Source organism: Spinacia oleracea, chromosome 1 (assembly GCF_020520425.1).
Source record: "Spinacia oleracea cultivar Varoflay chromosome 1, BTI_SOV_V1, whole genome shotgun sequence".
NCBI classification, from domain to species: Eukaryota; Viridiplantae; Streptophyta; class Magnoliopsida; order Caryophyllales; family Amaranthaceae; genus Spinacia; species Spinacia oleracea.
In genome coordinates, this window is record NC_079487.1 from 15005789 (window position 1) to 15077877 (window position 72089).

Here is a 72089-nt window from a genome sequence, read left to right on the forward strand (position 1 = left end):
CATATATGGGATAATATTCCCATGAATATATCTATTATTGTTCGGATGAATAGGTAACATAGCCACTCTAGAGTTGTTAGGGAAACATACTCGTTGTCCCCAGAGGTCTAGAATATCATAATAACGATTTGACCTTGATACTACTATTTTGTACCAAGTTCTAAAATCATTATCTCTTATTTTGTTAATTATAATGTCTTGTAAATCAGGGATTGTGAGGGGGTCGAAAAAGCGCGAGGCTAATGCGTGACCTCGTCCCTCGTGGGTGTGACGATTCTTTTTATTCAATCAAGTGTAATTGGATTTCCTGTGAGTATACACCCAATTGACTAGTAATATAGGAGTCGCCATTCAGTTTTTAACGACAATGAGAAAAACTGACAAAACCCGGTTATCGTGACATAAAGGGAGTGCAATTATGTTTGACCACGACGGCCGTAGGTTCCCTTGTGATCCCTGGTGTGGGGATCTCTCAATATACACCCGCAAGGTAGAGATTGAGGGTTCGGGGGACTGTAACTACGGAGAGGAGTAATTTGCTCGTCGATAAGTCCAGAGGCAGGATATCCTTACTAGCTCAGCATAAATAATTGAAGGGACATGTGTTAACTATTAAACTAATCTGAATTGATTTTAGCAATATGCAACATATAATACTAATTCGATCGTGATTATCTAATTTAAATAGCATTGAGGGACCTAGCATGATAATCCGATTTCCCAAAAATATTATATTTGTTAGGAGTGATAGAACAATCAGATTAGGTTAGTTTAACAGTTCATAAAAAGGGCGAGGAAAGCAGTTAAATCATCGAAAAGGGACACATTACGACGCACCCTTGAGAGGTGTGTCACGGTTCTCAGAAAACTAACCACTTTGACTTTGCTATTTCTCCTTTTTATTTAACGAATCTCAATTATGGGACAGGATACGTTCTGTTCGATTTATGGATCGATTGCGACAGAACGCGTGAACAGTTTCGCAGCGAGAGGCTTAGGCTAAGGGTTGGAGTCAATACTCAAAATATAATTATGTGTTGTTGTGTGTCCTTTCACGTCGAAACTAGGGGCCTATTTATAGGGAAGATTTCGTGGAAAGATAGAATTGCAGAGTTCTAATCCATAAAGAATTAGGAAAAAAGACGTACCCAGGTATTTTCAGCGCCCATGCCTGGGCGCCGAAGATTTCGGCGCCCAGAGCCAGGCGTTGAAAATAGGGTCTGGGCAGTTTTGTTTAGTCAGATTCGGATTCCTAAAATCCGTAGAGTTTGAGATTAATTCGAGTTTTTTAGCGCGTATCAATTTTATGACGGAATGCGTCTGGGCCCGTTACGAACTCTAGGTCCGTTAGGATTTTAATTAATACGTAACTCCTATTTCCGAATCCTGTTAAGAACAGGATTCTCGCGGTTTTCTATCTTATTTAGGATTTATGTTGGAGTGCAACGCCTAATTCCGACAGGTTTCTATCTTTTATGATTTGCCACTTTTAGAAGCTACCTTTTACGGCAGTTACTATTTTTAGCAGGTTTCCATAAATAGCAGGTTTCGGGTGAAATGAAATGGGGAATCAAGATTCGTTTATTTTATAGGAGATGCGTTGTCAAGTGGAGTTTTTATGCTTTCATCATCGAACCTTTCCCTTGCGGGAATGGGGACAAAAGTTGGTGTCTACAGGGATAAGTCGGAGTATCATGTTTAATACTTCGAACATCAAGAATCTCCTGACTGCTCGATGACAACCTTTGATAAGGCCATCTCTCGACCTCTTTTTAGACGATATTATTATGGCCTGCATTAAGGCCCAAGTGGAGGGTGAAACCCACTCCATAGTTTCATCAGTTTCTCTAATGAGAGTGTTTCTCTCTGCAACCAGTTTCTCTATCTGGTTCGCAGGAGTTTGTTGTGTCTTCTTGGATTTTCTTTCCATTGGCTAATTCTCTGGTTAGGCTGTCTGCTAACGAGTTCTTCGATCCCTGTATGTGTTCAACAGTAAAAGAAAATTGATTAAGCCATAATTGCCAACGCAGGAGTCTCCCTTGCGCTTGCCTATTAGACAAATCTTTCTTAACGAATCCAAGTATGCCTTTACAGTCTGTTCTCACTAAGAACTTCTTTGGGGCTAGAAAGATTAAAAACTTCTCGATCCTTCTTATGACTGCAAGGATTTCTTTCTGCATGGTAGGATAGTTTAACTCGGCTTTGTTAAAACTTCCACTATTGTATCTACATAATTTTTCCCCTTCCTTTATCTTTAACACTGCACTCCAATGCTCATTACTCGCATCCGTTTCAAGAATTAGTTCATCTTCACTAGTAGGCAATGTTAGTACAGGAAGACTTTTGCATAAGTTTTTCATTTATTGAACAATTTTAGAATCACTTTTCTTCCAATTCCATGGTACTTCTTTCTTAAGTTTTTGTTGCAAAGGTTTTCTCATTAAAGCAAGATCTTTTATAAAATCAAACGCATATGTCAGGCACCCTAGAAACCTTTCTAGTTGTTTTCTATCCTCGATCTCATCCGGGAATTTTTCAATTTTTTCAAGGATATGCTTTTGTAAAACAATTTGTCCTGCTTTTATTTCTAAACCTAGAAATTCTATTTCTTGTTGGGCAAAGATACATTTATCTTTTCCAAGGACTATACCATGATCTAGACATTTCTGAGTTACGACCTTTAAATCATTTTTATGTTGTTCAAGGCTTTTGGAGAAGATTAGGATATCATCAATATAAACTAAACAACAATGATTAAGTTCTCTAAAGATATTATCCATTCTTCTTTGAAATATTTGAGGGGCATTTTTTAATCCAAATGGCATAACTAGCCATTCATAGTGTCCTTATGGAGCACTAAATGCTGTTAATGGAATACTGTCTGCCTCCATCTTTATTTGCCAATATCCACTCTTACAATCCATTTTCGAAAACCAAATTGCTCCTTGTATCCTATTAAATAACACTGTTTTATTAGGAATATAATATCCGTCAAATATAGTATTATCGTTTAGCATTTTGTAGTTTATCACCATCCTAGCTTTTCCTCTTTTTTCTTCTGCATGATTTCTAACCATAAATGCAGGACTATTATGAGGACTTTTGCTACTTCTTATTAGTTTGTTTTTCAACAAGTCTTTTATTTGCTCATTGAATTCTGATATGTCTTGATAGGTATAAACCATTTGTCTTACCCGAATGACTTTATCAGGATTCATTAAAATTATCTTAGCAAAGGATTTATCTTTCTCCCAGTGTTCCAAAGGATTTGTAGAGTATAGTTTTTCGCATAAATTTTCTTGTTGCTTAATTATCAGGTTTATTAGGGGTGAATCACTTTCGAATATTCTCAATGGTACCTCACGTTGTGTAGGTGTAACCCTATCACCACGCTGGCTGTGCATAAATTCCATGCTTTGATGAGTATATGCCCTTGACAGTTTTTCAACTGGTACAGAATGGTCGTTGATAGTAAAGATAATTTGACCCATAGTTTGTGTACAAGGAGAATATAACCTTTGAAAGTTATTTCCTATTATCATGTCATGAGATGGTTGATCAGTAGCCCAAAAAATAGGGATAACACATTGTACTCCTCCAATTTCAATTGGTAGTCCTTCAATTATATCTGTATGCATCATAACACTATTATTGGCAATTCTTACTTGCATCGGAACCTTTGCTTTTTTTCCATAAGAAATTAGGAAACAATGTTCTTTTCCCGAAACATGCAGAACAACCACTATCAATGTATGCACATAATTCATATTTATTATATTCTTCAATGCATATATTTATTGGGATGTATATGCTATTAGGGTTTGTGCTTGTGATCTCGTAAAGACTTTCCATTTTCATATTTAATTCATCTTCATAGACTGACTCGCTTATGGTTTTGGTCTTATAACCAACAACCTTCCTTTTATCGATAAAATGACTCCCTAAATCTTCAGGTATTTCTATGTTTGAACATGATCCAATATCAATACTATGTCTTGCTGGTTCCCTTAGGTTTTTCTTAACTTCATATTTTTCGTTTAATTTCTTTAACAAGGTTAAGAGCTCTTCCTCGTCTTCTTCGTGTTTAACATGTTTTTTCATCTTCATAATACTAGGATTGTGCTTACTTTGGTTGCTATTTTTAAGACTTAAACTTCGTTGTAGTTTGGGAATTGGAGTTGTACCTTGATGAAGAATTCCTGATTCATCTATCATTAATTTACTAGACTTGTTAGTCACGGTAGGGTTCATGAAGAATTCTTTCCAAGTTCTTTCTATTTCAATATCATTAGGGTTTATTTTTATTGGGGTAATCTTCTTCTTAGGTCCTCCTCCCTGTTCATATTTTTGTGCGTCCACTACTCTTTTCTTGAAGGAAGAGTCTACCCTATTGACTAATTTATAGATTACCTTCCATCTTATCTGAATAGGTCGAGTTCCTTTATGCATTTTCACTCCTAGGGTTAACAACTTGATAGCTAAGAACTTCGGGGCATAAGAATCTTCTAAGCTTACGTAATATCTTGGTTCACATATATAGCTCACCGTTCCTTGGCTTAGATTGCATGTAATGCCACTGATTATTTGGTCGTAAAATTCTTTGTGTCTTATAGCACATATGAAACTTAGACACTTAACATCTTTTCCGAAGTCTTGTAATGGAGTTATATATACTTGAATTGCACCGATACAAATATATCTATAATTTCCCTTTTCTTTGTGGTTTTTAATGCTTTTCCAATTAATGATATTGATTTCAGCCGCTTTCTTTTCGCAATCTTCTATCACAATACTTCCTTCCATCTCCTCACATATATATTTGGCTCTAGTTTTGAAGAATGATATTTTAAATATTTTGTCTTTCGTAATTTGTGGAAAATTCCATCCTTCTTTAGTTAGGTCATCTAACTCTTTATCTTCCATGGAATATTCTACTCTTTTTAATTGGCCTATAGTCATCCTTCCATTTTCTACCTCATCATCTCCCTCTTCAGGTTCGTAGTTATCTACTTCTTCCATCATGTTATTTATTTCTTCTATTTCACTTTCTTCTTCATTTATATGGCTTTCATCTTCCTCTTGTTCCTCACTTTCCTCTTCTATTATTTCAAAATTCCCTTATTGTTACTTAAAGCCAACTCTAAAGCCTCGTCTTCTTATATTTCTATGTAATCCCAACTACCTAAGACTTGCATTAGTTTAAGGTTTGCCTTCTTGCATTCATTGGCATAGTGCCCTAGTTCTCCGCAAGACCAACATTTACAAGTTCTTTTCTTTTCAGGACAATACGTTGCTTTTCTAAAAAACCTACTAGGTTTTCTATATTTATGCTTATAATTCTTTTTCTTGTATGTTTCCCCTCTTGGTCGATCAAATTTATTTCTTTTATAATACTCCCTCTATCCCAGAATAGTTGTTACACTTTCCTGGGCACACAGTTTAATGCGATAAGTAGTAGTGTGGTTATCAATTATTATTTTATTGAAAAAATAGATGTGATAGGAGTTAGTGGGTATTTTTTTTAATTGAATGAGAGAGAGTGTGGGGACAAAAAAAGATTTAGTGGGAAGAGAGAGACAATATAATAATTATGGGGTCATTCTTAATTTAGAAGTGTAACAACTAATCTGGGACGCACGAAAAAGGAAAGTGTAACAACTAATCTGGGACGGAGGGAGTATCTCTTTTTCATGGGATTTTTTCTAGTACAACCATAGTCATTAGGCATGTCCCAACATGTGAGAAATTGTCTCTTCATTTGTTGGGTTCCGACTACTTCTCTACATTTGGTTCCGACTACTTCTCTACATTTCTTTTCGATCCATTTTCTAAGAAATGCTATCCTTTTTCCCAGTGCATCCCTATGTCCATGTTTATCGACCCATTCTTGATATTTTTCAATTATCTCTTCATTTATAGGATTTGGTAATTTGTCATAAAACATACCTAAGTTGGTTTCGTTTTCACCAATTTTTTAATAATATTGTTCGAATTCCATAATGTAACTTTCGATATATTTCATATTACAGACAGACAAATTACTTAGGTTTCTTTGACATTCGATCCTTTTTTCATCAGGATCTGCCTTAGACCCGATAAATTCTGATTCAACGTATTGACATAATTGTCTAAACATGGTAGTAGGTGGTTCTGATTCTCTTAATAATCCTTTAACGTCTTCATCTAACCCATCATACCAATCAGCTACACACCCATACAAACTGTGTTCTATGTAATTAAGAAAGTTTTCTGATGTCCATTCTGTATTTAAGTTGAGCACGCTACTCATACTCTTTTTCCAATGTTCTATGACATCTTCTCTATTTCTTAATCCATCTAGGTTTAACTTATACCAAGTTTGACTAATCGGTTCGAGTTTTATTTCCTCTCTTTTAGGGAACTTGTTTGGCATAACCTTCGCACTAAACCAGGTCGTCTTTCCTGATACATATTTAGGTTGTGTGCAGCTAGATTCTCCTTGATATCTAGGTCTTTGGATAAAATTATTAACGCAGTTGTTTCCCATGGTCTTTTCTTGCACTATTTCTTCTCCAACTTCGTTGTTATTATCAACCACCATTTTTCCTAATTTGTTTTCAACCTTTTGTTGTATGATTTCTAAAGGTATAGCCTCTAGGTCTTCTAGTTTTATTAATCCCATTTGTTGGTATAAATCTTCTTCAATGGATATATAGTTATTTTCGTTGTCTTCACTATCTGAAGCGACCCATTTTTCGGCAATTACCTTCATAATGTTGTTTAGTTCGTTAGGACTTTCTTCGTGATCAAACAATTTCTCAAGTTCTTCTAGATTTTTATCCTTAAGATTCTGGCTCATTTTTTCTAGTAATAGTACTTTCCTCGATTTTCTTAGGACGTTCTACTGTGAATTTCTTACTCTTGTCTGAATTTTGAAATGGATACTTATACTTAAACGGAGTTCCTTTAACACTACTACAAAACCCTTCCTTAGGTCTGGCTTGATGTCTTACTTCGTTTGTTATGGCAAGTCCGAGTTGTTGAACTTGGTCTTGTAGTTCAAGGATTTGTTAATAAGTATCAGACGTTAATCTTGTTATTTTATTTTCAATATTAATGCAACGAGCATAAATATTATCAATTTCGAGTTTTAGATCTCCAATTTGGTCCACTATATAATTAAGGATTGGTCCAAAATTATTTGCACCATCAGGTAGATGATAAATATGAGTATACTCAGGTTTGTTGCACACAGTAGGGAGTGTGATTCGCTCCAGGTTTAAAAACCTTACTCAAACTTAGAAACGTGGCTCTGATACCAAATCGACAATAATACGTTATGTGATGACAGTATACTAATAAATATAAGTGACAAGATATAATTTGACAATGACAACAAGTTATTATTATTTTTTTTTAGACAATGACAGTATATTGTCTGTTATGACAATAAGTTTATCAAAAATGACAATAATCTTTTAACGAAATGTAATTTTACATATAAATTTGGTTTTGAGTACTCTTTTTAAAAAAAAAAATTATTGTGGGTATGGACTTAGGAAATCGTTGTCCACCAGCGATGTAGCATTACTCGCAGGTTAGTGCCGTTGATTGTGTTTTCCTCATTTTAGCTATGTGTGATGCTTGTTTGCGCATATGGAGTACGTTAGGCTTGGGTTTACACGCCACACATATTGTTTACTCGTTAATATCTTAATTAGTTATAGGCAAATTTGCCAAAAAGGACCTTTTATAACTCAAATTTTGCGAGAAATGACCTTATATAATTTTTTTTGTGAAAACACACCTTAAAGTTTTTTTTTTGCGAGAAAGGACCTAAGGAAAGTTTCCGGCATTGACTGAGCTTTTCCGGCCATTAACTTGCACGTGAGCAGCACGTGTGGCTTACGTTGGCTAAAGACACTGATTTTCCCGACTCTTGAATTTTCAAACTTGATTTTATTTCGATTTTTTTTTTCAACTTTAGTTTTAAAGCTTAGAATTTTGGAGGAAAATTGGGTGTGATTAGCAAAATAAAGCCACACGTGCTTCTCACGTGTAAGTCAATAGCCAAAAAAGCTCAGTCAATGCCGGAAATTTACTTTTGGTTGTCTTTCGCAAAAAGAAATTATATTAATGTGTGATTTGACAAAAAAAAAATTATATAAGGTCCTTTCTCGCAAAAAATTTTACATTAAGGTGTTTTTTGACAAAAAAAGTTATATAAGGTCCTTTCTCGCAAAATTTGGATTATAAAAGGTCCTTTTTAACAAATTTGCCTTAGTTATATTAACAATGGACCTTAGTTATACGGAGTATTAACATTGGACCTAGACCAAATATAACCCTCAATTGAATAAAAAATAACCACCATAATAAATGTCAAAGTCCAACCGAACTTGTATCCACACTTGAGTCACAATTCACGTTTCAAAAGAGATTATTTAGTAAGCCGGTTTAGGGAATTAAGTGTATTTTCCATTCAATTGAATTTCACTAATCTAAATTGATATGAACTAAACTGGACTTGTCTAAAAATAATACAATTATTTATTGCTAAATTCATTAACAAATAGTCTATCTTCAAATTTTATAGGAAGTACACAAATACACATTTCTGAACCAATATTAACTAATACTTCATCATTTCCTCCTCTTTCGATTTATGATGATGATAAGGAGAACATAGAAACTCATTTCTAAATTCACAAACAAACATGTGAAAATGAGGGTATCACAACTATCTATCTCAAAAACACATTCGATCAAGACGACCTATTATGTCAGTCCTACCGTCCTACTCTTCATTCCAAAGCAAAGTACCAACATTCGATTCTCGTAGATACAATACATAATTAGTCCCTTCGTCTTACAATATTCGTTCACTTATAGGGTCACGGATTACAAAGTGCACAAAGATTGTAAAATCAATGGAGAAATACTTGGACACCTTCCAATTAGACTATGAATTGCCAATGCTTGCGCCTGGACTATAAATTAAAGCTTTTGTACCAATAATCAAAGCTAGAACTCATTACAAACACACACGATCAAGACAGCCTATCATGTCACTCCTACCGTTCATTCCAAAACAAAGTATCCACTACTCCCTTCGTCCTACAATACTCGTGCACTTATAAGGTCACAAATTACAAAGTGCACGAAGATTGTAAAATGAAGGGAGTGCGTATTACTTAGATACCTTCCAATTAAACCACAAATTTGACAAGACTATAAATCAACACTTATCTACCAATCAATCAAAGCTAGCTAGAACTTATTGACATGTTCTGTTTCAAAAAGAATATTGAAAGGTTTAGTATTGTTAAGAGTATCTTTCAAGATTGAGATCTGACCATCTTTGAGGAGTGTATCTTCTTCTAGGCACTCTATCTTCTTCTTAAGTGACTCGACTTCATGATTCAGCAACATGTTTTTCTCGCTGTATCCCTTCACCTCCTGCCACATGAAATCTCTCTCTTGACTTACTTTCGATAGAGTTCCTCTAATAGTCGTGAGCTCTTCATCATATGACCGTATGTCACCTTGAATCTGATTTATGGTTCCATCCTTTTTAATCATCTATTCAAGCAAGCAAGTGTAAAGACTGTTAAATAATGTTCATGAGTCTTTAATTACTTACTTTGTGTTGATAACTTGAGATACCTGTCAAAAACTGTCCCAACTCCTCCCAATCCTAAACAAATCTGACTTGAAATCTTAAAAAGACCATGAAAACTTATTTGAAACATGTTCTTCAAACTCGAAAAATGCACTTGACTGACTCTACCAACCCGAATAAGTTGGCATATAATACAAAACCCTAACCAAACCCAACAAAATTTAAGTGAAGATCTCATAATCACACTAAAACAAAAAACACTTCTAATCCGAATAATTAGATTGACATACCAGAACTCAAACTAACCTGTTTCATAGGTGACCATTTTCATGCAAATTACAAGCAACATTTTTTAATATGATCAAGTAAACTATACTAGATCTGATCAAAAGGTGGGGCGGGCCGGGTTCGGCCCGCCGCGGTCATAAAAAACTGCCCATTGTTTCGGGCCAATTTTGTGTGTTCAAAACCCGCTATTTTGGGCAAAAATGGCGGCTCATTTCGGGACGGGTCAAAATTATAACTAAATTTGTTGTTTTACGTTGCTCAAAGCCCGCATTTTTTTTAAAAATCGGGCCGGGCCCGAAAATCAAATCGGGTCGGAATATTCTGCCCAAAACCCGGTGATTTTCGGGCCGAATGTTGATCAGCTCTAAACTATACTGAGAAGGCAGGATTAAAAAATGTAAAAAAAACGCAATGCGCTTACCTGAAGTTCAAGATTCTTCATTTTATGATTTACACAAGAAACAGTATCAGACGTGTCTTGGATCTCTCTCTGCAGAACATCATGACTCCTCAGTGCTCTGGCTAGTTCAACCTGCATTTGTTCTACTTCCTTCTCTTTGAAATACAGTTTTTCCTTCAGAATTTTTGTTAGTAGCCTCTCTGCCTCTAGCTCAGATTTTAAATCATCCTACAAAAGTAAAATTGTACATCAGAACAAGGAACGAAAAAGCAGGTACTTCATACACAAATAATGGGGTGTAACAACTTTGACCATAGTTTTAATCGATTATCAAAGCTCGTAAAGTTTGACCATATTCGCTTACCTCCAAAGCCTCTCTATTAGATGTATCAGGTAACTCAGGTTCAGAACTAGCTATATTAGCTTTCTCCTTTAAAACAGCAGCAGTTTTTCCTAGGCTTCGTGTTAGCTGCTCTAAATCTTTCCTGAATCTCTGAACTTTTATACCATGTTGAACGAGAGAATGTGATTCCATAAAACCCTCAGAATCTGTTTTTCTCTCAAGAACACCGAGCAGATTATCACACATTGGGATACACTCATTTAGAAGAGATAAGCCCATGTTCTGCAAGCACTGAACATAAGATACCAGCTCATGCTCTAGTTTTAGAGCTGAAGAACCACCCACTTTTCCCATATTCTTTAATCGCTCCAACAAATATATATTTTCACTGCGAAGAGAATTGGTTTCAACTATACAAGTCTCCAACTGTCTCCTCAGATCTTGTTCAACTCCTGTCAAACGGAGTTGTTCCATTTGCAATTTGTTCGTAGGGTTCTCTGAATTTAAACATTGCCTTAATCCATCAACTGCCCTTTCTTGTTCAGTACAAGTCCCTCGAAGCCTTGCAACTACTTTGGTCAACTCAATATAATCTCTATCCTTTTCCTTGTAGTTTCTTTCCATAGAAGATTGAACTTCTTCAGAAACTTTCAGCTTATAATGAATCTCTGACAGCTGTTCCCGCAGACTGTCATTTTCCGATCTAGCTTCATCTGTTTCGGCTATTATATTCTTGAGATGAATCTGCATGTGTGATATTCTATCAGTGTACTCTTTTTCCTTGTTGTGGAAACCAGATTTTTCTCTTTGAAGAGACACGTTTTTTTCTGCAAGTTCCATTACTCTGTCTCTTAATCGATGCTCTTCTGACTGAAATTGTTTAAGCTTATCTTCCCATTCATCAGACCTTCTATCCAGCTCCTTCTGTAATCTAGATTTCACATCATCCTTATCTCTCTCCAGTTTCACTATCGTCGAGTTCATCTCTCCCTTCAACAATGACACTGCTTCTTTAGCAGCAACCTTTTCAGCAATCCGACACTGTAATTGATCATAGATTTCAAGCACCAAACTCCTTTTCTCTTCAACTAGGTTTCTAACATTCTCATCACTGTAATACTGAAATGATCTACCTTCAGCAAGCTGCTCAGAGAGTAGTCGCGTTCTTTCTTTAACTTCCTCTAATTTCCTCTGCAATGCTAAAGCAGCTTGATCCTCCTTTTCTTCAGATAACAAAGTAGAACTTTGCCCATCCAAATGCTTGTCAAGGATATCAACTCGGGTAGGATCATAACATTGCCGATCTGATTGCTTGTCACATACAGTTGTTGGCATCTCTACCCAATTGGGGCAAGTATCTCCATGACTTTTTGGGTCACATAATTGTTCTATCCTCAGAAGTCTTTCAACCACATCCTTTGCAATCTTTCTTGGAGACTCAGGTTGATTTTCGGACTTTAAAGAGTAATTTCTAGAAAGGAAAAACAAGTTACTCTCTTTGGAACTTCTAGGGTAATAATCACTGGTTCCAAGCTTCATTTCTTGATGCTGCTCACCATCTATGTAGAGGTCTAGCACTTTTCCTGGAATAGAAGTTGAAACAAAGGAACTCTGAGGTGAACTTGAATCAGATGGGCAGGAGCAAGCATGGTCCTGTAAGACTTCTGCGCGAGACATCTTAACAGTAGCTACATTAAACCCTTTGGGCTTAGAATCGCCTTTGTTGAACTGATAATCACTAAAACAAGGAAAATTTGAGGAAGTGTCAGTATTTTTTTTGGTGCAAATGGGCAATATAAATTACAAATGGCTCCCTGAGACCTATTGTACATAGTCCCTCAGTCTTAACCACTAGGCCAAGACATCATTGGTAGAGGAAGGGTCAGTATGAAATAGTACAAGATGTCTATTGAGTGACAAGTCAGATAGACATTAGGTTTATCAAGTCTACAAAATATAAGTTTATTATTATACAAACACTGCCTTGTTTCAATTACTCCCTCCGTCCCAAAATTATAGTCTTGTCTTCTATTTCGAGCGTCCCAAATTTATTGTGATGTTTCCTTATTTGGACATTACTTTACCACTTTCCCATACACTATATTCCCCTTTTCTTAAAACCCGTGTTTTTAGTCAAACAGGACAATAATTTTGGGACGGAGGGAGTAATAAGCAAGGGGATGATTGCTTACTTGGCGGAGGAACTCAACTATAGTGTTATTTGATCCTGTTATTCAGTAAATTGAGCAGAAGAAAGAACTTACCAATCAGAAATATCACGTCTTCTATGCCTTGGTGGAATATTTTTCCAATCCCTCAACCCGGTAAGATCTTGTTCACTGAACCTACCGCTATTGTCTGCTGCTGATGACATCTGAAAACTCCGACTTCTCCTAAGAACTAAGTTACTCCTTGTCTGTGATATGGTCTTTTTCTCAGTAACTTTTCCCTCACAGATAGGGATGCTGTGCTCAGAATTTCTGACCTTATTCTCCAAATTTCCCGAACCCATTGTCTTCCATCGCATTTGTGAGGACTGTTTCTTATCTCTTGTTGCTGGAGACTTCTGACGCTGTTCACCTCCTTCGGCTCCATGTGATGAAGAAGATTTGGGAAAGAAAAGTTTTTTCATCCTTATTCTTCAAGTAGCAGCATATATATGACCAAAATTTTAAATGATAATAGGTTTTGGCCTTCTTTCTATGGCTTGGCTAATTAAGCTTTGTAGTGCGAAGAGACCCTACAAATTAAGATCAATCAAAAGTTTTCGGAAGACAGCAACACATAATTGTGTCATTGTGAGTACTAATAACTCAACTAAAGAGCTAAATGTGGCATATACACTGTCAGAATACACACTACAGCAGTACAACGCCTACACTGTCAGATTCAGTTGATTATCAAACAGATTGTCATATTCAACTAAACATTATTGTTTTTGGTTATTGACTACTCAGTACAAAAACTCAGCTAGGAGATTATCATATTCTACCAAACAATATCAAAATCTGTTTGTCATGAAAACAAGCTACTCCGTAACAAATTGCTAATGCAAAAAGCCTTGTGTTTGAAATGCAACGATTTTCAGTAAAGGTTCAGAGTCGCCTCATTGGTATAATAATTCAAACAATTGTGTCCTTAACTGATTGAATACGAAAACTTAATTCCCATATTCATCTAGGCTAAATAAACCACACACCCCAAAAAGTGTTCCTAACAAAAAAGACGACAAATGTATGCTCCGTATACACTACATACGAAATTGTATTACTCAGACTCGTCATTTTAACCCAAAATATACTCCGTACATGAAATATTCGACACACCAGCAGGCACATGGACACACATTTCTCTATTGACCTCATACAATTGTCAAGCATTAGTGTCAAAGCACAAGACAAACTCACAAAAGGCCAATTTTCCGTACAATGAAACTTCTTTGTTTTCGGCAGTTTTTGCACAATAAATTTGTCATTTTATAAACTGCATTACTAAAGACAAATTACAAGCTTACAATTTATAAAAACTAAATTCTACTTCATAAATAATGAACAAATTCATCTAACAAAAGAATTCAAACAATTCCAAATAGCATAAATACTTACTCACCCACAATTCTTTGGCACATAATTCAAACACTTCCAACAAAATTATGATCAACCCTTCACCAAAAACCAGAGAATTTCACCAAATAACAACTCTCTGGTGGCAGATAAACAACAGTTTTCAACCAAATTATGAGATTTCTTCAATCAAAATCCAAGGATTCCATGAAAATGACAAATACCCATCTCAGGAAAACGTACAAAGATGACAAATTTATGAAAAGGGAATTATAAAAATTGAATTAAATGGAAGAAAATCCAGTTCCTCCAAACTTTTGCCACAAAAAAGATGAACAGAAATCAGTTGCAGAAGTTATAGAATAAAGTTGTTGAAATTTACTAGAAATAAAAGGTACCTGGAAATTGCGGCAAATTAAGAACAAAGTAAGGATGATGATTAACGATACTGACACGCCTGACAGCCTGACAGTGCAGAGTATTATCGGGATTGAAGCAGTTGAGTTACGTCTGAGAGAGATTTTTTAAAAGTAGGTTAACATTAATTTTTTAAGCAGAGGAATTAGTACTAGTTTAAGAGTTCTTAATTAAAAACTCAATCCTGCTTTGGCAACTAGGTCACGATGATTGGATTTTTGTTGTTTTTTTCGGCAGAAATGAGTTTTTGTTTTACTCCTTTGTTTGAGAATTGAAAGTCTCATTTCACTTGACAATTCGGGTTTGTACTGATTAAACTTCTAAATTTAACTCGACTGGTTTATTCAATTTAATTTTAAATACTTTATTATACTAAATAGTACTCCCCCCTCTGTCCCTTATAGTCTCGTTTGACTAAAACACAGGTTTTAAGAAAAATGGAATATAGTACATGAAAAAGGAGAATAAAGTACAAATGATGATCAAAAGCTTTTGTGTTAGACGGACTAACCCTCACGCGCCTGTCAGACCACCCGCTTTCCCCACGCGCGAGTGAGACCACGCGCACTATAAAAGCAAATTTTCTCTCTCTTCTCATTTCCTCTACTCTGAATGATTCATTCTATCTCTTCTCTCCCCTCCCCCCCTCTCCTCTCTCCTGCTTCAACACTCAAACCCTCCGCCTCTTTCGTCAACAACTCTGCTCAAAATCCAAAGGAAATCAGGAGGTGGAGGTGCGACGGTGGAGGTGCTACAGCTATGTCGATCTCGCCGCCGACCTCTCTCCCTCCCCAAGCTCATGACAATTTTCTCAAAAGTATCTCGATCTACTTCGTATTTTCGAGAAAATGGCGAGGAAGGCGGCGGCGTTGTTCGGGAATGAGGTAACTCTTCATCTCTCCTCTATTCTTCAGTTATCTTAGGTTTTGATTTTTCAAATTAATTTTTTATTATAAATTTAGGTGAATTTAGGTTTTTGATTTTAGGTTTTTTTTGCCTCTGATTAGTTGCGACTGTGGTGGTGGTTTTTAATCTGAATTCTTGATGAGTTTGGATCCATGATTACATGCAATGGTAACAATTAGGCTCGACAAGTCACAGATTAAAGGGAGTTTAAGGAGTTTAATTCTCATCCCAGTTTCTTCCGGCAGATGAATCCCGAAGCTACATTCCTTTTCCGGCCATTTTGAAGGAGCAATAGTGTATACTTCGTATTTGATTTATTTGTAATGATTATTGGTTTTAGTTAAAAATAACTTCATTTTAGTTACGCTTTTATTGTATATAGTTATGAAATAAAATGGTTTAGTTAAATCTTTTTTAAGGCTTAACAAATACGTTTTTATATCTGTAAACTTATTGGTTTCGTTGCTTAACTAATTGGTTTCATTGCTTAACTAATTAGTTCTAATGTTTAACTAATTGAATTTCATATTTAACTATTTGAATTTAAGGCTTAACAAATACTTTTTTTTTATATCTGTAAACTTATTGGTTCCGTTGCCTAACTAATTGGTTTCGTTGCTTAACTAATTGGTTTTATTTCTTAACTAATTGAATTTCAGGAATAACTAATTAGTTCCAGTGCTTGCTAATCAGTTTCATTGTTTAACTAATTAGTTTCAATGCTTAACTAATTGAATTTACGCTTAACAAATACTTATAAAAATCACTATAACGAAAATAGAAACAACATGAGTCAAAACCAAGGAAAGGATGGGTCAAAGCCCAAAAATATTACACCTAACCCATTATAGTATCACTTTAGGGTCACTAGTAAAGAATTTTCATTAACGATTTAATCTTAACTAAAACACGATTATTATTAACTAAATATAAGAAAATCTTAACTAAAACTTATAAAATCTTAACTAAACTTTGAAACATATAACTAAAACTTCTGAAATCATAACTAAAACTCCGAAAAGCTTAACTAAAACTTCTAAAATCATAACTAAAACTCAGAGAATCTTAACTAATTAGTTCTAATGCTTAACTAATTGGGTTCAGTCCTTAACTAATTTGTTCGGTTGCTTAACTAATTGGTTTCATCGTTTAACTAATTGGTCTAAATGCTTAACTAGTTGATCAATTGTTTAACTAATTGGTTCCGTTGCTTAATTAATTGCATTTCAGGCTTAACAACTATATATTTATAATTGTAAATTCATTAGTTTCATTGCTAAACAAATTAGTTCCACTGCTTAACTAATTGGATTCATTGCTTAACAAATTGGATTCTTTGCTTAAATAATTGGTTTCAGTGCATAACTAATTGGTTTTATTGCTTAACTAATTAGTTGCATTGCTTAACTAATTCGTTAGTAAAAATTATTTCGTTTTAATTAAGGTTAATCAATAAAATTATGTAATTTGACGTTGTTAATGATTGCTTATCTTGTATCGTTGCATCCCGTTCTTCTGAACTGCATATAAATGCAGCGCAATAGGGGCAAATCTTTTGTTATTGAGACGTACATCGACAAATCCCAATTTTGTTATATTCAACTTATGATTAAGTGTAAATTTGTTAATATATTCTTTTTATTTAAACTTTTGTTATATTTAGTTATAAAATAAAAATGGTTTAGTTATACTTTTTTAAGCATTTAAGTCGTTTTTTAATTTATTATTAAATAAAATGGGAACGAAATTATTCTTAACTAAAACGAAATGATTTTCAACTAAAACAAATATAATCTTTACTAAAACATAATTATTTTCAACTAAAACTTCTGAAATAATAACTAAAACTCGAAAATCTTAAATTAAAACTTTGTACTTAACTAATTGTTTTCATTGCTTAACTAATTGAATTTTAAGCTTAACTAATTGAAATTCAGGCTTACCAAATACTTCCTTTATATCTGTAAACTTATTAGTTTCACTGGTTAACTAATTAGTTTGAGTGTTTAACTAATTGGTTCGATTGCTTAACTAATTAGTTATAATTATGACCTATAATTCTCCTAACTATTTTTTTCCCATCTGTATCGAATGATTTAAGCTTACTAATTGGTTTCATCGCTTAACTAATTGAATTTCAAACTTAACTAATTACTTTCATTGTTTAACTAATTGAATTTCAAACTTAACTAATTAGTTTCATTGCTTAACTAATTGAATTTAATCTTAACTAATATAAAATTATTCCGAACTAACAAAGTTTTTGCATAACTAAAACGGTACTATTCTTAACTAAAATGAGAATATTTTTAACTAGACACAATAGAGGTATAATGTAACGCCCCGACCTCTAAATTACTTATTAAAGCATAATTAGCAGCGGAATTAACCTAATTTGGTCGGGACATTACCTGCCGTAATTCCCTTTTGGAAATTACAAGGCAACATTATACATAAGCCCTAAAAACCTCCAATTAATATAATAATCCTTTATATTCTAAAAATAAAAGTACATAACTTACTAAAAGTCTTTAATTAAACTATTATAACTTTAAGCATAAACTAGGTGAATTTTATTAAAGTGAAATTCCTCGCCTTTACTCGTTTCCATCGATCCCCGCAGTACCTAAAATGGAAAACAAAACGGTGAGCCGAAGACTCAGTAACGACTACCCTAGCAACGTAAATTCATTTCAACCCATTTTATTTAATAACACAGGGAGAATAGAATAAGTAAAACATTTAATAAAACATCATATTTAATTCATTGATAAACTTTTAATGAAAACGTCATTCATAAACTCTTAATTAACATGCTAGTTGTCGGCAAGTACGAACCGTGAAGGAATTCTCCACTGGGCCTGGGCCCATAAGAGCCTGGGTTCATCGTAACATGGGGCCTGGGCCCTGAGCCTGGGCTCATAAACCATGGGGCTTGGGCTCGTAATCCATGGGTGGACAGGTGTCCGTGGTGCATGCATGACCGGTAGATAGGAAGATGGTAGTTTATATACCGCCAGACAAACCAGTTCTTTCACTTTCATTTATCATGTTGTATGTAATTTTACCAAGCCTTGGCTTGTATTTCAATTCGAAATAATATAACTCATTTTATATCATAAAACATCATTTAGATCCTGGGATCCATAAAACATCATTTCATTCAACGCATCATATAAACATCATTTTATGAGAAAACTCAATCAAATCATATTATAAAGAATAATTCAAACAAATCATAATTCATTCCCACAATCCATAAAACATGTCAAAACATTTAATTCATAAATCCAATCATAACGTCATAATTTCGTAATACATTTATAAAGGGATTGCGGGTACTAGCAATAGCCGTTACCTCAACCGTAGTTTTATACTTCCCGTCTGATGGATCGTTCTTCCTGAGCTCCAAGTCCGATTTCTTTCAGAATATTAAATTTATTGAATTAGTATTAAACGATAAATAATCTAAAATTAATATTTTATAAATAATAAATTTTATAAGTAATGAATTTATAATTAACGAATTTTAATAAAAAGTATATTTTCGAAATTTAATGAAAATATTATTAATCGAAATTTCAATCGAAATATATTTTATATTTCATAAGCCGATTTTCATGAAAATATTATATAAATTCGGTTTTTGATACATAAAACTAGTAACTTATTTTCGTAAAATCAATAATTTAACCTGAAAAATAATAACGATTTATTAGTAACTAATTATATAATAACAATTATTAAAACATGCAAATTCATAGTTTAAAAATCTGAAATTACAATTTAGTTTTAACTTACCAAGGCCCAAATGAAAGTGGCCCAACTTAACTATGGTTTTTAAGGAGAATAAAACCAAAAAAAAACAGAAATTAGTTTTGGTGAAGCAGGGCACGAAATAGAGGGAAAGGGAGGGGCACGAACAGAGGAGAAAGGGAGGAAAGAGAGGAGGGAGGTGGCGGCTGGTTGGTCGGCGCAGCAGGGTTGCGCCGAAGGTGACGACGATGGTGGTGGTTGGTCACGGCGGAGAAACAACAAGGAGGGGGGAGAGGGAGATTTGTGCGAAAAGAGGAGAAGAGGCAGGGGAGTTTGAGGGAGGGGTATCTCGGGTCAGTTCTTGCCGGCGACTCGCCGGAGATTGGGGCAAAGATTGATTGATGATGCCGGTTGTGGTAGTGGTGGCGTGACGACGAGAGAGAGAGAGAGGAGGGAGCGCGACTTGGGCAAAAACAGGGGAGTTTTCTGGAGGTTTTTCGTTCGGTTTTTGGGGAGGAGAAAGGGAGGTGGCGAATGTATGGGTGGCGCATCATGGTTGCGCCGGTGTTGGTGATGGTAGAAGGTGGTGGGGCGTGGCGTTGGTGGTGCGACAAGCGAAAGGGAGGAGGGAGCAGGGGAGTGCGTGAGAGGAGAGGGAGCAGGGGGACGGTGGAGTGCGTGCGGTGGTGGTGGTTGACTGAAACAGCCCGATGGTGTGGCTGGGTTGTTGGATGTGGTGGTCAAGGTGGTCACGATGGTGGTTTGATGGTAGTCAGTGGTTGAGATGGTTGTTGTTGGTGGTGGTTCGAACAATGAAGGAACAAGGGAATTGATTTCTCAGTTTTATGAATTGATTTTGGTTGAGAACAAAAATTGAAATTGATTGTCTGATTATAAAAAGTCAAGAAGAGTGAAGAACAATGTGCATTACTTGAGGTCCAAGGAGTGAACCTGGACAGATTTGAGGGAAGGAAGGAAGGAAATTCCTTCCTGGTTTATACGTGGTGAGCAAGGGAAGAAAAGAAATGGAATTTTGGTTATTTGAGGGCATTTTCGTAATTTCACAATATTAGGCAAAAATTCAGAAATTGTTGTAATTTTCAGAAATTTATAAAAATAGAAATGTTTAATTAAAATCAAGTTTTAAAATAATTCTTTATAAAAAAAAATATCGTTAACGAAAAATAAATTTAGTTTCCGAATAAAATAAGAACGTTTCGAAATTATTCAAAATTCGAAATAAATTACGAAATAATTAATATTTAAAGAATAGCTCAAGCTCGTAAATTTGAAATTAAATTATAAACTGAAAAATAAATCGTGTAACAATATTAAAAATTCAAGCGAAATAAAACTTCGTTAATTAAAATAAAGTTCGAATTTAGGACTTAAAATGATTTTAAGTTAAATAAAAATAATTAAGCATAATTAATCGAGTTTTAAAAATTCGGGGTATTACATATAACTAAAAAACAATGTAACTAAATCATTTTATTTCATAACTAAATATAACAAAAATTTAACTAAAATAGAATAATTCATAACTAAAATTGATTTACATTTACAATCAAAACCCAAAATCATATTAGAGCCTTGTAAGCACCAACTACTCTACCCGACATCTCGCCACAGCAACAGGAGCACCTCACAACCATCCGCCACCACCGAAGGTCCAATAATGCCAACACCAATGCACAGAGGTGAATCACTTCGATCTGAAAAGCAAGTAATAGCCGATCATCACTTCGATCGCTGCCTCTATTCCTTCGTATCTCCTCAACGATCTCGCCGGAGACGATAGAAATCCAGCAGTCAACCATAATCTTTCTCCACCTCTTTCTCCATCATCGACGGCGAAAGTAGTGTCTCACCGCCACCTCCGATGAGATCTACAAAAGTAAAAAAGAAAATTCAAAAACCTAATTTCTAAAATCAACAACATTAATAAAAAAGCTGAAAATTAAAAAACCTAAAACAAGAAGAAGAAGGAAAATGGAGGAGAGAGATGGAAGTACCTCGTTGCTTCGATCTCTCCTTGCTCGCAGGCCGCGAGTACGGGTTCGCCACCACCGTTCTCCGCCGCCTTCGAAATTTGAGAATCGAGAAGGAGAGGCGGCGATTTCATCACCAGATCGCTCTGGTTCTCGCTTCCCCATCCCGCCGGCCACCAGGATCTCCCGCTGCTAAACAGACTTCGCTGGTCGCCGTCGCCTCATTCACGTCCGCCACCACCGCCACGAGCCACGATAAACCAGTAGATCTCGTTTCACCACCGCGCGCCTCCTTGCACGGTGCCAGTAGCCGCTCACCGCCATCGCACCTTCGTGGACCACCTCTTGGTGGTGGTGGCCATGGAACTAATTTTGAGGAGAGAGAAAGAGGCAGGTGTTTTGAGGAGAGAGAGAGAAATCGAGAGTTTTGAGGAGAGAGAGAGAAACCGAGAGTTGTGAGGAGAGAGAAATGAAAATTGGTATTATATATTTTCAGAAAATAAAATAAAAACAAAGTTGATATTAGGCTGACATCAGTAATGACGTGGCAATAAGGTGAGAACAAGGCGGTCTTTCCTGTAAGACCGTCTTTTCTAAAAGTTTGTAAATGATGATTGAGTTGTATGGAAATGTGAAATAAATGAATGTGAAAAAAATATTGTACATAGGAAAGTACTCCGTAGAATATAGTACCTGGGTGGGGTTTTTAATACATTTTTAATTAATATAGTACATGAGAAAGTGAGGACCTTAGTAGCCAAAATTTGAAACATGACTATAATTTCGGGACGCCCAATTTAGAAAACAAGACTATAATTTTGGCAAGGAGGGAGTACTCCCTCCGTTCCTAAATAAGTGTCAACTTTCCAAAAATAGCGTTCCCTTATAAGTGTCCAGTTTCCATTTTTGAACATACACTTTTTCCACTTTTCCATACACTTTTAACACTCTTCCATATACTTTTCTCACTTTTCCATAAATCATTATTATTTTTTCTTACACATTCTACACTTTTCCCACTTTTCAATCACCACATCCACTTTTATTTGTATTTTATCAATAAACAATTATCTACTTTTTCCTTAAAAAAAAACATTCTCAATCATTACTTCTTACACACAATTCAGTTTTATTAAATCCCGCGTAAATATCCAAAGTGGACACTTATTTAAAAACAGAGGGAGTACTTATTTCCTAGTTCGAGATTTAATAACGATGTCCAACTACTCCGTACATTTCTTTTATTTTCAAATGAGAAGTACAGTTTTATGTTTTTGTTGATACTTTGAGAGTTTAGTATTTTGTACATTTATATTGTTACTCATATGCCAAAACTTGTTTGTTTTCATATCTCGTCTTAGTCAATCCTTTCTCGAGCCAATCTCAATAACTTGCAATTACTCTATAGGCTTATTTTCACCGTTAGGAACCGAGAAGGAACTTGTATTATCGCAATAAATTAATAGTACGTAGCTGATTTATATTCCCTCCGTCCAAAATTAATTGTCATGTTGATAGTGTAACTTAAACTAATTACATGACAGACTAACAACTTTGAATAAGAAAGTATGTCATACTCTACATGTATACGACAACTAATAAAAGGAAGTCGATAAATTGAGACTTGCTAGGAAATGGTGTCCTACAAAATGTTTGGGGCTTTTCTCATCTACATTTCCTCCGTCTAAATTAATTGTCATGTTGATAGTGTAATTCAAATTAATAACGTGACAGACTATCAACTTTTAATCCAAAAATACAAGTATATAACAACTAGAGTAGTACTCCCTCCATTTCTTTTTGTTGTATCCGTTTCCATTTTAAGCGTTTCTTTTTGTTGTATCCGTTTCTATTTTTGGACATACATTTTATCCTAAACTACCCTTATATTTCTATCTAATTATCAAAATACCTAAAGATTCTACCCATATTCCCACCTAAATTTCCCCACCCCTATTATTTAATTTTTTTCCCTTCCCCATATACACACTCTCTCACCTCCTTTATCACCCATCATTATCACTCCTCTCTCTTATCTTATTTCTTTATTATTTTCTCTCTTCTTTTTTTATTATAATCTCTTACATACAATCATTTTTCTTACACCCAATCATTACACTTATACCAATACAAACCAAGATTCCAATTTTCTTAAAAACTCTCCACTTTTTGAAATGGATACATCAAAAAGAAATGAAGGGAGTACTACGTAATAACTTTGATTAGCTTAACATGCTTGATTAAGTACTCCTTATTTTTTATTTTATTATGAATATTATTAGTTACCCACAGAAAAGAACAGTTAAATTTGGCACATACCTTCAATCATGGATAGTTGCTTTTGCTTCCTTTATCTTTAATCTTTTGGAATAGAGTCCAAAGGTGTCTAATGCTGAAGGGAAACGATAAAACATGTAGGGCATTAGCCCATTAAAAGTCTTCATAATTAACTGTTTCTTTCCTCCCCTGCAAAATTTCACTAAACTACTAAAGTACTAATTCAGTACCTTCGTACTAATCTCTACTTAGTTTATGCTAATTATCAAGTGTATTGTGTACCTACCATACTCGTCGAGTTAACACCATAAAATATTGATTCCGTACACCGGATTATCCTCCAGGAGCTATCATTTGTGTTTTAGTTAATTTGATATTTAATTAGGATTAGTACGGAGTTCATTTTATGACGATAGGGTGTGTCGATGTTTTAGCAAAAGGTCTTGCGCGCACAAGGTGTACAATAAATTTATTGTACACCAAGATAACTTTAACTATTATTTTTGTAACTTTAACTTAGTTTTGCTTAACTTTTATATTAGTAAAAAAAAATTGATAGATTAATATTTTAAAAGGTTAAATTATTAATTTTATACATTATTAGTGATTTTGAAGAAATAAGTTTTACTAAAATGAAAAAATTTATCACTTAAAAATAGATAACTTTTACATATATATACTTAACTTTTAAGCATTTTGAGTTAACTTTTACTCCGGTGTACAATATTTATTGTACACCCATTGTAAATAAGAATTTGTGATGTTTTAGGGGGAGTTTGGTTTACATAGGGGTATGGGGTTGAAATTTAGAATAATATATCAAATATAGTATGGTCGGGTTAGGAACTTTTTTTTACTAGGTAAGAAGAAGAGACCCTATTGAACCACCACCTAACACATGTTAATCAGCTCATCTGTTTAGGTCTTCGATTGAGCCACTCACAAGCATTTTGCAGTTGATGAAACTCGACCTTGTGACCTCCAAGTCACAAGGTGAGTTCCCCACCAACTTATGTAGGTTTTTCCCGGGTTAGGAACTTGATTCTCAATACTTGTATTTGGTTCAGTTTGAGAATGAGAATTAGATTTTTCCTTTTATTTGATATGTATAGTGAAGATGTGATCCAAACCACCTCTCTTGGGTTTCTAAACCTTGGGGGGTTGGGGTTTAGGGGATGGTTTAAAACTCTTGAAATTATCAACGGATATTTCATGAAATACCCCCGAGGTTTAAGTTAATTCACCAGGTACTCTCGTTGTTTCAGTAATCTACCAGGTACCCCTCAGGTTTCATTTTCTCGCATGACTTAACCCTGCCGTTAAGTAGCCGTTAGAAACTTTTTTTCACCAAGTACCCTCGTAATTTATTTCACCAGGTACCCCTGAGGTTTTTTAGATTTTCACCAGGTGCCCTTGTGCTTTATGGTAATTTCACCAGATACCCCTGCTCACCAACGGCTAGTTTCACCAGGTTTTGTTCTGTAACAGTTGCTGGGGGAGGGGAATATGAAGTGAAAGAGGGGGCTGTCAAATACCCTATTAAGTTTGATGCAAGGACTTGTGGTTGTGGAGTATGACAAATATCTGGCATACCTTGCAGACATGGCCTTAGGGTTATTTACCACCAAAGACTTGAGGCTACTGATTTTGTGTCTCACTACTTCAAAGGGCAAGCATACAAGTTAACTTACTCAGAGCACATACACCCCATGCCTGACCCAACCCAATGGCCTTCTTTTGACCTTCCTATTATCCTCCCACCACCCATGAAGAGAGCATCAGGTAGACCCCCTAACCTGAGAAAAAGAGGTAAACATGATCCAAAAAGGGGAAAGAGAAATAGCACTGTGAGGTGTGGTAAGTGCAAGGAGGTGGGACACAATGCAAGGACATGCAGAGGTGGGGCCACTGCAAAGCAAAAGAAGGCTGCTGCTGCTGCTGCTACTGCTGGTGGTGCTTTTGGTTCTGCTGGTGCAGCTGGTTCTGGTGCAGCTGGTTCACAGCAAGGGGGAGATCAAGGTGCTTCCAGTTCACAGCAACAACGTAATGCATCAAGTAAGGGAAAAAGGAAGCGTACTTGATTTTGTGATTTATGCATAACTTTTTGCTAAACTTATCATGTATATCTTTTGCCAATGGGAGCAAGTTTATGTAGGGCTACACTTAAAGTTTTTGCGTGTCGGGGCACACTTTTGTAAAGCTACTTAATTCATAAATGAAATATCATATTATTGATGAAATGTCATCATTCACTTTCTCATTACAAATACTAGAATAAAAAACATTACAATGCCAATTTTGATAGTTCCATGCATTAATTTCTTTTGCTGCTTGAGTTTCTTCTTCATTTGGTGAATTTCTTCATCCAAGCTTCTGTTTTCTTCAATTTCTCCTTCCTTTGTGCTACCTCTATTGTTTCTGATTGGCAGTGGTTGCTCAATGCTTCCCTTGCACCACTTGAAGTTGTCACATAAGTCACACTTGTAATATAGTCTTTGAGGATTTTTCATTGTTTTAGAACTTCTTATTGCAAATTTTTTCCCACATATGTTGCATGTTTTGTTTGGAACTACAACGTATGAGGATTCATACGTTGTAGAAGAAGATTGGGATTGAGAATATGAGCTCATTTGAAGGTGAGTTGGGAATTAGGGAAAATATGAGTTGGTTAAGGGGAAGAACAGAAATTTGTAGTGAAGAGTTGCAGCGGCTCCCCCTTTAAATAGAGAAGGCTTACCAACGGCTAGTTTTTTTTAAAAAAACTAGCCGTTGGTGAGCAGGGGTATCTGGTGAAATTACCATAAAGCACAAGGGCACCTGGTGAAAATCTAAAAAACCTCAGGGGTACCTGGTGAAATAAATTACGAGGGTACCTGGTGAAAAAAAGTTTCTAACGGCCACTTAACGGCAGGGTTAAGTCATGCGAGAAAATGAAACCTGAGGGGTACCTGGTAGATTACTGAAACAACGAGGGTACCTGGTGAATTAACTTAAACCTCGGGGGTATTTCATGAAATATCCGAATTATCAACCAAACATATGGTACCGATTTAGATTGTTTTAAACTCGTACTACACATCATACCAGGAATTTGTAACCCAAACACCCCCTTATAAAGACCCAAAATTATAGTCCACCCGCACTCTGCATAGAGAGTGTTATACTGCGTATATTGCAATGTAATCGCGATCAATACTACGAAGTAAATATGGTTGTGGGCGGACTGACCCAAGTCCCAACCCGACCCCACGTGGAAAAGCCTGGTCCGACATTGGCACAAAGTCGCGAGTCGTATGCCGGACACATTTTATTTGGAAAAATGACTACAAAGCACGTTGAATTAGTAAAATTAGATTTAGACACAACGGCTCAGTCCGACAACAAGTCACATGGCCCTAAGCCCCAATTTTTAACGATCCGCCACTCGTTATAAACGGGTTTGGAATGGGCCAAGCCCGTTCAAGCCATGACCTATAGGCTCGGCCCGAAGTGTGGCCCAGCCCACAACTACGGAATATTATATCATAACTAGACGACATAAAAATGAAGGAGTCCACGTCCTAAGCAAGTTTATTGATTTTTGTGTAAATTTGTATACGAAGTAGAATACTATGTACGTATACGTTATCTATTTACACTGGAATACAGCTTAAAGGTTACATCAAACTCAAAGATCTTCACCTTATCATCTTTTTGTTCTTTATCCATTCATTAGGTGGATGCAACTAGTAAGCACTAACTAGTCATGCTATAGTATTGCCATAATCTCCTTCTTTCCCATTCAAACGCCCCCATCTCCGCAATTTGGCATCATCAATTCAATTCACGTTCTAAAATTGAACTTACTTTTATAATCCCACGTGTAAAATAGAGACATTGAAATAACAAAGACATCCAAAAACACGTAACAAAATTCTCTAAATTGAAAATATGATTTATGCACCCAGATGCACAATGCTCACTGTGCACCCTTTTTTTAAATAAACATGTAGTTCAAATACAAAGAACATATACTTCATACCCAAAGAACATATAGCCAATGAACATATAGTTCAAATCCATAGAACGTATAGTTTAAATATTTCACTAGTACATGTACATTGAAATAATTATTTATGTTCATTAGATTTTCAATAAATGTTCAACAGGGTGCACAATGAGTATTGTGCACCCGGATGTATAATCCAAATTGCGCTAAAAGGACGGAGGAAGTATTCTCGCAACGTTTTTCCTTGATGGATAAAATGGAACTACTAAAAACGCAAAGTCAATATGAGTCAAGAATGATATCCACTATCCCAAAAGCTCACCAACTTGAACAAATGGGTCCATGCCCACAAAAACAGGTAGATGAGGTCTGAAAGTTAGAACAAGGCAACCCCATAAAATTAATGATGTATGAACCCACACTAAACATTATACTATAAGCCAGCAGCCAAAAGGACACTACCCTTTAAGACAGAACCCCACAGCCACAGCACAAGCATGGTAATCCTTCAATAGTTTAGCTGAAGGTAACGAAAACCCAGAAAACTCGTCACAAATTACTTACTCCATCCACAACTAGTAGCTGTGTTGTTAGTTTATCAGTTAACTCAAATAACAACCAAACTGTCCAACCCGATGTTGATCTGACTTGACGGATGAAATGGGTCTACTCCCGAGGCCCCAACTCATTTCATCAGTCCGTTTTTTCCTGACTTCTATAATCTGTTCAGATCGTTATCAGTACAACCAGTTCACTTGCAGAGGCAGTCCATGTAGGGTTCTTCATTCTAGCTGAACTTCTACAAGACTTTTTCAGTACTAGCAAAAAAAAAAACCATGAACTACTCCCAAAAACAAAAAATAATAACTAAAAGAATTCATAAGATTAATAAAGTGTTGATAGATCGAGTGACAGCATAACAGAGGCTTGTGACAGAAAGATCAGGACTTACCAATATTATGTATATAGACAAGTACAGTAAATGATCCAAAAATGTTGAACTTTTCTAGACAATAAACTCGATATTTCTGCATCGGGGAAAATACAACATTCACCAGTTTTTTGCACCATAATTTTCATCGGGAAAAATATAAGCAGACACCAAGTTCCCTAACCAACCAAGTTCACTCAGCCAGCAGGCCACTCCATTTGGCGTCCCCCAAGAAGGTGCACGTGAATGTGATAAACAGATTGACCTAATAAGCAGTTGAGGACATATCAGATTAACAAAATAACAAGTTAAGCCATAGAAAACAACTAAACAAGTTACAAATCTAAAAATTCAGAATCTTAATTGCTTACATCCTTTGGGTCCATCATTAATGACAATCCTGAAACCGTCTTCAAGACCTTCCTGTTTAGCAATCACCTTTGCAGTGTAAAGGAGAAGGCCAAGGATCTCACAGTGCCTTTCTTCTGCCTGCAATTTGGGAAGAAAATTATCATCACATAAATCTAAGTTCAGCTTCAGATGATCTTTATTACCAAGGTATATATGGCTCGGTCTTAAATTGGCAAGCAGAAAAGGCTCTGAGTCTGGTCTAGTTCGTGACTTCTCAACTCAACATACCAACAAATAGTTTTCATAATTGTATGTAAAAGAAAAGAAGTTGAGATAAGAGAGAAAAATGGGTCTAAATGATACTACTTCTCGACTAATCTAACTTATAACTAAACCTACCTGGTCAACAATCTTGATATTTTTCTTAAGCGCTCAGAACACACTTAGCGGAGTATCAATCTTTGGCCTCATGTTCGCTTATTTTTTTAGTACGTCTTTAAAATCGTACTTGTATAAAATAGGAAGTGTTGGCGTCACTTTGTAGTTCAAAATACTCAAGTCTGAGCTAAGAAGTCAGAACAATAAAAAAAATCAACTTTTGTGCACAATATAGGAATCAAAATCAATTCTGAGTTTAGCCACAAAACTCATCCAGAGAAAATTGAGACTGGTAAAGAAACAATATAATTAGTCATATACACATGGAACCACAATACGAAATCCTTTAATCAAAAGAAAGTATCAAGACCCGAGCCCTTAAATTCCAAGAACATCAATAGCCAAATAGTGTCAAAGTTGCTAGGACACAATGAAACAGAAAATAACCAGCCAAAAACACTCAAGTATACATCCAGAAAAGGCAAGGATATGACACAAAAGTGACACAACATTGTCGAATGTGAAACAAATACCTTGGCAAGTCTGCTCAAACCATCCCTAATTTTGGGAATGATCAAGATGTGTACAGGAGCTTGTGGATTGATATCCCGAAAAGCAAGAACCTAGGCCAAAACCATTCATAAGTCAGATACAACATATACGAGGGCTAAAAGCCTCGGATACACAAAAGAAAAAGAAGTAGCCTAGTCCTAACTCCTAAAACAGATTGCTAAAACCCAGAAATATTTCCAAAAGATAATAGTAGAAGACAAACAAATTTTCAAGGTTATATAGGATTAAAGTCACCAGAAATAGCAAATTTCTTCGTACATGTGCATTCTGAAAAGCTCCAAAGAATGGCATGTAATACAGGCAAGACCAACAATTACTGTACATATAAAGAAATAGGAGCCAGAAGTTGGTTTCACATAAATAATTCATTTATTGAGGCCAAAGCCCACCTGAAAAGAAAAATAAATAAGCAGGCCACGAGCTAGCTGAATGAGTGAATAAATTATTCAGTTTATATCTTGCAGGCATAACGAAAATCAACGTGAACATGCAAGAGCTTAGCAAAGAAACCAATGAGGCAATGGTCATTAAGGCAGTTGATCCTAACAATGACGAAAAGCAGATTGATCTAGCAGAAGACAAGTATTTGAATAAAGGTCTCTTAAGTCAAAGAACATAACAATCAGAGAAAAACAGTAATGGAAAAAACACATACACGCTGAGTATGAAGCTCATTCTTAAATGTATCTTAATCACGACAGCCAAATGCAACAGCATTTTTCCAGGTCCGGATGAAGGCCGAAGAAGTTTTTTCAACTAGGTGCCAAAAAACAAATAAAAGCTAGGAGGGACGTATATAAGCACAGCAAGAATTTCAGAAATGGAACCAGGACTAAAGAGCTTACAAAAGAGTGAATATATACAAAAAAAAAAAATTACGAAGTATTAAAACAAATAATTAACTGAGAGGCCTGATTCAACTTTTAGACTAAAACATACTTCGTATAAGTTGTGTGACAGTATATGACTAACCAGAAGACCAACAGGCAAACTGTCTCACAAATTCAATGACTGTAACTTATGATAAATGTGTAATGGTGGCTAACAGAAACACATATGGTTGACAGAAAGCAGTAGCAGTCAGAACCTTCTCATCCTCATAAACTACATTTGCTGGAATTTCTTTGTTAATAATCTTGTCAAATCTGCACAGGGACAAAAGGCAGTAAACCTTAGGTGAACCAAAACCAACATACCGAACTAAAAGAACTTAATTGAAAATCCCATATCTTGAATTACAACCCCTAACTAGGAGATTCAAAAAGCTCTACAATATTCCCACTAGAAAATAGGAAGAACCTTACAATATCATTCAAAAGTTTAAAGCATAGTACACTCAGGCTCAGCAACCAAATCACAGCAAACAGATTCCAAGAGCCAAAACCGAAGTGACTAATTAACAAAACCATCAACAGGGGGGTACAGCTCCAAAACCCATGAAAACCCTTGTGTAAAATAATATGGATGGTTTCCCTATTACTTCTCCAATCTCCTATTGTCACTCAATTCTGATTCGGTCATTCCTATACACCTCCAAATTGGCATGTATTCAAACAAACAGCAACCGATATCGGCCATCAATCATGCATGTAAATTGGCACCAAGGATTATGTTGGTTCCCACACCATATTCGCATATCTAACTACTCTCCTAAAACTCTAGCCCATATTTACCTACATAACAAAACTATATATGGATTATATGCTTGACTATCATTAATGTCAGCACATTGTTACATTTCACTTGTGTAATCCCATAAATTCATTGTGAATGTAATCCTCATTCAGTTAAAGTTTTTCATGGGGGGTTTGAACCCAAGACCTGGGATGCTGGGGTCGAGTTCTGTCTACATCAATGGCCTTTGTAGCTCCTATTAATTTAATATAAACACATCATGTCTTTTACAAGCACAAATTTCCACCAACTCAAGGAGAGAGAGAGAAAGAGAAAGATTACATAGTAGGAGAATCAGGGGAAGTGGAAGCAGCAGCCAAAGCAGCATCCTTTTCTGAACTCACTGAAGGGTTTGATGATGACGTTGAATTTGAAGCTATCCGAGTTTGATTCAGACCTGGACTGCTCACAACCCGAGTCAAACTCGGAACATCCCGGTTCAATAGGGACCCAAAACGACCGGAAAAAAACCGGGCTCTGATGGGATTTCGACATAATCGCATCGGAGATAGAATAGCTGACATTGTTCTCTGTAATATCAACAACCCAAATTAAAAATGTAAAAAAATAAAGAAAACCCCAATTCGTGATTACATTATTTCAATACACTAACTTTAATTGAACAAATAGATCAATTCTGAAGTTAATGAATTTAATTTACAGAAATTTTAGTATGAAGTTAGAGTTGAATGGATTCAATAAGAATGAAATTAGGAAATTCATACAGTATAGTTTCAGTAGGATTAAGGTTGTACCTGGGAAGCGTAGAGAAGAACAGACGGTGACTTGAGAGACGTCAGTGGTGGTGACTGGTGACTGGTGACAGTGAAGTAGTGAGCCGTGGTAATTGGGCGTTTTTATTTGTCACCGGAACAGTTTTGCTGAAACGAAGTGAGTAACATGAAAATTATCTACTCCGTAATTTTTAGGAAACTAGTTGTTGGATCGCACGATCCCCCAGGTATACAAAACTATTTTGTAAATACATTACGAGATCTAATTAAATAAAATACATGCATTTGCAAAGTTATGGTAAATGCTACAGAAGCTACTACAACTTGGAAGCACAATTACAAGCCAAAAGTCAACCACAATGCCTAGAGTTAATACTAAATAAAAAGTTTTTGAAAATAATTAATAAAAGATACTTTTGTATAACTAAGACCCTGTTCTTTTTGGCTTAATTTCAGCTTCAGGACTTATTTCGCAGTTCAGTTCAGTTCAGGAGCATTCAGTTCAGTTCAGGAGCATTCAGTTCAGTTCATGAGTATTCAGTTCAGTTCCTTATTATTATTATTATTATTATTATTATTATTATTATTATTATTATTATTATTATTATTATTATTATTATTATTATTAATATATTATTATTATTATTATTATTATTATTATCATTATTATTATTATTGTTACTACTATTTATGTTATTACTATTGTTATATTATTATTATTATTAAAATAATTATTATTATTATCATTATTAAAATAATAATAATAATAATTACTCCCTCCGTATTTTTTTAAGAGATACACTTGGCCGGGCACGGGTATTAAGAAGAATAATTAAATGAAATAAAATAATAAAGCAAGTGGGGTTGAATAGATATTTTAATAATTAAACATGTGGGGACCATGTCATTTTGGTGGGTGGAGGGTGAGGTGGGTATATGAAATTATTTGTTTAATATGATGGTGGGTGATAGGGTATATTAGATGTATTATTTAATTAGATGGTGGGGTTGATAAGTTACTAAAAATGGCAAGTGTATCTCTTAAATAAATACGGCCGGAAAAGGCAAGTGTATCCCTTAAATAAATACGGAGGGAGTATTATAACTATTATTATTCGTAATATTAATATTTTTGTTATTTTTGTATTATTATTATTATTATTATTATTATTATTATTATTATTATTATTATTATTATTATTATTATTATTATTATTCGTATGACTCATTTCCAAATTTTGCGAGGTGTAAATAAATATCATATCAATGCGTGTAATTAAATTTGCTCACAAAATAAATATTATATCAATAGGTGTAATTTACATTGCTCACAAAATTAATAGTCTTCTACTACATTTTATTTTTCTAATCATCTACTTTCATATGTTCATTGCCATCTTCAATTTCATCATCATTGTCATCTTCTACTTCATCATCATTGCCATCTTCAACTTCATCATCATCGCCATCTTCAACTTCATCGTTGACATTTTCTTTCCGTGGTCGCTTTACATCCCAAATTTGTTGAGCTATAGCATTTCTCACTAGAAACGTGGCGGTTTTACGACCTTCTTCCAACATATTTTCATCTACTCTTCCAATACTTGGACCATGTTGTCTGATTGGTATGTCAAGTGTGCACATTCTTATGAAATTATGAAGCGTGAAAGTAGAAACAATAATCTTCATTTGGCACCTTAGTGACGTTTGAGGCATAGTATGGAGCACCTTCCACCTTTTTTCAATTGACCAAATGACATTTCTATTTTCATTCTTAATGACGAATGTAGATGATTGTAATGTTCTTCCATTCCATTAGGTTTTCTACGCCTAAACTCCGGCATATAACATCTAATTCCATCATTTCTTACTGGAGACAAATATCCAAGAGTGTTTGGATATCCTGAGTCGACCATATAATATTTTCCTAAAAATTATAATGGGAAAAAAATTAGAACATTAATTAGTTAATTATTGATGTCAACAACTATATATATAATGTTACCTTCAGGTGGATGCGGAAAACAGTATTTTGAATCAGTTAAAGAATCTTTCCACACCGTAGCATCATGGGCACTTCCCTCCCATCCCACATTAATAAATGTGAAAATTCTGTCAAATGAGCAACAAGCCATCACATTCCAACTCTTTTTCCCATGGTAATCCCGAAATGGCACACCATCTGCATCACGAACAATTGCTTGTATATGAGTTCCATCTATAGCCCCAATAGCATTCTGAATAATAATATTAAAAATTGTTAACTAATAATTGCTATTTTTTAAAATGTAGTGGAAATATAGTGCAGTTCATTACCTTAACAATAGAGTGTACCGTCCTCTACTTCAGGAGGAATCTCATACAAATCACGATGCGGTCTAATAATATCGAACGACAATACGACCAAAGCATCTAATACTTGTCTAAAATACTTGCATATTGTAGATACGAAATGCTTGAATGTACCGCAAGCATCACAATATGAATCTCCCTTGGCTAATATGTATAAACAAATTCCAACTTGTTCGGCTACCGTTATATATTTACTATCTTCTAATAATTTTCTTTCAACCATCAAGTTCACTAGTTTGACAAACATACCCCTATCAAGTCGTAGTTGCTCTTTACATAGCGTAGGATCAGTCAACAACCTATGTATGTAATGAGCGCCACTTTCTCCTCCTTCCCTATTGGGTTGTCTTGGTGTTGATCCAGAAAGTGGTTGAAGTGATCTTCTAATTTCTTCTAATGCAAAAATGATAGATGCTCGTCTAATATTATCTTCCATTCTACAAACACCAAACAATTAAAAATATAAGGATTTTGAAGTGACATAACACACATATATTGCAAGAAAATATAAGATAGTGTTGTAGCAAAATAAAACACCACAATACATAAAACAAAGATCCAAAATAAAGTACAACACACAAAGATCCAAAATAAACTACAACACACTAAGTTCCATTTAAAATAAATAACAACTAAGTTCTTAATTCCCAACATCAGAATTCCAACATCCTCGTCATCAAACTAATCATCAACATGATCCACATCAAGATCAACAATAGGAGCCACGGTGGGATGAATAGGAGCCACATCAAGCTCTCTCAAGTAAACCCACCTCTGATTATCATTTTTGAGTGTTAAGAAATTTTCAGCATGATCCTCCAAACGTAAGTAACGCACAGTAGCCACATAATACTCATCACCCCGTTTCTCACACACTCCCATGCTTGTCAAGGCAGCACTAACCCTTTCAGCCCTTGAGGTTGCAACATATGGACCAACACCAGATGAAACAACACTAGATGAAGCAGGATCAGCCAATAACTTAATGATAGCATCAAAACTAGTGTTCTTTCTCTTAAGTTCATTTGAATCTATGGACTCGTCAGTCTTTCGTTTGGTGGTGGTACGAGATACTTTTCGCATGACAGACCTTGGAGGGGATTGATTTTCAGTGGAAGGTGGAAGTACAATGTCATTATCTAATTCATTATCTCCAGAACCTTCTTCTTCATTAAGGGTCAAATCATCCACATTTGTCAAATATGATGGTCCTTTTGCCATCGAGGGTGAAAAGCAACCACCAACCCCATGAGCAGTTTGACCAGCATATAGTCATCAATATTCACCAACTCCTTTTTGGCCAATATTAATCCATACTTGGGATTCCTCTGTAATAACCAAACTTGCACTCATTAGAATTTTAAAAACTATGTCATTATATGTAATAAACGAATTTAGAAGTATATAATTATATATCTGCAAGTAATTTTTCCATCTCTCCAAACTTTTTTCTTCCACATCCACGGCGCCAGTTGTAGGATCATAAGCTATGCCAGTCATTTTTTGCAATTCCTCCCATGATTTGAACTGCGCTTTCAAGTCAGTATAACGATTATACGCTTGTTTTCCAACTATATTGTCTCCTGTTTGGAGATTATAAAGCTTGGCAATGCTTGGCCAACTAAATTTGCTACATCCTTTGTCTTTCTCCTCGACCACAATATTAAGGAACTTTCTTGTTTTATCATCATCCCAATTAATCCTAGACATTATCTTATATAACAAACATAAAATAAGTCGACAAGCAGTCAAGCACCATATACTCACAAATAAAATCATGCCATGGATGAACAATCAGTACATATGATAAGGGGATGAAATCAGTTTATTTGAGCCTTTGAAAGAGCTGCTTGCATATAGAAATGATGTCTTAATAATTTGCCTTGGTGAACTAAAACAACTAATCAAGAAATCGATATCATAAACCAATATTATCTCATAACCTGGTCATCTCTTCTAATATGGAAATGAATATGGATCTAATTAATATGCAAAAAACGGAATTAAATCAGACAAATATCTTCTGATCAAACTTTAGACGGACAAAAGAAATAGAACTGACAAATCGTAACCAGTCCAAAATTAAATCGCAAGCAATGTCGAAAAAACGGAAACTGTAAATTAAATCACAAATTAAAAAAAAAAAACCTGATTTGTGGAATAGTACGTTGGTCGTCTGATCTTTGCAACAGCAACCTGATTTGTAAAAGTCACGGAAATCAAACGTCAAATTGTGCCTGAATCGGAAGTAACAAATACCTGATTCGTGCCCTTGATTTTATTTGTGCAAAAAACGAGAGGGGAAAGCATTACATTGACGAGTAGAGTAGTAGAATACCTGATTTGTTGAAGGAAAATAGCTTGAACTACAACTTTGAGAAAGATGAAACAGAGGAGAGAGTTCTATTTGGGCGGCTATCTAATGAATTGAGAGATATATTAGGTTTTTGCTTTTCTTTTTTTGCTTTTTTTTTTTTTAATGAGTCAAGGACTCAAGGGTAGCACCGTAGCAGGCTAGCAGCATTCAAGGGAACATTTTTTTTTTAATTATTTCATTAATTTTTTGTTTGCTTATAAAAAATTTCAAAATAAAAACATATACAAATATAATATTATTATTTATTATTAATTATTTATTTAATATTATTATTATTATTTATTATTTTTTTTATTATTAAAATAGATATTTTTTTTATTTATTTATTATTATTATTATTATTATTATTTATTATTATTAATATAATCATTATTATTTATTATTATTATTATTACAATAATTATTATTTATTTATTTATTATTAGTATTACTCCCTCCGTTTCTTTTTGTTGTATTCGTTTTCTTTTTAGTCGTTTCATAATGTTGTATCCACTTAGAATCTTTTCTATTTTTGGACATACATTTTTTCCTAAAATACCCTTACATTTCAATCTAATTACCAAAATACCTAAAGATTCTACCCATATTCCCACATAATTTTCCCCACCCATAATATTTTATTCATTTAACCCACCCATCTCCCTTATTAAATTAATAAAACCCTAACGTCACTCTCACCCCCTCTCTCCTTATAAACCGTCCCTCTCACCCTCTCTCTCCTCATTCTCTTTGGATCCCTCTCTTTTTCTTAACTCTCTCTCCTCCTGTCTCCCTCTCTCTCCTCAAGAAATCTCTTTGTTTCTCTAAAAACCCTAACCTTCTCCGCCCCTGTTCTTCGATTTTTTTGAAGAGATCTCTCAGATCTTTGGGTTTTTCGCTCAAATTTGTTCTCAAACTTTAACCGGAATCACATTCCGGTGAGATCCCCTCTAGTTTTGTCCCCTTTGTCGTCCCAAATCCCGGTTGATAATCGATTCTCTGGTGAAATTTTTTTGGGGGATAAAATCGGAGTTTTATTAGGGTTTTATTAATTTCTGAATGGGATCCTCTTCCTCCAAATATCTTCCGAGTAATTCGGTGGGTACTTCTGGGTAACGAATTCCTGACCCAAACTGTGATTGGTGCTCGAAATGCAATTGTTCCAACAACGACCACTCGTATTCTGGCGAGTATCTGAATAATTTGAGGTTGGCCCAGAAGGAGAACACGAGTACCCGAAATTATCTCAAAGCTTGGTTTGAGAAAATGGAAGTGGAGCCTGGTGAAGAGGTGGAGTCCAAATACGACGATCGAGTCCCCACACCAGCAGATCTGAGATTCTTTGGAGGAGACGAATGTGATGAGGTATATTTACTTATTTTTGGGTTGTTTTCCTGATTTTTCGAGTTAATTAGGGTTTACTCTATTTTTGGGATTTTTTGTGTTTCTTGGAGAAAATCTGTGATTTTTGGTTGAAACGTAGGGTTTATAATAAAAATAGGGTTACTCTGCATGTTCTTATTTATTGTGATTTTTTGTGAATTTTTATGATTTTTTTCCATTTGTTGATGATTTTTGGTTATTTTTTTAGATTTAACATAGGTTCATATGTTTTCGGTTTATTTCAACATGCATGTCCGAAAAATGTTGATCTTATTGTATTGTCATGAAGTAGTTTGATTTCATCATGCATGTCCAAAAAATGTTTGATTTTTTGTGTTAAATGATGAAGTTTTCGAATTGCATGTCAGAGATCCCTTGATATTTTTTGTTATATGATGAAGTTTTCTAATTGCATGTCAGAGATCCCTTGATTTATTTTGTTAAATGATTATTTTTCGAATTGCATGTCAGAGATCCCTTGATTTTTTTGGTTAAATGATGAAGTTTTCGAATTGCATGTCAGAGACCAAAATTTACATGATTTGTGATGGCTTTCCGGTCTTTTGCCAGTTTCAATGTCCTAGGAAACAATGAAATTGAATCCTTTACATATAAACTGGCATTAGACGGGAGAGGCAATACATGTCTTGTATATTTAGTTTTTAGTTGTCCCCTTAAGTACCTTTGTTATGTTACATCGATGATGAGTCTTTCATATGCTGAGAAACAATTCAAGTTACCTACACTCACTCGTGCTTCCATTAGTATCAGTGATGATGCTTCTCAGGCGCTAAGTGTGTGTAGGTTGAATTTGTTTCAATAATGCTTGGGGACATCTGAGATGAATTTTGATGTCATGCATGTTTCACTTTTGTTAGTTAGGTGATCCTTCAAAGGGGATTGATTTATTGTTAAATATCCAATGTGATAGTTCACAATTTTTCAATTCCCTTTGGAAGGACCACCATGACACTAAACCACATGTTTGATTGTGGTGTTAATGATAATCAATGATGTTATAGGTTGATATCCTGAGATTTATGTTTCAATACTTGTCCTTTAACTCCTTTTGTCTAATGGAGTGATTGTCATTTCACATGATTAGTAGTGAATATCAATCATTCCGTCAGGCAAAAGGATGTTAAAGTTGAGAAAATATTGATACAATAGATCAATGATGCTATTCAACAACTCTGAGATTGAAACCCTAATGTTTGCTAATGTCCCATGTGTGAGTTTGATCATTGTGATATGTGATGTAATTGTTGATTATCTTAGATTTTGGTTTCTAACATATTCCCTCGTCCCCTTTTACAAAAGGGGATAAATTTCATTTCACAAACGAAGAAGTGATCATGTAATCCCTTTTGTGAAAGGGTGATGAGGTTGTTAAAATTTAGAAACATACTAAATATATGCTGTAAATCAACCTAACTGAGATTGTTGTGCCTTGTCCATTGCTGCCTTGTTATTTGTTTTGAGTCATCTATGATGAGTCTTCATTCGCTGACACTCAAACCCTATATTCCATTAACACTCATGCGCCATTAGCATGAATAATGCTTCTCAGGAGCTAAGTGTTGGTGGATGGGGTTTGTGTGAGGTATGCTTGGGGACATTCTGAGATGGTTGTGTGTACTTGCTTCTATGTACTTGATGCCTTGTTCTTGATGCTTTGTTCAATGATGAATTGGTTCAAGCATATCGAAATTTACTTTTGTTGACGCATCGGTTTCTAAGTGGGAAGATTTTCCATCTGAAAATGATGTGATATGCATTCTTTCCACTTAGATGCCGATGTGTTTAGAGAAGTGATTTTGCATATGACTTTCTAAGTATGTTGTAAGTAACTACCTTGCATTTGCTGCCTTGCTCATGCCTTGTTTTTTTTGAGTTGTTCAATGATGAAATGGTTTAGTAACTCGAATATTACATCTTTTGACGCATCGGTTTCAAAGTGGGAAGATTTTCCATCTGAAAATGATGTGATATGCATTCTTTCCATTTTGAAGCCGATGTGTTCGAAGTTGTGATTTTGCATGTCCTGAGTTTCCTAAACTTTTAGTATCCTCTGTCAAATGGAGTGACTTTCCTTTCCCATTTCTGTTTGTGTTAGTCATTCACTCCATTTTGGAGGAGGATATTAAAGTATAGCATTCAATGATGATGAACAAATACAAACTGAGAACAACATGTCCCCATGCTTTGCCTTGGCTTGAAAATGAATTCATGTGTTGCCTTGAAAACATAAAGATGTCCCCTTCATGGTTTAAGGAATGGTTGACTGATTCAATTGATGTTTTGTGTTTCAATTACAACTAGAAATAATAAACATGATTGTGATTATGATGAACAAAAACTAAACTATGATTGTGATTACCTAGTTATTGTTGCCTTGTGCATTGCTGCCTAGTTATTGTTGCCTTGTTCATGCTGTCTTGTTCATGTTACCTTGTGCATTGTTGCCTTGTGCATTGCTTCCATGTTCTTGCTTCCATGTACATGTTCCCTTATGATTTTGCATGCCCTGAGTTCATATGTGATTATGCCATGTACATGAATAAGTACATGAATGTGAGTATGATGAACAAAAACTAAAGATTAACAACAATAAATTGATTCATTCATTCTTCCAGTTGATATGTTGCTTCCAAAATGTTTTAAATACATGTGATGCTTTCATTCAAGCTTACAAAAGTGACATTCTGTTTGTTCTTATAACTTTTAAAACATGTTCCCAAAACACAAAAAGTAATCTCTCGTTCTTGCTCTATACTTCACTGATTTGCTCTCCATTCATCAACAAGTTGTTTGTATTCATTCACAGCCTACCTTGGGGCCTTAACTTGTTCTGACAGATTTCCCTCATCTTCTAAAATATTTTTTCTTGTTGTGTGGGAGTTGGTAGTTGTTGTCCCCCTTGTGCTTCAAAATTTCATTTCCAACATATTGAAGTGACATCCACACATTAGATAGAGTCTTTGCATGCAGTTCATTATATGCCTCAGTCACAGCACCACTTAAATCTTCAACTGTTTTAGGCATCTTTTTGTGCATTATTGATTGAATTGACCTAAAGAACCCCAAGTCTAATATGTTACAATCTGTACTGTTTGCTGGCTGCTGAGTCAATATCAATGTAAACCCATCTTGCTTGTAATGTTGCTGCCATTCTTGATCATTTTGCAAAATGTGTGCCTTTGCATTGTCTTGAATGATGTATATCACCTTTTCCCCCTCATGTGGTGGCCATTTCTCTTTAATTGCTGGGATTAGGTAGTTGATTAGCATGGCCCTAGTTGCAATCTGATTCACTGACTTGATTGGTTTAGTCTCAATTGTCCCCTTCACTCTGTTTTTGGATGTTCTCTTTGCTGCCACTGCATCTGTGAATGGAAATATACCAAGTTTCCCATCCCACTCACACTGCCCATCTTGTCCCCACCTTGGCCTTGCTACTGCTGCCATGAACATGAACTTTGGAATCTTAGTTCTTGATTTTCCCTTCCTGTGTGGAAATGGTTCATTGTTTGCTAAATAAACTCTTTGACTTTTTTGTGTAAGATAGAACCATTTCTCATCGTTGTGAATGAAATCATACATGCTGTAATATGTGGGATCATTTGGTATTGAGTAGTCCATTAAGAGACCAAGTACCCACTTCATCCTTGCCATCTTGCATTCTTCTGAAATGCCTGGATTCAAGGGACTTGAATGTGGTTTTATCTGTTTTCTTTTCCCCATTCTCCAAACTGTTGTGGGACTCAAATTAATCATCCTTGCAAGATCAATAATGGTTGTTCTGTCCCCCATGCCTATGGAGGCTATAGACTCATATGTTACTTGAATTCTCTTCCTCCCACGGTTGTGATATTTGCTATCATAGAAATACGAATCCATGGCTGCCTTATGTGCCAATGCTCTCTGCCATATTAGTCTAATTGTCTTCCTTGTGTAACCAAACTTTATAACAGCCTGCCTATTTGTCCCATGAATGAGTTCATCTGAATGCTTTTCTTTTCTTAAGAGAAGGAACAACAAGATTTCCAACCTTAATTCGTTGTTAATCCTTGGGGTTCTAGGCTTATGATGATTTTGCTCTGTTTCTGTTTGATGAATTGGAGATGGTGGGAACTCTTGTTGTGTTGGCATGTTCAAATCAAACAAAAATGGAACTGAGTGGTTATCTGATATACCTGATGTATGCTGTGGTCCCACTTCACATTCATGTGCATATTCTTGTCCCACTTCATTAAGATCTGGCAATTGTTGATTATGCTCAAAGTCCCCAATTTGATGAGCATTTACTTCACTTTCAGCATTTTGGGTTGCCTCATCATCATCATAATCTGAATCAGAGTTCGTGCCGTCTCCTTCATCATCGGAAAAACTGAGGAACTCGTCCTCCTCTTGATCTGAAGCCATTAATGTCCCCTTGCTGATTAATTATAGTGCATTTATTGCCTTTGGTTTTTTGTTGTTGTAACTGATCTTAAAACAGTTGGAATTTATGAGGGTTTTTTTTGGTAGAAATTGACCCCTATTTATAAAGGGTGTGTGGTAAATGTAGAAAGTTTGGAGGGAAAATTTGCAGCCAAAAGTTTGGAGGGAAAACTTTTGGCTGAAATTATGTTTTTGGAGGGAAGTGTAAAAAGGGAAGTGGACTTTCCCAATTTGGGAAGTCTTCCCTCCGTTTTTTATTTTGTTGCTTAACTCTCATTGGATGAAATAAATCCAACTCATGTACTTTGGTCCCCACTTCAATCAGATTTTTTCTGATTTTTGATTAATTAATTGAAAATATCCCCTTTCCCATAATTCTTTAATATTTTCTCTCTCCTTACTTTATTCATTAAAAAAGAATCTCTTACACATTCTTACAAAAAATCATTTCTCTTACACCCAATCATTACACTTATACCCATACAAACCAAGATTCTATTTTTCTTAAAAACCCCCCAAGATTCCAAATGGATACAACATTTAGAAATGGAGGGAGTATTTATTTATTTATTTATTATTATTATTATTATTATTATTATTATTATTATTATTATTATTATTATTATTATTATTATTATTATTATTATTATTATTATTATTATTTAGTAGTATTTTCATTATTGTTCAATTCAATTCAGGAGTATTCAGTTCAGTTCAGTTCAGTTCAGTTCAGTTCAGTTCAGCTATAAAGAACAGGGCCTAAAGCTTCCTTACGTTACTACATTTGTTTTACACTTGTAGCTTGACAATAAGTACACTGGACAAAAGGGAGGAAGACAATACTCTTATCTCTATGATGCCATCCTCCACGGCCCCTTGCTTCAAGCACCGTTGTAAGATATTGCACCTTGGGGAGCGATGTCAGTGGCCTTGATAGGATTACGAGAGGCTTAAAAAAAAACCTTGAGACATAGGAGGAGTATTGTGTACTGGCGATACTTTGCATCGCTCTTTATATTGCTCGAATCCAGAGAAATAGGGAAGTTCTTCCATCATCTCTCCTGAACATGGAAGATAACAAAAGAAAGACATCAAGCATTGTACCAAAATCAGATTTAGCATTGCTATGAACACACCAACATCAGTAATGGATTATTAGGAAGTGGCATTTATAAGATCACTACAACAAGTACAGCCTCTAGCAGCATTTATTTTAGGCTAAGGCGGCATATATGTAAGCCGCTAAAACTTGTAGCGGCATTTAATTAAATGTCGCGTAAACCAATGTTGCCCAAACATATGTCGACATTTGATGGAAATGTTGTTAAAGCACCAAATAAATGCCGCCTATAGTCTATTGGTATATTGAACCCCATTGCTCTACTTTCTAGCATATATAACCTGAAATCCTCATTTATGTGAAGCCTCTACACAATTATAACAACGGAGCAATTCATATTACTTATAATATTTCCAAATTAATACTCCGTTGAATTTCATGAATATAAGAGTGTTAATTACATCAAATATCCAAAGCTCTTACGTATTCCAAAGTTGAGCTTGGAATCCATTCAGAGTTTCATATACAAAAGACGTTGCAATTCGATCATAATTAAAAGATATTACTTGTATAACCTTGAAACGGTAGACCTTAAAAACTACCTAATCGATAAAGTTATCAAAATACAACATTAAATAAACCCGGGTATGAAAGACTTCCCATGCTCATTGAAATGCATCATCATCATTTGTATCCGAGTAACCTGAGGAAAAAAACATGAACAAAATTAAAATCGAAAAATAGGAAAACACTAAGTTAGTTACATCTTCTCTTTTATATACGAAACTAAGTGGTAGCAAGTGATACTAAAATAAAATAAATGTATTGAAAAAATGTAAAAGTACAAGTTGGCATACCTTCAATGGAGGAAGACGGAGTACGATCATTTGGAGTGCACCTTCCCAGCAACAAAGCCTTCAACATAGCTGGTTCCTTTTCAGGTTGGGCTTGTTTCTCTCGCATCCTTGTCAATTCAACTCATTTATACCCATTTTCTACCTATACCATTGCACTACTTCAAAGATATTAACAAACATGCTAGATTTTTTAAAATAAGAACACGGCAACAAAACAGAAAACCAATGTAGCAATAATTAAAGAAAATAATCGCATCAACTATAATCACTATTAATTGGTGGTTTCAAAAGAACAGTTAAACATTTGGTAGAAAAGCCAGCAGATGTTGTGGGCAAAATTACCGTGCCTTCGTGTACCAATGAGGATGTGACACCTGGCACGTATTGCGCCCCCTAAGCAGAAATCATACGAAGTCTACTCCGGGGCATGAGTATTAATCTAGGTATCTACAATGTATGTATTTAAGTGTGTATAAATGTACGTATAAAACCTATACCTGGAAAAGGGCTTAATTAGTATGTATCCCAAGTGAATGACTAAGCACAATAGGCCCAAATAGCCCACTATTGCTAAAAGGGATCAGAGAATTGTAAGGAGAAAGGACACGTGTCCTCCTCCCATTCCCCAGCCAATCATGTAAGGGGAATATTAGGTCATTCCCACAAAAACCTAGTACTATAAATATTCCCACTTCCCTAGAAAAAGGGGGGACAATCAATACATTCTAGAGCAATTGCTGCTCTGCCTTCTCTCTACTTTCTCTCTCTATAAAAATACAATCTTGTTTAATCTTTAAAAGTTACCAAGAAACCTCCAAGGTATCTCACCGGAAAAACCCCACAACATTTGGCGCCGTCTGTGGGGAGGTACGGTAACATGGAAGATCAACGACAGGACAACGATGCTGGGCGGCCTACGCGAGTAGAGCGGCCACCCCTCGAAAGAGAAATGCCGACTGAACATCATACGCCGGCCACAAGAATCACCGAAGATGCCGCGCGTATATTTGCGGCCGGGCACACCCCTCGTCACACTGCCGAGGTAGAGGTGCTCAGCGAGGAGGACGACCAGGCCAATCGCACCCCTCCTGGAGGACACCTGGATCCTCGGGTGGATACGGTAATAGAGGAGAACCCTGATATGCCTGTCTCTGTGGGTGCTCTTCGGGCTATTTTGGCTGAGTTCCAAGCTGATGTGGGAAAGACAGTTAATGCTGAGGTACAGAAGAGTATGCTGATCTACACCACTGCTGTGGCTGCAAATCATGAGAGGCCGGCAAGCAATAGGCCAACACTTTCTTTGCGCCCCCCAAATGTCTGAACCAGGCTGACAGGTGAGGACCTAAGGAGACAGCCGCCAACAAGTCAGCCCAATCAGGCAATGTCTTACCTACCACGCCGAATGCCACGGCGGCTGATCGGAGAAACGTCCCGAGGACGTGAGCAGCCACGCGCAGAGCAGTTGCCTGACTCTGAGTCTGAACTTTCTGACACTGGGTCAACCCCCGTCATGCCGGATAGACCTCTCCCTCATCCAACTTATACGCATCTGAGCCAGGCGCGTCCAGGGGCCACCCGTCTAACCCGTCAAACTCGCGGACGCGAGTCCTCCCAGCGGCTACCCTACTCAAGGCGTCAAGACCCTGTATATCACATTCAGGAGGGGGTGTCCAACATGGCCCTAGGGCACACCACTCCTTTTGCAGTCTCCATCATGAGAGCCCCGAGGGAACCCAAAGTCAAGCCGCCCAACATTGATGCTTACGATGGTACCACAGATCCGGACATGCACCTCTTGGTTTACCGGCATCACATGTATGTCCAAGGAACAACTGACTCAACCTGGTGTAAGTATTTTCCGGGCACACTCAAAGGAGTAGCCTCTAAGTGGTTCGAGAGACTTCCAGCCGGAACTATTCGCTCTTTTTCGGAGCTCGAGCTATTGTTCTCTACTCGGTTCATGGCTCACAAGGAAGAGAAGAAGACGAGCATGCATCTGAGTAGGATTCAGCAAGGGAAGGACGAGTCCCTGAGGAGTTATGTGAAGAGATTCAATCTAGAGGCAGGGCAAATTCCGGATTTGCCAGATGGTGTTGCATTCGATAACTTCATTCGAGGGCTTAAAAAGGGCTCTTTCAAGTTTGATCTGGTAAAGAAAAGCGTCCGAACAATGGCAGAAGTGCTGGATGAGGCCGAGGCCTTCATTCATGCAACAGAGATTTGCAGCGTCCCGAAAGACCCCAGAGGAAGTGATACCGCCGAGCTAGCGGCAAAAAAGGAGAAATTCGAAAAGAAGAACCGGCCTAACGGGACGTGGGCTATTGCAAAAGAGTCAGACAGGGCCCCCGGAGCGGCAGGTCAGAAACGGCCCAGAACTTATGATCGGGAGCGATTCGAGTATAACACAGACATGTACACAATTCTGATGGACGTCGGGTCCAAATATGACATTGATCGTCCATTTCCCATGAAGTCGCCACCAGAAAGTAGGGACCCCAAACTGTACTGTCACTTTCACAGTGACATTGGGCATGACACCAATGAATGTAAGAGCTTGAAAAGGGCATTGGATGGCCTAGCCACCAAGGGGTTCTTAAAAAGTTATATCAGCAGGAACACGGGAGGTTCTGGAAAACCCTTCTACAAGAAAAACAAATCCCCTCCCTCGGAGGAAGATGGGAATCGTACCGACCCAGAGTGCGTGGCAGTCATCTCAGGAGGATTGGCCGCCGGGGGGCCGACCATGCGGGGCCAGAAGGATTATGCCAAGCGATTGGGGCAAGTGATGCTGTCCGGCAAGGCCACAGTTGACCCGTTTCCAAAAGTTGAAATCGGCGAGGCCGACCGTGGGAAAATCTCCACCCCGCATGACGATCCTTTGGTAATTGAGTTAAAAGTTGCTAACCTAAGGGTTAGGCGTATTTTGGTTGATACAGGAAGTTCGTCGGACATAATTAGTCTAGAGTGCTTGAATCGGCTGCAACATGATCCCTCAAAGATTGAGAAAATCCACTATCCCATTATAGGCTTCGGAGGTAGTGTCATCCACCCAGTCGGCATAATTACCCTTCCTCTAAGGATGGGAAATAAAAAGGAATCTCGGCAAATGGATGTCCGTTTTCTCATAGTGAAAGATCTGACGGCATATAACATCATCTTGGGGCGTCCCACGTTGAACAGGGCAAAGGCTGTCATTGTGACTCATCTGATGCTTCTTAAGTTCATTTGTGACGATGGGAGCGTCAGCACTATACATGGTGACCAGCAACAAGCTAGAGATTGCTACCTAACCACCTTAAGTCCAGAAGCATGGGGGACGGGTGAAGAGAAAGGGACATCGAGCAACAAACGAAAATGTGGCGACACGTAACCCAAGGTCGTCAAAGAAACATTAACTATCTCAGCAGGGCACATGGAAGAGAGACGTCCAGAGCCTGTTGGGGCCCATTTCAATGTGGTATTAAACACAGATAAACCTGACAGAGTAGTGCCCATCGGGATTTCTCCTGACGACCCGCTGGCGGCAGAGTTGGTCCACCTTTTGAGAGAATTTGAAGATATCTTTGCTTTCACAGTGGACGAAATGCCGGGTATTGACCCTGCTGTAGCCGTCCATAAGCTGAATGTGGACCCAAACTTCAAACCGGTTCGTCAGAAGAAAAGGAACCATGGGGAAGATAGAAATCAGGCGGCAGCCGCGGAAATACAAAAGTTGATGGAGGCTGGGTTCGTCAGGCCTAGTCAGTACCCCGATTGGGTTGCTAACGTGGTCCTCGTCAAAAAACCTAATGGTACCTGGAGAATGTGTGTTGACTACACCAACCTCAATAAGGCATGTCCAAAGGACAGCTTCCCACTGCCCAAGATTGACCGGCTCGTCGACTCTACAGCAGGGCATGCTATGATGAGCTTTATGGATGCCTACTCAGGGTTTCACCAGATTCCGTTGTGGCCTGACGACCAGGAAAATACGTCATTTGTTACTGAACAAGGCCTTTACTGCTACAAGGTGATGCCGTTTGGTTTAAAGAATGCACCGGCCACCTTTCAGCGTCTTATTAACACTGTGTTCATCAAGCAGCTCGGCAGGAATATTGAAGCTTACATTGACGATATGATCGTAAAAAGTAAGCTGAGGGCGGCGCACATAACTGATCTCAGGGAGACATTTGAGACTATTCGAGCTTACAACATGAGGTTGAACCCTAAGAAGTGTGTGTTCGGGGTGACGGCAGGCAAATTCTTAGGTTTCTTGATTGATGAAAGAGGAATTGAAGCCAACCCAGACAAAATCCAGGCAGTAATTGATATGAGCTCACCAAAGACAGTGAAGGAGGTCCAGCGGCTCACAGGTTGCTTGGCCGCCCTGGGCAGATTCCTTTCCAGGGCTGGAGACAAGTGCCACTACTTTTTCAGGTCTGTAAAAAAGAAGGCCAAGTTTGAATGGTCGGACGAGGCCGAGGCGGCATTGGTCAGATTAAAGGAGCACTTGCATACCTTGCCTCGTCTTGTTAGCCCCTTGCTAGGAGAGACTTTGTACATGTATCTCGCTGTGTCCGAGCACTCGTTGAGTGCCGTTCTACTGACAGAAAGGGAGGGAATACAGATGCCGGTATATTTTGTCAGTCATGTTCTTCAAAATGCTGAAGTTAGATACCCTATAGTGGAAAAGTTTGGCTTAGCTCTATTCATGGCCAGCAAAAAGCTCCGTCCTTACTTCTTAGCTCACAAAATAGTGGTCTACACAGATCAACCGCTCAAATTGCCCTTCACAAAGCTGGAGGTGTCAGGACGAATGCTAAATTGGGCAATAGAGCTGAACGCCTTTGATATCACCTATGAGCCGAGGAAAGCTGTCAAGGGGCAGGCATGTGCCGACTTTATTGTTGAAATGACGAGGCCAGACTTTGCCAAGAATACAAACACGGTGTGGACAGTGTATGTAGACGGCTCATCCACACAAAATGGATGTGGAGCAGGGATAATCTGTCACTCCCCAGAAGGAGATACTTTTGAGTATGCTATGCGATTTAACTTCCAGGCGTCAAATAATGAAGCCGAATATGAAGCTCTGCTTTGTGGCATTAAAATGTGTAAGGCGGCAGGCGCCGAGGATATTGTAGCACTATCTGACTCCCAACTGATTGTGAGCCAAGTTAATGGGACCTACGAAGCTAGGGATCCGACTATGGTCAAATACATGCAGGCCGTCCATCAGGAAGTAGAGCCACTGAAAAGTTTTGAAGTAAGGCAAGTCCCTCGCTCGGAAAATAACCAAGCTGATGCCCTGTCAAAGTTGGCAAGTTCAGCGTCTTGTGATACCCCTCGGCACGTGTTTTGGGAGGTAAAAGAGCACAAAAGTGTTGAGCAAATGGAGGTGGAAACTCTTGACAGAACGTCCACATGGATGGATGACATAGTGAACTTCAAAATGAATGGAGTCTTGCCCGAAGACTCAAGGGAAGCGGAAAAACTTCAAAAGAAATGTTCTTGGTTTGAAATGTGGAACGGTACCCTCTATAAAAAGGCCTACTCCCGTCCTTTGTTAAGATGTGTAACACCTGAGAAGGGGCAGGAAATTCTAGAAGACCTTCATCAGGGGTTGTGCAGCTCGCATATTGGTGGAAGGGCTTTGGCTGAAAAGGCACTTCGAACCGGCTATTACTGGTCAAGAAGTGTGACAAATGCCAGCGCTTTTCTCACCTAATACACCAACCAGCACGAGTTCTGACGCCCATTACAAGCCCAATTCCATTCGCTAAATGGGGGATGGATCTTCTAGGCCCATTTACGACCGCACCAGGAGGAAGGCGTTATGTCATCGTCGCTGTAGATTACTTCACCAAATGGGTGGAGGCAGAAGCGCTCAAAAACATAAAAACTACTGATGTGAGAGCATTCATTTGGAAGAACATCATGACTCGCTTTGGGATTCCACAGGCTACCGTCTTTGATAATGGGCCCCAGTTTGAGACGCCTAAGCTGAAAGAGTGGCTGGCAGATCACGGTATACACACTTGTTTTGCATCAGTCGGACGACCCCAAGCCAATGGTCAGGTTGAGGCTTTCAACAAAATTATCTCCGAAGGAATGAAAAAGAAGCTTGACGAAGCCAAAGGTCTGTGGGCTGATGAGCTGCCAAATGTCTTATGGTCCATCCGCACTACGGCTAAGAATTCAACCGGTGAAACACCCTTCTTGCTAGCCTATGGCGCCGAGGCTGTCCTGCCCATAGAAATGTGTGAACCGACGTTGAGAGTCATGCTGTACGACGAAAATGCTAACTGGGAGACAATGAAAGCAGCCTTGGACTTTCTGCCCGAGGTTAGAGGAAATGCAGCGCTCAGACAACAGCTGTACAAGATAAGGATGGCAAGAGAATACAACAAGAGAGTCTCTAATAGAGTGCTCAAAGTGGGAGATTTTGTCCTCAGGAAAATGGAGTCCACAGGACGAGCAAATGAACAGGGTAAGCTGACGCCCACTTGGGAGGGACCTTACGAGATCTATGATGAGGTTAGAGATGGAACCTACCGCATTCAAGACATGGAAGGCCGGCCTATTTCGCGCACTTGGAATGCCGACAATCTCAAGAAGTATTTCTTCTAGATATGTGCTAAGCCTTGTCTTACTTACCACGATCCATTGCCCAAGGGGCGGCCTCTAATGGTCATAGTAGGGTAGTAATTACTTTTGTAACCGGCTAAATTCGCCTTGCAAAGTTATAAATAATACTACTCTATTTTGTCTCACAATATTTATTGCTCGAACAATGAATATAAAAATATACACTCCAATGCATAACCAAAGCCTAATTGTATGACGGCCTGAGAAGTGGCCCAGATTAGCAAAAACTCTCGGCAAGACTAATTGTTTGAAGCCTAAGAAGTGGCCCAGATTAGCACCAAGTTGTAGGCTGATCACCTATCCAACTCCCTTCCCAGTATAGCAAGCCGCTGGCCGACCGGTACGGCATAGTAAGTGCCAGCGGCACAAATAAACCTTAAATCATAGACTGTTTGCTCAAAAGCTCAGCGGCATGAACAACTTTGAAACATAGGTTGTTTGCTCAAAAGCTCAGCGGCATGAACAACTTTGAAACATAGGTTGTTTGCTCAAAAGCTCAGCGGCATGAACAACTTTGAAACATAGGTTGTTTGCTCAAAAGCTCAGCGGCATGAACAACGTTGAAACAAAAGGGCGGCGGCACGAATATTTGGCCATCCAGTCCATTTGACGAGCATGTCTAACGGCAATCATACCTATTGATTGACTTGCGTCAATCAATAACGTTATAGACGTGCTCGCCAAAGAAAGAGACGACCCCAGTAGTGCCTAGCGGATGATCGGTTGCCTGCGGCACCAATAATTTGAAACAGGTTGTTTGCTGAAAAGTGCGGCGGCATGCACGTTTGGCCGACCAGTCCATTTGACGAGCATGTCTAGCGGCAATCATACCTATTGATTGACTTGCGTCAATCAATATCGTTATAGACACGCTCGCCAAAAAAAAAAAAAAAAAAAAAAAAAAGCGACGACCACAGTGAGGCCTAGCACATGCTCAGTTGCCAGCGGCACCAACAACTTCGAAACAAAGGTTGTTCGCTCAAAAGTTCAGCGGCACGATTAACTTCAAAACAAGGGTTGTTTGCTCAGAAGTTCGGCGGCACGAATATTTGGCCGTCCAGTCCATTTGACGAGCATGTCTAGCGGCAATCATACCTATTGATTAACTCGCGTCAATCAATAACGTTATAGACATACTCGCCAAAGAAAGAGACGACCATAGTAGTGCCTAGCACATGCTCAGTTGCCTGCGGCACCAACGTGCCTAGTGTACACTCAGTTGCACCTTGGCTACCATACCTATTGATTAAGCCTATAGACTAAGGAATAATCAAATGATGAAGAACAAATAAATGCGAGATAAAAGAACAAAAATAGCCTATTTATAGAACAACGCCCGCAAGAGGCGTGCAAAGGTGGCCAAATATTCAAAACAAATTGTTGAGTGCTCAGCAGGCACGATGGTACAGACGCCAGCGGCGCCAAAACATAACAAAATAATTGTTTTTGCCCTTAGGCATGAGAACACTTGAATAAATTTTTGCTGGAATAATACACAAGGAAGCAAATCAGGGAGCGGCCGCATCGTCCTCGTCATCGGAGGATACAAACTCAGGGGGCGGCTGACCAAGACGTTCAGCAGCCAACACAGCGGCACTATGTTCCATTCGCCGCTGGAACCACGCAAGATCATACTCTGACATGTGGCTCTCCCAGGCGTGCTTAACAGCGTCCTTGGTCGCTTGTTCCCCCTGATCATAGGATTCTAGGAGACGCTCACGCAAGGTGCGAACTTGCGATCTGGCCGTCTCTAGCTCCCCACGAAGATGCTCGGCCTCCTCAGCCGCCTCTTTGACCTGAGGGTACTCCCGCAACTGGTTCTGAAGCGTCCGTATTTCCGCCGCCGCTGTCTTGGCCTCCTCGACCATTGCCACCATGTCTTTATCCTGCGCCAAGATCTTCTTAAGCAGCTCGGCCTTGTCAGATCTCAACGCAGCTACCTCCTTTGCTTGAAGGTCTATGGTCGTCTGCATCTGCAGGCAGACCTCTTCAATGGATTTGAACGCATAGTCGCCATGGTGTGTGGACTCAGCCACCTGAGCTTTGAGCTCCTCAGCAGTGCGGGTCTTCCAACTCTTGCAGAACTCCATGCGGCAGAACAACTGCAAAAGGAGCTACATGTTAGTAAATGACTAAAAGAGAAGACAAGTACAAGCAAGTTGGAAATAGACTTACGTCGAGAAGAGTGGCCTGGATCGCACCAAACTGGGCGTCAGTCTTGCGGCCAGGAAGAGAAGCAACATACTCTGCGGGGACGACCTTAAAAACCTTGCGGCATATAGCCACCCTATCCTTTGACGAATAGTGGGGAGTAGCAGGTACGTTCTCGTCATCAGCAGCAGCTGCATCCTTCCCTTTGTCTTTGGCTATAGGAAAAACAACGGCCTTAGGATGACGCGGAGAGTAAGAAGAACTGCCAGAGGAGGCTCTATACGTCTGAACGACATTCGAATAATACTTACCGCCCGAAGACCTAGCTCGGCGGGCCACCTCCGTAGGTATCTGAGAGCGGACGTCGGCCGGGATTCCAGAAAGAGGGTCCTCCAGCTCGTCCGGATGCCCACCGGACCTCGTTTTGGACACCAAGTCCACCACCAGAGACGGCTTATCCACGCCCATCTCTTCGTCATCAGGGCATCCCCCCTCAGCAACCTTCGACTCGTCTTTCTTCACGAGACGGCGGGGTAGGGGTTTTGGCTTCTTGAAGGTACTCGGAGTCTCCGAGCCAGCTGGCACAGCTCTCTTCTTCAGCTGGGACAGAGTCGTCCCCTTCTTCTTCCCTGACGCCCTAGCCGCGTCCTTAGCTTGCTAAAAAAGAAAGTAAAGGACAGTCAAATATTAAGCCTCGTCATCAATCACAAGTCACTCACCATATAGTGGCTCGTCATTAAAAAGGACGCCCATCTTAAAAATGACGAGGCGTACCTCATCAATCACAAGTCACTCACCAGATAGTGGCTCGTCATTAAAAAGGAAGCCCATCTTAAAAATTACGAGGCGTACCTCATCAATCACAAGTCACTCACCAGATAGTGGCTCGTCATTAAAAAGGACGCCCATCTTAAAAATGACGAGGCGTACCTCATCAATCACAAGTCACTCACCAGATAGTGGCTCGTCATTAAAAAGGATGCCCATCTTAAAAATGACGAGGCGTACCTCATCAATCACAAGTCACTCACCAGATAGCGGCTCGTCATTAAAAAGGACGCCCATCTAAAAATGATGAGGCGTACCTTATCAATCACAAGTCACTCACAGAAAAGTGGCTCGTCATTAAAAAGGACGCCCGTCTCAAAATGACGAGGCGTACCTTATCAATGACAAGTCACTCACAGAATAGTGGCTCGTCATTAAAAAGGACGCCCGTCTCAAAATGACGAGGCGTACCTTATCAATCACAAGTCACACGAAGAACGGTTGCTCGTCATTAAGAAGGACGCCCGTCTCAAAAATGACGAGGCGTACCTTATCAATCACAAGTCACTAAATAGTGGCTCGTCATTAAAAAAGGACGCCCGTCTCCAAAATGACGAGGCGTACCTTATCAATCACAAGTCACTAAATAGTGGCTCGTCATTTAAAAAGGACGCCCGTCTTAAAAATGACGAGGCGTACCTTATCAAGTGCAAGAACTCATAGAAAAATGGCTCGTCATTAAAAAGGACGCCCGTCTCGAAAATGACGAGGCGTACCCTATCAACCACGAGTCACTTGTAAAGAGAAACACTAACTAAGGGGCCCGTCATTAAAAGGTGACGAGGCGCACCTTGGCAACCGCAGGAAAAACGCTAACTAAGGGGCCCGTCATTAAAAAATGACGAGCACTAAAAAGACGTCCACTTTGGACACTGGACGGGGGAAGCTTAACTTGCAAAAACAACCTAAGAGAATACTCACCTTCTCCTCCAACTCGGCCTTGGCTTTCTGCATTTTGGCCTCATAAATGTCTGCCATCCAATCGGTCATATCGCCCTTCCCGGTATCCGCCGCCGACAGCTTGCTCATTCCTTCCTCTGTGAACAAAAGAAATCCAAAGTTAGAAAGATAAATAAGACCAAGGCAGAGCGGCACATAAATTGGCATACAACCTCGAGTCATGGAATATCCTAAGCCTACGGCCGCTAGAAAGGCCTCGTTCCGAAACTAGCTAATGTGCGGCAACCATTCGGCCGGCACATGGAAACTCTTATCCACTGTTAAGTGGTAAGTGTTGGCCCTGAACAGGACCATTATCTGATCCCACTCTTCGGCAGTAAGGGGTGGAAGGGGCTCGTCACGATCCATGTAGTTGGCGTTGCAGTTCCAGCGGCTCATCCGCTCATACATCTCCTGGTCGTCCGTGTAAAACACGACCCACCTCTTTCTCCACATATGCCACTTGCTGAGCTTGCCGACCACTGTCTGGTAGGTACCACGGCTGCTCAGATTAAACCACCCTTTGGCGGCGCTGGGGGAACGAGAGAGGGAGACCAGATGCAGAAAAGCGTTGAAGGACGGCTCCACGTCGTTCAGCGCACATTTGGCAATATAGACAAAGATATCCGCCCATGAGTTGGGGGTCAGTTGGGCCACCCCAATGTTAAAACCATCTAACAACTCCACAACGAAGGGGTGTAGAGGGAATCTCATGCCGAGTTTGATGGATGCGGCATACACAGGGAATTCTCCCTCGGCAAGCAGGCTGACGGTCGAGTCCAGACCGGCCGGCACGCGCATTTGATACCCTTCCCCCACACAGAGGTCATCCCTCATCTTGGCTCCGTGCCTGTCTAGCCACCGCATCCAGCCCACGTCTGGGTGAATCTCTGACGGAAGCAATTGGGCCTCCTCCCGTCCTCTGGGCCTAACAAGCTGGGGAGAAGCCTCTTGCTCCTCGGCGGCCGTTGACAATGGAGCGACGCTTGGCTCCCCCACTGCCTGGCTCGCTGTACCCTCCGACGAGCTTGCCGCCTGCTCCCCCGCCTCGACATACTCGTCGATCTCTTGAAAGAGTTCGGCAAATTTTTCGTCGACTGCCGAGGCAGTGGAAGAATATCTCTCCCTAGGGGGTGTCGATGCTTCTTCCCGCAAGCGCAGGCGCGTAGGATCTGCCGTTTGCTTGGTTCTAGCCATGCCTTCTGCATAGTGAACGAAGCACGGCTTAGGAGTGACCAACAATGAAGAAAAAGACGTGATTGGACGTCCGCCCCGACAAAAGATGAACGGCGGAAAAATCTTAAATAAAACCTTCAAACCCCTACTAAGAGGTCGGCCGCTAACAAAGAGAAAAGTGACGAGAGGATAACAAAAGCAAGAAAGAAAGGCGAAAACTAACCTTGAAAGATCTGCGAAGTACTTGGTGAAGAACAAGATGAGTTTCGCGAAGAACATGATGAGTTTCGCGAAGAACAGGATGAGTTTGACGAGGAAAAGGATGAGTCTCGTGGTGGCCGGAAATCGCCTGATGGTGGTGGGAATACGCCGAAAATCGCCTATGAGAGCTCTGTGAAAACGAAATGTAAAAAAATGAAATTTACCCCCCCTCTATATATATAGGGAGGGGCAAAATGGAGAAAGGTGACACGTGTCACCCCCTCAACACCTGACCCAAAGATGAAGATGCAAATCAAAGATCAAGAAGCGATACCCGGAAAGTGTTTCCAGAAATGCCCTTCTTTAGGGGAAAATGTTGTGGGCAAAATTACCGTGCCTTCGTGTACCAATGAGGATGTGACACCTGGCACGTATTGCGCCCCCTAAGCAGAAATCATACGAAGTCTACTCCGGGGCATGAGTATTAATCTAGGTATCTACAATGTATGTATTTAAGTGTGTATAAATGTACGTATAAAACCTATACCTGGAAAAGGGCTTAATTAGTATGTATCCCAAGTGAATGACTAAGCACAATAGGCCCAAATAGCCCACTATTGCTAAAAGGGATCAGAGAATTGTAAGGAGAAAGGACACGTGTCCTCCTCCCATTCCCCAGCCAATCATGTAAGGGGAATATTAGGTCATTCCCACAAAAACCTAGTGTTAGGTTATGATACATATGACATTACATAGATCATGCGGAAACAACCATTAACCCAGGACAACATATTATTTACACATAATCATATAGCATAATTTAGATGCATACTCTTTGTTGCGTGCCCTCCCTAGCTGCGCCCGAACCGAACAAGAACAAGTCTTTAGGACTCCAAGTGTCGTCCCTCCGTAGATAGTCCACAGCACGTCCGGATCCGCCTTAAGATTGACCAACTAGAATCGCCCTTAAGGTACTAGAAAATTTCGGCACTTTTATAAGCAAGATGTGTGTTTTAATTTTCTCTCAAAAAACTCACTTTTGAATACTTTGAAACTTGTTATAAATTGTGAGCCCTAGCCTCATATTTATAGGGGTATGGAAAGGGAATCGAAATCCTATTCAGATACAAATTAATTAAACCTAGAATCCTACAAGAACTCTAATTTAATTAATTTATCAAATAGAATTAGGAATTTAATCATTAACAGAACTCTGCATGTTTTAGGAAACGTGCACGAACACAAACACTTGCACACACACGCACGGCAGCCACGATGGGCCCCCATGCGTGCGCGCGAGCAGCAGCCCACGCAGCGCCCGCGCGCGCTGCGCGCTGCGCGTGCTGTGCGCGCTGCGCAGCCTGCTGGGCCTGGCCTTGCGCTGGGCCTGGCGTGGCTGTTTGTGCGGCGCGCTTGGCTTGCTGGGCGATGGCCTGGCTTCGTGCTGGGCCTCGTCCGGCAGGCCTCGTCCGATGCTTATTCGTACGATGCGCTTCCGATTAAATTTTCCGATTCCGGAATTCATTTCCGATACGAACAATATTTAATATTTCCGATTCCGGAATTAATTTCCGTTTCGAACAAATATTTAATATTTCCGTTTCCGGAATTATTTTCCGATTCCGGTAATATTTCCGATTCTGACAATATTTCCGTTTCCGGCAATATTTCCGATTCTGGCAATATTTCCATTTCCGATAATATTTTCCGATACGTACCATGTTTCCGTTTCCGGCAACATCTACGACTTGGATAATATTTATATTTCCGATACGATCCATATTTCCGTTTCCGGCAATATCATCGTTTCCGGAGTATTCATTTCTTGCCTGTGACGATCTTAGCTCCCACTGAAACCAAGATCCGTCGGTTCCGAATATTCATAGATGGAGTATTTAATGCCATTAAATACTTGATCCGTTTACGTACTATTTGTGTGACCCTACGGGTTCAGTCAAGAGTAAGCTGTGGATTAATATCATTAATTCCACTTGAACTGAAGCGGCCTCTAGCTAGGCATTCAGCTCACTTGATCTCACTGAATTATTAACTTGTTAATTAATACTGAACCGCATTTATTAGACTTCACATAGAATGCATACTTGGACCAAGGGCATTATTTCCTTCAGTCTCCCACTTGTCCTTAGGGACAAGTGTGCATTTCCTAATTCCTTTGTCGCTCGATGCTTGCTCTTGAACATAAGGTAAGAGTTGTCATCCTTATTACGTCCAGAGGTGTTCCTCGGTTTCAGAGTTCAACTGATCAAATAAACAGATAATCATAGCCTATGATTCATCCGAGCACGGCCATGCATTTCACAGTTTCTAGCTCTCCGAGTGGCCTTGTACAACTTTTAAGCATCTCATCCCGATTTATGGGAGGACAATCCCAATCTTGCGATCTTGAGATTAGACTTCGTTTGATAGGTGATTACCTGAGCGTTGCCTTTATAGCCTCCTTTTACGGTGCGACGGTTGGTCAACGTCAAAGCAACCAGTTCTCAAACAAGTAATCTCAAATCACTCAGGTATTGAGGATTTAGTGTCTAATAATTTAATGAAATTTACTCATGACAGATTTTCATCTCTTACAGTAAAGTTTCATAGGTCTTGTCCGATACTAGTCTTCCCAAAGTAAGTATCTATGCAAATGATTATGACATTGCCATGTCCACATAGTTCAAGAAACAGAACTACTAGTCATCTTGCATTCTAATCGTCTAACGTTTTCTATGCGTCCAATTTTATAGAGAACTCCGATTAGGGACCATTTTCAACCTTTGACATTCAAGTTCACTTGATAGACATTTCTTAGTCACAGGACTGGTCCTGACAGTCTATCTTGAATATATCGTCAAATTGAAGGGACTCATCATTTAATAAACCACAAATTAAATGGAAAAATGAATTCATTTCATTTATTGTGAATGATTAACCAATAATGTTTTACAAAGATTTAAACTCTAAAACTTTAAAACATTAAACAGAGACATCAAAGCCATTCTCCAATATGCTTGATTCCCATAGCTGCAGTGTGCGAGTTGTGCTTCGCCTGCGGCAGAGGTTTAGTTAATGGATCTGATATGTTGTCATCAGTTCCAATTTTGCTTATCTCGACTTCTTTTCTTTCAACGAACTCTCGTAGAAGGTGAAATCTACGAAGTACATGCTTGACTCTCTGGTGGTGTCTAGGCTCTTTTGCCTGTGCAATAGCTCCGTTATTATCACAATACAGGGCTATTGGTCCTTTAATGGAGGGGACTACACCAAGTTCTCCTATGAACTTCCTTAGCCATATAGCTTCCTTTGCTGCTTCATGTGCAGCAATGTACTCCGCTTCAGTTGTAGAATCCGCAATGGTGCTTTGTTTAGCACTTTTCCAGCTTACTGCTCCTCCGTTGAGGCAGAAGACAAACCCAGACTGTGATCTAAAATCATCTTTGTCGGTTTGGAAACTTGCGTCCGTATAGCCTTTAACAATTAATTCATCATCTCCACCATAGACCAGGAAGTCATCTTTGTGCCTTTTCAGGTACTTCAGAATATTCTTGGCAGCAGTCCAATGCGCCTCTCCTGGGTCTGACTGGTATCTGCTCGTAGCACTGAGTGCGTACGCAACATCCGGGCGTGTACATATCATAGCATACATTATTGAACCAATCAATGATGCATATGGAATCCCATTCATTCGTCTACGCTCATCAAGTGTTTTTGGGCACTGAGTCTTGCTTAGAGTCATTCCATGAGACATGGGTAGGTAGCCTCGCTTGGAGTCCGCCATCTTGAACCTATCAAGCACCTTATTGATATAAGTGCTTTGACTAAGTCCAATTATCTTTTTAGATCTATCTCTGTAAATCTTGATGCCCAATATGTACTGTGCTTCTCCTAGATCCTTCATCGAAAAACATTTCCCAAGCCAAATCTTGACAGAGTTCAACATAGGAATGTCATTTCCGATAAGCAATATGTCGTCGACATATAATACTAGGAAAGCAATTTTGCTCCCACTGACCTTCTTGTATACACAAGATTCGTCCGCGTTCTTGATGAAACCAAAGTCACTGACTGCTTCATCAAAACGTATATTCCAGCTCCTGGATGCCTGCTTCAATCCGTAGATTGACTTCTTTAGCTTGCATACCTTTTTAGCATTCTTTGGATCCTCAAAACCTTCAGGCTGTGTCATAAACACAGTTTCTGTTAAAACGCCGTTTAAGAAAGCAGTTTTGACATCCATCTGCCATATTTCGTAATCGTAATATGCAGCGATTGCTAACATTATTCGAATAGACTTTAGCATTGCAACTGGTGAAAAGGTTTCATCGTAATCCACACCGTGGACTTGCCTGTAACCTTTTGCAACCAATCTAGCTTTGAAAACTTCAAGTTTCCCATCCTTGTCCTTTTTCAGTTTGAAAACCCATTTGCTTCCAATGGCTTGGTAGCCATCTGGCAAATCGACCAAATCCCATACTTGGTTTTCAGACATGGAGTCTAATTCAGATTGCATGGCTTCTTGCCACTGCTTGGAGCTAGGGCTCGTCATAGCTTGTTTGTAAGTCGCAGGTTCATCACTTTCAAGTAATAGAACGTCATAGCTCTCGTTCGTCAAAATACCTAAGTACCTTTCCGGTTGAGATCTATATCTTTGCGATCTACGCGGGGTAACATTTCTAGATTGACCATGATTCTCACCAGATTCTTCTAAAGATCTCTGAGTTTCATCCTGAATGTCATCTTGAGCATTCTCTAGAGTTTGTTGTTCGACTCGAATTTCTTCGAGGTCTACTTTTCTCCCACTTGTCATTTTGGAAATGTGATCCTTCTCCAAAAAGACACCATCTCGAGCAACAAACACTTTGTTCTCAGATGTATTGTAGAAGTAATACCCCTTTGTTTCCTTTGGATAGCCCACAAGGATACATTTGTCAGATTTTGGATGAAGTTTGTCTGAAATTAATCGTTTGACGTATACTTCACATCCCCAAATCTTAAGAAAAGACACATTTGGAGGCTTTCCAAACCATAATTCGTATGGAGTCTTTTCGACAGCTTTAGACGGAGCTCTATTTATAGTGAGTGCAGCTGTATTTAGTGCATGTCCCCAAAATTCTAATGGAAGTTCGGCCTGACCCATCATTGACCTGACCATGTCTAGCAAGGTTCTGTTCCTCCGTTCTGACACACCGTTCCATTGTGGTGTTCCAGGAGGAGTCAATTCTGATAGAATTCCACATTCTTTCAGATGGTCATCAAATTCATAGCTCAGATATTCACCGCCTCTATCAGACCGCAGTGCCTTAATCTTCTTGCCTAATTGATTCTCTACTTCACTCTGAAATTCCTTGAATTTGTCAAAGGATTCAGACTTATGCTTCATTAGGTAGACATAACCATACCTACTGAAGTCATCAGTGAAAGTGATAAAGTAGTTGAAACCACCTCTAGCATTTGTACTCATTGGTCCACATACATCTGTATGGATTAAACCCAATAGTTCATTTTCTCTTTCTCCAACTTTAGAGAAAGGTTGCTTTGTCATTTTGCCAAGTAAACATGATTCGCATTTACCATAATCCTCTAAGTCAAATGGTTCTAGAATTCCTTCCTTTTGAAGTCTTTCTAAGCGTTTCAAGTTTATATGGCCTAATCGACAATGCCACAGATAGGTGAGATCTGAATCATCCTTTTTGGCCTTTTTGGTATTTATGTTATATACTTGTTTGTCGTGATCTAATAAATAAAGTCCATTGACTAATCTAGCAGATCCATAAAACATCTCTTTAAAATAAAACGAACAACTATTGTCTTTTATTAAAAAGGAAAATCCCTTAGCATCTAAGCAAGAAACTGAAATGATGTTTTTAGTAAGACTTGGAACATGGAAACATTCTTCCAGTTCCAAAACTAGCCCGGAGGGCAACGACAAATAGTAAGTTCCTACAGCTAATGCAGCAATCCGTGCTCCATTTCCCACTCGTAGGTCGACTTCACCCTTGCTTAACTTTCTACTTCTTCTTAGTCCCTGTGGATTGGAACATAAGTGTGAGCCACAACCTGTATCTAATACCCAAGAAGTTGAATTAGCAAGTATACAGTCTATAACGAAAATACCTGAAGATGGAACGACTGTTCCGTTCTTCTGATCTTCCTTTAGCTTTGGACATTCTCTTTTGTAATGGCCTATTCCATCACAATAAAGACAGCTTGATGTGGACTTGTCCTGCTTTGATTTAGCATTGCCCTTGGACTTTCCACCTTTCTTGAACGGTCTCCTTCTAGCCTTGAGTAAATCTTTGGCTTCACAGTCCAGTATTATTTCAGCCTTTCTGACAAGGTGAACAAATTCTGCAACTGTTTCTTCTCCTGGTTCACTTAGGTATAGTTGCTTGAAGCGACTAAACCCACTGTGTAGTGAATTGAGCAAGACAGAGACTGCCATCCTTTCGCTTATTGGTGTTCCTAGTAGACTTAGGCGATCAAAGTATGAACACATAAGATCCACATGGAACCTCAGTGGGACGCCTACCCTCTGTTTAGTGCGAAGGAGCTGAACATGTGTTTCTTGGACCTCCATCCTATAACACCTGTTGGGAGAACTAACCTTTAGACCAGACATTGATTCAATCAACTCATGGACGTTCAGGTCCCTGTCCTCCGTACTTCCACGACAGATATCCCTTAGATTCTTGATGAGCGTAAAAGGTTCATAGGCTACAAACCTTTTAGCCCAATCATCAGGGATATTGTTCAGCATGAGACTTATAACCTTTTAAAGATCCGCATCCCAGGCGTAAAATCTCTCAGGGGTCATGTCTCTGGCATAGTAGCTTGGCATGGGATGTGACAGTACATACTCAAGTCCATTGAGTTTGACTATTTCAACTAGCTTAGCTTCCCATTCAAGAAAATTTGTCAGGTTCAGCTTGACCATAAGCTCAGAACCCATGATGATGTTTTGATTGTTGTTTGCCATATTAAAACTACAATTGAAAAGAATAAACAAATAAATAACCATTCACAGTTTCTCTTAATAAACTTAAATTCTAGCATACATGCATAATTCAATGTTTATTAAGCATTTTATTCAAATTATGTGTTCCGGCAGGTGTGAATAAAATGATTCCAAGATCCTAAAATCATTGAAGAACTAAGCACAGTTTGTCGACTTAATCCTAGAACATCTTAGGTAAGCAAAAGCCTTTTGCTAATAGTCTAGAAACTATTCTTGGTTGATAGGTACGTCTAAGAACTTATTAGGTAAACCTATCGAATTTTCCACGACATAAAAGGACTCCTTACTTATATCGTTGAGTTTCACCAAAACTAACATGTACTCACAATTATTTGTGTACCTTGCCCCTTTAGGACCAATAAGTAACACCTCGCTGAGCGAAAACTATTACTAGATTGATGTAAAGGATATCCAAGCAAGTGTATATTTTGGCATGGCACCTTTTAACTCAATTTTTAAGTTTGGAACTTAAGGCTCTTACTATGTTGGTTAGATTTTAAGTGAACTAAAATCCTTAATCATGCAACATAATCAAGCTTTTGATCTCATGCATTTTAAGATATATTTAAAACAATAAATAACTTAAAACATGCATAAGATAAATGTGATCTAGTATGGCCCGACTTCATCTTGAAGCTTTGACTTCAAAGTCCGTCTTGAAAATCTCCGTGGGAGGCACCATTTTCTTCAAATAGGATAAGTTATAACTAATTACAACTATTTGATGGTACGCAGACCATATTTGAATTGATAAATAACTTTGGTACTTTAGACCAATTACATTCAAATTAATGGTACGCAGACCATATTTTCTATCCTATTTGGGCCATACTAGTCACTTCATAACCTGCAAAACAGTACATATACAATATATACCATTCACCCATTCATTATCATGAATGGCCCACATAGCTGGTTAGTAAAACACATTATGCATCACGTAAACATTTGCAGCAATTAATCAAGGGCACCAATAATCTACCAATTATTCAGTCCTTATTAATTCTAATCAAGTTGTTTTAACCTTAAGGATTTGTAGACCTAATCAAGAGTTTATGACTAAAAGCGCTCCCACTTAAACCAATAAATTTATATGCTTTACTAATTTTAAACATAAAAATGTATTTCTAGTCCAACCGGAAACATACAAATTTAATTAAAATTTAAAGCTCATATCAATTTATAATTGAATCCAAAAAGTTTAATTTAATTTCAGTCGTATTTAAATTAATTCATGATTTTAATTTTAGTAAAATAATTAGAATAAATAACATTTATTATAATTACAATATTCAAAATTAAAATCCAAGAAAATAATTTAAATTATTAATTTTAAAATTAATTAAAATTACGTGAACTGAAATTTTCAAATTAAACATTCAAAACGATCTTTAATCGTAACGCAAACACCCTACGCGTTGCACGCCCATGGGCCGCACGCACACAGCCATTGCTGGCCATGTGCGCGCAGCCCATGCGCTCGTCGCATAGCTGCTGCATCCCCATCGCAAGCCTCCGCACGCATTGGTGCTCGCTGCGCGCGCCAGCGCTCATCGCACGCGAGCTATCGCTCGCAGTGCGCGCGCGACATCGCTCGCTGGGCGCGCGACATCGCTCGCTGGGCGCGCGACATCGCTCGCTGGGCGGGCGACATCTCTCGCTGGGCGGGCGACATCGCTCGCTGTGCGCGCGAGCAATGCTGGCTGTGCGCGCGAGTCCTCGCTCGTTGTGCGCGCGAGCAATGCTGGGCGCAGCGCTCGTGGCACGCGAGCTTGCGCTCGCTGCGCGCGAGGCTGCGCGCTCTTGTGCGAGGCAGCGCGCGTTGTGGCGCAGCTCGCTTGCTGCCCACACGCGACTGCCTTGGCTCGCCCTTCGCCCATGCCCATTCGTCCATTGCTCGTGGCACACGACACAAGGCAGGGCTGCTGCCTTGTGCTCGTGCACTACGCCCTTGCTCATTGCATTCGTGCCGCACGGGCGACGAGCTCCCTTGCTCGTCGTCGCATGCCCGCATTATACAACACCCCTTAAGGGTAACACGAAGCGTCCATTGCTTCGTGCGTGCAATTTTTATGAACGAATCGCATAAAATTTAAAATTTATATTTAAAATTAATGACAAATTAATAAATAATATTAAATTCATAATTTTAGGGCGAAAAATCGAAAATTTATTATCCAATTGATTTCCGATTGTTATGGATTCAAGTCTAGGTCATAAAAATTTAAAATTTATCATAAATTTACAATTTTTATGGTGGTTTTTAATCATAGGTTTCTAATTAAATTACAATTAATTATGAAAATCAAATTAATTCTAAATTATTCTAATTTTCAACAAATTAATCATAATTACAAATTAGATTGCATAATTAACAAGACTAGGCATTCAAACTTGTTAAACATATGCAGTAGGTCAATCAAAAATTCAAGATTTATCAACAAGAATCGCAAATATTTAATTTAACATCTTAAATTTACGAAATTTTGCATTCGAAAAACTAAAACTTTCGAAAAGTCATAGTTAGGCTTCGAATTTTAGAATGCCTTTTACATGCGGAATTGACACAAAAATCACTCAATTCGGATGAGTAACGAAGAAACTGCCGAAAAACTGCGTACGTATAATTAAATAAACGCAATTTGCAATTAATTAACAATTACGAAAATTAATCACCCCTTTTAATTCTTGCAAATTTGTAATATTTAACCATGTTCATGCAATTTAGATTATGAAAATAATAAGGGGCTCGTGATACCACTGTTAGGTTATGATACATATGACATTACATAGATCATGCGGAAACAACCATTAACCCAGGACAACATATTATTTACACATAATCATATAGCATAATTTAGATGCATACTCTTTGTTGCGTGCCCTCCCTAGCTGCGCCCGAACCGAACAAGAACAAGTCTTTAGGACTCCAAGTGTCGTCCCTCCGTAGATAGTCCACAGCACGTCCGGATCCGCCTTAAGATTGACCAACTAGAATCGCCCTTAAGGTACTAGAAAATTTCGGCACTTTTATGAGCAAGATGTGTGTTTTAATTTTCTCTCAAAAAACTCACTTTTGAATACTTTGAAACTTGTTATAAATTGTGAGCCCTAGCCTCATATTTATAGGGGTATGGAAAGGGAATCGAAATCCTATTCAGATACAAATTAATTAAACCTAGAATCCTACAAGAACTCTAATTTAATTAATTTATCAAATAGAATTAGGAATTTAATCATTAACCGAACTCTGCATGTTTTAGGAAACGTGCACGAACACAAACACTTGCACACACACGCACGGCGATGCGCTTATTCGTACGATGCGCTTCCGATTAAATTTTCCGATTCCGGAATTCATTTCCGATACGAACAATATTTAATATTTCCGATTCCGGAATTAATTTCCGTTTCGAACAAATATTTAATATTTCCGTTTCCGGAATTATTTTCCGATTCCGGTAATATTTCCGATTCTGACAATATTTCCGTTTCCGGCAATATTTCCGATTCTGGCAATATTTCCATTTCCGATAATATTTTCCGATACGTACCATGTTTCCGTTTCCGGCAACATCTACGACTTGGATAATATTTATATTTCCGATACGATCCATATTTCCGTTTCCGGCAATATCATCGTTTCCGGAGTATTCATTTCTTGCCTGTGACGATCTTAGCTCCCACTGAAACCAAGATCCGTCGGTTCCGAATATTCATAGATGGAGTATTTAATGCCATTAAATACTTGATCCGTTTACGTACTATTTGTGTGACCCTACGGGTTCAGTCAAGAGTAAGCTGTGGATTAATATCATTAATTCCACTTGAACTGAAGCGGCCTCTAGCTAGGCATTCAGCTCACTTGATCTCACTGAATTATTAACTTGTTAATTAATACTGAACCGCATTTATTAGACTTAACATAGAATGCATACTTGGACCAAGGGCATTATTTCCTTCACCTAGTACTATAAATATTCCCACTTCCCTAGAAAAAGGGGGGACAATCAATACATTCTAGAGCAATTGCTGCTCTGCCTTCTCTCTACTTTCTCTCTCTATAAAAATACAATCTTGTTTAATCTTTAAAAGTTACCAAGAAACCTCCAAGGTATCTCACCGGAAAAACCCCACAACAGCAGAGAATACTTGATCATCAATATACACAACACATTTGAGAACGCCGAGTCCTTGATTAGAGACTAATGTCTACTGTTTAGCATGTAGTTGATTATTTAAACAGTCCCAAAAAACAGATTGCAGAAAAAGAATGTCCAGAGTAAGTATATTCTTCAGAGTGGAGTATGAACACAGCTTGACACAATTCAATGAAATATGAGTACAGATTGCAGACTCATTGGGCTGTTAACACACAGTACGTACCGATTTTGAAAGTGATTGCTTTAACTTTTTCTGTCGAGCTCTGAACTTTACAAAGATGGCCCAACTCATATCAAGATTAAAAAAAAGCTCAAGGGGAATGCTTCATATTAGCACGATTTCTAATTTATCACGAATTCATGACTTACCAATAGAACTATACTACTATTAAATACGAATGTAATTGACCCTAAATGTCTACTGTCATAATGTGGTAAAACTTGATATGGGGGCAGTATAATAATAACGAACCTGGTCCAAATCAGTCCAACAATGGAACTGAATCAGCTCCGGCCAAACAGGGGTTGCTTACGAACGAACCAGACTTACTCTAAGTAAACTGAGCTTAAATATCCCAATATGTGACCACCTCTATCACCACCATTTCTTCTATTTACGCTATGTTTGTATCAGCAGATCATATACACTCAGCTGCCACCTTCTAAAGTCCCCAGTAGTCCCACCATGTGACCTCAAGTCGATCACCAGATAAGAATCGACACAGAACTCCAAAATCTCCTTATAAGAGTCCCCAACAATATAAAGTACAAATAATGCATCTAGATCCCTATATATGTACTGACATATTAAGGAAGTTTACTCCAAAAGCATTCATTTGCATTTGCAATATCACACCTCCACTCCTGCTTATACCACAAGAGTACAAGCTATTCACTATTACCTAGAGACTGCATTTATGCTTTATCCTTATCATTATATCTATTACTTCTAAACTATGTGATATATATCATGAAAAAGATATATCAAGCCACATCAGTGCTGATTTTCTATAGAACTGAGGTGATAAAGTTGGATAAGGAAGTGAAGTAGCTCAGACAACAACTCATGGGATTGCTATCACATGAGATGTTGAGGAGACGGTCCATGAGGAGACTGACATCCCATGGTTAATCACCTGCCATCTACTGCCATATATTATTCGTATTTCATTCTAGAAAAAACTGAAGCAAAGAAAAGGAAAGTATGAAGGAAAATAAGTCCTGAAAAAGACTTACATCCTTGCAATCAACACAACTGCCGAGCATAATTCCCCAAATCTATCAAAAAATTGGAAAACAACTCCAATTTCATTATATCCCAAATTGCAACAAAAACAACTCAATTAACAAAATTCGAAATGGTCTATATTTAAACAATAATTAGAACACCAAATTAATTTTTTATCTTAAACCCTAAAATTGAATCGAATTGAATTGCAAATCAGTAGGAAAAAGAACTCCAAATTCATCTAAGGAAGCTCAAATCAAGTCCACATATCTCCTAATGTTGTTTCACGACTCTCACTCATTCCTTTAATAAATATTGAAATATGTTTCAGTATGCTCTTCGACATCTCCCCTTCGATAGGCTAGAAAACCAAAAAAGCACAGGAAACAGTCACCATCTTTAAGTCAAACCAGAGACTTACTAGAAAGCCTAAAATAGTATTCCTTAAACTGTATACCCAAGTGTAAGAATTGTAAACTCGTTCTTAGAACTGAACTACCCTAGTAACAATTAATTGAACAATGCCTTCAAAATCCTATTAATTCTAATTCCAAATACGCCTTGTGGTGTAATGGTATAGGCCTAGTCGTGGAAGTTCGGAAATGGGTTCAATACTCCCTCTATTCCCTTTCCTTCATCACTCAGGTTGGCACTTTAGGGGCAACGTATAATGTAATGTAAAAACTGATTCATATTGCACACGAATTTAAGAAAATTTTAACCCCAACTATTGTTAACTCCTGGCTTCGCTACATGTAGCGTTATTAACCAAATTTTGTCGTTCCACAATAATTCCTACTACATACTTCACAATACAAGTGCAATACAATAGCGCACATAACTTTGGAATACCATCACAATTTTTATTACCTATCAATTTATAATTGAACTACCATTCAAAATAGAGATATACCTGCAGCCTTCAGAAGAAGAACAGAAGCAGGAGCAATCTTCAAAATGAAAGTAAAACTTTTATTCTGCATTTACCCAAATCCATATATGGTTCACAAAGCATAATCTAAAAGAAAAAACCTCAACCGCAAACCATTTTAAGATCACTTTCACGATTACACAAGAAAGGAAAATACTCAAACTAAAGTTTCACTGCATTATATTTTAAATCACTGACACACGAGGAAAGGTGGGAGAGAGAGAAAAATGTCATCCATATTTGTTATCTATTGCAGTGAAAAATAAACAAAAAAGCACACAATTCAGGTATGATCACAACATAAAGAACATGTATTTGAAAACCCAAATTACTGGCGAGTTCCCATAGTTCATGGCTTGAATGAAAGAACCTTGATGAGCAAGCTGTCAAATTCCAAAGAGAGAAAATCTGTTAGCTTGCAAGATTCCAACCTACAACAAATGTTCACATTATAGAACCTGGAGTGAGCACCACCTAAGGTGGTTCACCACCCATTGAATCCCTTTTGCCCGAGGCTTCACCCCCCTTAGAAGACCCTTTGTATCACCCTGCCAAATTCACAAAAACCAAAAGCAAAGTAAGCAAATCGATGTAATAAACCGATTCATATTTCACACGAATTTAAGAACATTTTAACCCCAACTATTGTTAACTCCTGGCTTCGCTCTGTGTGGCGTTATTAACCAAACTTTGTTGTTCCATAATAACTCCTATTACATACTTCACAATACAATTGCAATATAAAACAATGCTCATACTTTTTGAATACCACAACAATTTATTACCTATCAATTTATAATTGAACTATCATTCAAAATAGAGATATACTTGCAGCCTTTAGAAAAAGAACAAAAGCAGGTGGAGTCTTCAAAATGGAAATTAAAGTTTTATGCTGCATTCACCCAAATTCATAAAACCCCAATTCAATCCAAATCCATAAACCCCAATTCAATCCAAATCCATAAAACCTTTTGATTTCACAAAACCCTTTACGAAAAACCACTGCCCAAATACATTTACATTTATATTCCACAAAATATAGATGTAAATGTAAAAATAAATGGAAAAACTCCAACTTACAAAATCTATTATTCAACCCAAAATCCCAAATATAGGAAAATATTATTATAAAGTTTTTTTAAAAGATTAGACTTACGTCTAAGAAAAAGGAAGAATCTAACTATTGCGCTTCCACTGTCAGTCACTGCCATGTCATATTGTCGCCGAGAATTATCAAGCCCCAACCTAAAATCAAATCGATTTTGTGATATTTTCTGCAAAAAAATCCCACGAAAAATGAACATAGATACAATCAATGGAAGGAGATGAATAATAAATGTTTGTAATCAATTTTTCAAAATCAAACCCTAACTTAGAAGGATGTTGAAGACACAGTTTAGATGCAATTAACCATCAAATTAAACCGAGAAAAAGAAAAGCCATTAAACCTAGAAAAAGAAAAGCCAATCCTCCTATGATACTGAGCGCAACGAAACAAAAAGGGGAAGAGAAAAATAAGAGTACCAAATGCGAGAACCAGGTTGCCGACGGCGTTTTGATGATGATCGGAGAACATGGGGAGATGAAAGTCAAGGGGACGAAGGATAGATGAGAGCTCTCATGGAGTGATGGAGGGGGAGGAAAATCCTAGACAGAGATTCACGCAAAGAAATTAATCAGGGATAAGGGAGAAGCAAAGGAGATGCACGACAATGTAAAAATGACTTAAGGGCGTTATGGTCCATGCACTATTATTAAAAATAAGACAAAAACGAAAACAAAGCACAAAATAGGGACATAATGGTATAATCACTATTGCGTGAATAGTAAATAATATTTGAGGCTTTATAAGTGTTAGGATTTTTAAGTTTTTAACAACCATTTTTAAGACATTATTATGAAAATTATAGTTTTACTACTCGGTCCGGAGGTACGAGTACTAGTATATATTGGAAAGAATTTGACAAAGCAGTGTTAGGTGACATAGAGGATTGTGTAATTTCGTGTGTAAGGGTGAAATCCGTAAATATACGAAGGAATGCCAAAAGCAAAGGTAACTCTTTGGGTCCCTATCGACGCTTGGGTGAGAAAACATGGGGAGCGAACAGGATTAGATACCTTGGTAGTCCATGCCGTATACGATGAGTGTTCGCCCTTGGTCTACACGGATCCGGGGCCCAGCTAACGCGTGAAACGCTCCGCCTG

The 72089-nt window shown here is 38.1% G+C and overlaps 4 protein-coding genes and 1 long non-coding RNA gene across 8 annotated transcripts; all 5 read right to left on the minus strand.

The window, feature by feature from the left end:
• Positions 1 to 8948: 8948 nt before the first annotated feature.
• Positions 8949 to 14885, minus strand: LOC110777869 (uncharacterized). 2 transcript variants are annotated; one of them, XM_021982453.2, is made up of 5 exons: positions 14594 to 14885; positions 12897 to 13372; positions 10654 to 12370; positions 10311 to 10517; positions 8949 to 9561 (listed from the first exon to the last, which is right to left on the minus strand). In XM_021982453.2, exons 2-5 carry the CDS (start codon positions 13262 to 13264, stop codon positions 9250 to 9252), a joined length of 2604 nt encoding a protein of 867 aa, XP_021838145.2. In that variant the 5' UTR covers positions 13265 to 13372; positions 14594 to 14885; the 3' UTR covers positions 8949 to 9249. The 2 variants fall into 2 exon arrangements, with proteins under 2 accessions (XP_021838145.2, XP_021838146.2); XM_021982454.2 differs by lacking the exon at positions 14594 to 14885 and adding an exon at positions 14242 to 14562.
• A 5855-nt stretch (positions 14886 to 20740) lies between these two features.
• LOC130465745 (uncharacterized) lies at positions 20741 to 23788 on the minus strand. Its single transcript, XR_008925759.1, has 2 exons — positions 21290 to 23788; positions 20741 to 21163 (listed from the first exon to the last, which is right to left on the minus strand). It is a non-coding gene; the product is annotated as an uncharacterized lncRNA (long non-coding RNA).
• A 4603-nt stretch (positions 23789 to 28391) lies between these two features.
• On the minus strand, positions 28392 to 32376 carry LOC110777868 (14 kDa zinc-binding protein). The gene is made up of 6 exons (XM_021982452.2): positions 32193 to 32376; positions 31720 to 31967; positions 30851 to 30908; positions 29724 to 29813; positions 28833 to 28950; positions 28392 to 28726 (listed from the first exon to the last, which is right to left on the minus strand). The coding sequence occupies exons 2-6, from the start codon at positions 31959 to 31961 to the stop codon at positions 28659 to 28661; spliced, it is 576 nt and encodes a 191-aa protein (XP_021838144.1). The 5' UTR covers positions 31962 to 31967; positions 32193 to 32376; the 3' UTR covers positions 28392 to 28658.
• A 1066-nt stretch (positions 32377 to 33442) lies between these two features.
• Positions 33443 to 37285, minus strand: LOC110777870 (uncharacterized). Of its 3 annotated transcripts, none has more exons than XR_008925760.1 (5): positions 36862 to 37285; positions 36672 to 36719; positions 34488 to 34960; positions 34177 to 34353; positions 33443 to 34098 (listed from the first exon to the last, which is right to left on the minus strand). XR_008925760.1 is itself a non-coding variant. In XM_056834597.1 (5 exons), the coding sequence occupies exons 3-5, from the start codon at positions 34957 to 34959 to the stop codon at positions 33869 to 33871; spliced, it is 594 nt and encodes a 197-aa protein (XP_056690575.1). In that variant the 5' UTR covers position 34960; positions 36672 to 36719; positions 36862 to 37284; the 3' UTR covers positions 33443 to 33868. The 3 variants fall into 3 exon arrangements, 2 of the variants coding, with proteins under 2 accessions (XP_056690575.1, XP_056690576.1); XM_056834597.1 differs by having other exon boundaries at positions 34773 to 34960; positions 36862 to 37284; XM_056834598.1 differs by lacking the exons at positions 33443 to 34098; positions 34177 to 34353; positions 34488 to 34960 and adding an exon at positions 34983 to 35851 and having other exon boundaries at positions 36862 to 37275.
• Positions 37286 to 41127: 3842 nt separating this feature from the next.
• LOC110792727 (uncharacterized) lies at positions 41128 to 42687 on the minus strand. The gene has a single exon (XM_021997550.2). It carries the CDS (start codon positions 42685 to 42687, stop codon positions 41128 to 41130), a length of 1560 nt encoding a protein of 519 aa, XP_021853242.2.
• Positions 42688 to 72089: the final 29402 nt, after the last annotated feature.

Coding starts and splice junctions, on each gene's coding strand:
- LOC110777868 (XM_021982452.2), bottom strand. CDS start 31,961: ATGTCAGCTATTCTATCTCCGATGCGATTATGTCGAAATCCCATCAGA. Junction 28,951..29,723: donor GTTTGAGCAGACTTGCCAAG/GTATTTGTTTCA, acceptor CCCAAATTGCAG/GCAGAAGAAAGGCACTGTGA. Junction 28,727..28,832: donor TAATGATGGACCCAAAGGAT/GTAAGCAATTAA, acceptor ACTGCTTATTAG/GTCAATCTGTTTATCACATT.
- LOC110777869 (XM_021982453.2), bottom strand. CDS start 13,264: ATGAAAAAACTTTTCTTTCCCAAATCTTCTTCATCACATGGAGCCGAA. Junction 12,371..12,896: donor AGACGTGATATTTCTGATTG/GTAAGTTCTTTC, acceptor TCCTTGTTTTAG/TGATTATCAGTTCAACAAAG. Junction 9,562..10,310: donor TGAAGAATCTTGAACTTCAG/GTAAGCGCATTG, acceptor TTGCTTGAATAG/ATGATTAAAAAGGATGGAAC.
- LOC110792727 (XM_021997550.2), bottom strand. CDS start 42,687: ATGGCTTCAGATCAAGAGGAGGACGAGTTCCTCAGTTTTTCCGATGAT.
- LOC110777870 (XM_056834597.1), bottom strand. CDS start 34,959: ATGGAAGATAATATTAGACGAGCATCTATCATTTTTGCATTAGAAGAA. Junction 34,354..34,772: donor GCAACTACGACTTGATAGGG/GTATGTTTGTCA, acceptor TTCGTGATGCAG/ATGGTGTGCCATTTCGGGAT. Junction 34,099..34,176: donor TTTTCCGCATCCACCTGAAG/GTAACATTATAT, acceptor TATAATTTTTAG/GAAAATATTATATGGTCGAC.